This window comes from Sapajus apella, unplaced genomic scaffold (genome assembly GCF_009761245.1).
Source record: "Sapajus apella isolate SASKATOON/1434 unplaced genomic scaffold, GSC_monkey_1.0 scaffold102, whole genome shotgun sequence".
Lineage (NCBI taxonomy): Eukaryota > Metazoa > Chordata > Mammalia > Primates > Cebidae > Sapajus > Sapajus apella.
In genome coordinates, this window is record NW_022437042.1 from 7237887 (window position 1) to 7295032 (window position 57146).

General features: G+C 41.8%; 1 protein-coding gene and 1 pseudogene across 6 annotated transcripts; both read left to right on the plus strand.

The window, feature by feature from the left end:
• The first annotated feature begins 5637 nt into the window (after positions 1-5637).
• Positions 5638-46277, plus strand: XIAP (X-linked inhibitor of apoptosis). 5 transcript variants are annotated; one of them, XM_032258437.1, is made up of 8 exons: positions 5638-5775; positions 6041-6166; positions 21886-22794; positions 26092-26191; positions 28212-28290; positions 29649-29691; positions 36740-36940; positions 42596-43254. In XM_032258437.1, the coding sequence occupies exons 3-8, from the start codon at positions 21918-21920 to the stop codon at positions 42787-42789; spliced, it is 1494 nt and encodes a 497-aa protein (XP_032114328.1). In that variant the 5' UTR covers positions 5638-5775; positions 6041-6166; positions 21886-21917; the 3' UTR covers positions 42790-43254. The 5 variants fall into 5 exon arrangements, with proteins under 5 accessions (XP_032114328.1, XP_032114325.1, XP_032114326.1 ...); XM_032258434.1 differs by having other exon boundaries at positions 5657-5775; positions 5930-6166; XM_032258435.1 differs by lacking the exon at positions 6041-6166 and having other exon boundaries at positions 5659-5775; positions 42596-46277.
• Positions 46278-50912: 4635 nt separating this feature from the next.
• On the plus strand, positions 50913-51404 carry LOC116536647 (annotated as a pseudogene). Its single transcript, XR_004262742.1, has one exon. The product of XR_004262742.1 is annotated as a 40S ribosomal protein S15a pseudogene (transcript).
• Positions 51405-57146: the final 5742 nt, after the last annotated feature.

The window sequence follows — 57146 nt, forward strand, 5'->3', positions numbered from 1 at the left end:
TTTTTTTTTTTGAGACGGAGTTTCACTCATGTTACCCAGGCTGGAGTGCAATGGCGCCATCTCGGCTCACCACAACCTCCGCCTCCTGGATTCAGGCAATTCTCCTGCCTCAGCCTCCTGAGTAGCTGGGATTACAGGCACGCGCCACCATGCCCAGCTAATTTTTTGTATTTTTAGTAGAGACGGGGTTTCACCATGTTGACCAGGATGGTCTGGATCTCTTGACCTCGTGATCCACCGGCCTCGGCCTCCCAAAGTGCTGGGATTACAGGCTTGAGCCACCACGCCCGGCTGAATTTTTGAATTTTTAGTAGAGATGGGTTTCCACCGTGTTGCACAGGCTGGTCTCGAACTCGTGATCTCAGGTGATCTGCCTGTCTTGGCCTCCCAAAGTGCTGGGATTACAGGCGTGAGCCACTGCATCCGGGTTTTTTTTTTTTTTTGAGACAGTTTCGCTTTGTCACCCAGGCTAGAGTGCACTGGCGAAATCTTGACTTACTGCAACTTCTGCCTCCTGGGTTCAAGTGATTCTCCTGCCTCAGCCTCCCTAGTAGCTGAGATTACAGGTGTGAGCCACCATGCCCAGCTAATGTTTTTTTTTTTCTATTTTTCTATATCTATTTTTTAATTTCTATTTTCTTTTTCTTTTTTTTTTTTTTTGAGACGGAGTTTTGCTCTTGTTACCCAGGTTGGAGTGCAATGGCGTGATCTCGGCTCACCGCAACCTCCGCCTCCTGGGTTCAGGCAATTCTCCTGCCTCAGCCTCCTGAGTAGCTGGGATTACAGGCACGCGCCACCATGCCCAGCTAATTTTTTTTTGTATTTTTAGTAGAGACGGGGTTTCACCATGTTGACCAGGATGGTCTTGATCTCTTGACCTCGTGATCCACCCGCCTCGGCCTCCCAAAGTGCTGGGATTACCGGCTTGAGCCACCGCACCCGGCCAATTTCTATTTTCTATTTTTAGATGGGGTTTCCCAATATTGGCCAGGCTGGTCTTGAACTCCTGACCTAAAGTGATCCGCCAGCCTTGGCCTCCCAAAGTGCTGGGAGTACCTGTGTCAGCCGCTGCCCCCAGCCTATAACGGCATTTTGGAAGAATACTAGTGCTAATCTTTTGCTGTTCCCCTCAGCAGATAACTACATACTTTATGTTCCACAGTATCCAGATGCCACTGAGGTGTGGTGACCACCCTCCAAATTCCCTTCTACTTATCCACATCTTGTGTCCTTTAGTCTCTGAGGATGTGTCCTCTTTTTCTAGTTCAAGGACAATGCCTCTGTTCATGCTTGATCCCGTCTCTTTTTCCTTTCCTCTGAGTCTTTATGACATCACTTTTTTTTTTCTTCTATTAGGCGGAACCATATTAAATTGCTGTTTGCAACATCTGGCAATGGTGGAACAGTGGGAACTTCATGCGTGTGGTTCAAGTTAATACAACTTCATTCCTTTTTTTTTTTTAGAGACGGGGTTTCACCATGTTGGCCAGGCTGGTCTCAAACTCCTGACCTCAGGTGATCCATCCTTCTTTGCCACCTACAGTGCTGGGGTTACACGCATGAGCCACTGTGCCCGGCCCCTACATCTTCATTCTTTTCCTCTCTAAATGTTCCTTCTCTTCAACCAAAGCCAATTACAACAAAACATCCTTGTACAGGTAAGAGTAAGCTCTCTATATATTGTGTTTTGAATTTAACACATGTGTCCCTGCATGTAAAACCTAGACACCATACCTCAGGTATACCAACCTTTGCTGTTCATATCTCCCAGCTGACAATTCACCCAGTAAGTATTTACCAAGGATGTGGCATGTTCATGAAACATTTATTCACTCACCTGACAAATATCTTCTGAGCATGTACACTGTGTCAGGTGGTATTCTAAGCACTCAAACATTATCTTGAACAAAGATCCTTTTGCTCTTAAAGTTTATATTCTAGCAGGGGTGGAAAGGAGACAATGTACAATAAAGAAACATAATAATTAAGAATACTGGCCAGGTGCCGTGGCTCACGCCTGTAATCCCAGCACTTTGGGAGGCTGAGGCAAGCAGATCCAAGGTCAGGAGATCAAGACCATCCTGGCTAACATGGTGAAACCCTGACTCGACTAAAAATACAAATTACCCGGGCGTGGTGGCGCGCACCTATAGTCCCAGCTACTCAGGAGGCTGAGGCAGGAGAATTGCTTGAACCCGAAAAAAAAAAAAAAAAAAAAACGAGAAAAGGAAAAAGGAGAAAGTTAAGAAGGGAGATGGGGAGTGCTGGGAGGAGGAACTATAATTTTATTTATTTATTTATTTCAGATGGAGTCTTGCTCTGTCGCCCAGGTTGGAGTGCAGTGGCTTGATCTTGGCTCACCGCAACCTCTGCCTCCTGAGTAGCTGAGATTACAGGTGCGCCCCACCATGACCAGCTAATTTTTGTATTTTTAGTAGACGCGAGGTTTCACCATCTTGGCCAGGCTGGTCTAGAACTCTTGACCTCGTGATCCATCCACCTCAGCCTCCCAAAGTACTGAGATTACAGGCGTGAACCACCTCACGTGGCTGGAACTATAATTTTAAATATGATGGTCACTGTAGGCCTTTTGGAAAAGGTAACAATTAAGCAAAGACTTGAAGGAGAAGAAGGATAAGTTATCTGGGGAAAGTGTTCCAGGCAGAGTAAACAGCAAGTACAAAGAACCTGAGGCAGGAAAACTAAAGAAAGAAGAGAATAGTAGGAAATAAAGACATAAAGGTAACAGAGATCCAGATAGTTTAGGATCTTTCTATTAAGCATCTACTGCTATGTAATAAATTGTCCTAAAATTTGGTTATTGACCACAATACACAGGACTTCAAGAGTGGCTTGGCTTGGGGGTTCTGGCTGTGGGTCCCAAGAGGCTGCAGTTTCTGAAACCTGTGCCTGAAGATTCTTCCAAGGCGGTTCACTCACATGGTTGGCAAATTGGTGCTAGTTGTTGATGGAGGAAGTAGAGATGAGGAGAGGGGAAGGACTTCGATTCTGTTTGTGTGGGTCTATCCACCTGCTGTTTTTTTTTTTTTTTTTTTTAAGGCTAGTGAAGTAAAGGAGTGGGAGTTGAGAAGGAAGAAATTCGTAACTAGTTGTGATCAATTGGTTGTAAACACCACTTCACTCAGACCAGCCTCCACATGCAGTTTGAGTATCCTCCTGATGACAGCTGGCTTACCCTACAGCAACCAATCCAAAAACAGAGCAAGGCAGATACCACGATGCCTTTTATGGCCTGGTCTTGTAAGTCACGTGCTAACGTTTCTACCATATACTACTGATGACACAGTCAGCCCCGGTTCATTATAAAAGAGAACTACTCTGGGGTGTAAATAGCAAGAGGTGAAGGCCATTGGTGGTCATCTTGGTGGCTGGCTATATAACCTTGGTAGGTAATTATAAATCTGTGGCTTTTACTTTGAGGGAAATGGGAAACCAATTAAGGGATCTGAGCAGTGAAATGACAATAATCTGACATATTTCATGAGGATAACTCTGGCTGTTGTGTGAATAGACTGGAGAGGAGCAAGAACGTAAGCGGGAGACCATTGAGAAGGCTATTACAGTCCGAGAGAGATGCACAAGGGTCATAACGGTGGAGTCAAGAATTGGTGATATTCTGGATATATTTTGAAGATAGAGATGACAAGATTTGCGGATGGATTGGATGTGGGATATGAGAGGAAGGAATTAAAGATGACTTCTAAGGGGTTTGGAGGAATGGGAATCACAAAAATGAGTTCAACATCGATCTTGCCATAAAGGAGCTTATAACATAGGTGAGACAAGGTGTGTACACAAGTGGCTATACTACCTGGCAGAAAGCACCGTGCTCCATACTAGAGGCACAAATTTAAGTGCCAAGCATAATGAAAAAGTTCTGGAGATGGTTGCACAACAAAGTGAGTGTACTTATTGCCACTGAAAAATGGTTAAAACGGTAAATTTTATTTATTTATTTATTTTTATTTATTTATTTAGGTGGAATCTCACTCTGTCATCCAGGCTGGAGTACGGTGGCATGATCTCGGCTCACTGCAGCCTCTGCCTCCCCAGTTCCAGCGATTCTTCAGCCTCAGCCTCCCAAGTAGCTGGGATTACAGGCACGTGCCACCACACCCGGCTAATTTTTGTATTTTTAATAGAGACTGGGTTTCACCATGTTGGTCAGGCTGGACTCGAACTTCTGACCTCAGGTTATCCACCAGCCTCCGCCTCCCAAAGTGCTAGGATTACAGGCGTGAGCCACCACGCCCAGTAGAAACAGAAAATTTTAGGTTACGTACGTTTTACCAGAAGAAAAAAACAGTGCTTAAAAAAAGGCAAAAACAAAAATTCGAGAAATGCCACTAGAGTTCAGAGCATTAAGAGATTAACCTCAGCTAAGAAAATCAGAGAAGGCTTTGTATACAGGCAGTCTTTTTCTTTCTTCTTTTCTTTTCTTTTTTTTTGAGACGGAGTCTCGATCTGTCGCTCAGGCTGGAGTGCAGTGGTGCGATCTCGGCTCACTGCAACCTCCGCCTCCAGGGTTCAAGCGATTCTCCTGCCTCTTGAGTAGCTGGGACTACAGGCATGCCCCACCAAGCCAGGCTAATTTTTGTATTTTTAGTAGAGACGGCGGTTTCACCATGTTGGTCAGACTGGTCTCGAACCCCTGCAGGGATTACAGGCGTGAGCCACCACGCCCAGCCACCGACAGTCTTTTCTCGCAGGCAGAGGGAGCAGTTTGAGCAAATTAGCCTAAGGCAGGAAAACTGAGAATGGGCGGGGCACAAGGAGTAGTTCTGATTTGTTAGAAGATAGGGTAGTGTGCCCAAGGGGAGAATAAACAGGAAACTAAGGAGTTTTAAGAAAATTATTTCCTCTCCTCCCTCCAAGTTCCCTAGTTGTGAAGGGAGGATCATAAGTATCTTGCATCACTTGATTTCGTTTGAAATGAAATATTCAGAATCCATCCTCTCACTATATTACCCTTTAAGATTCCATGTTTCTGAAACAAAAATTCCTATGTTGATCTGACAATCTTACAACGCATTTGAAATAAATCCAGGGTAGGACCAGCATTTTATGTTCACAGACTTCCTTTGTTTCCTGTACATCTGCTTTCTTTTTCCTCTATTAATTTTCCATTCACCTCCAAATCTTAACCCCCCGCCATTCTCCCAGGGTCTCCGTTTCTCGTCATCCCTTTCATCTTTCCCTTCTTGGAAACAGATCCGATTCTAATCTCAGTTACTTTGTTTATTAGCCGCCGGATGTTGGGATAGTTATCCCCTCTGGGCCTCAGTTTCTTTTGTAAAATTATACCCCCCAAAACAGTGTTTATTTTACAGGGTTGTCAACATTACAACAAAGAACAGGTTACAGGCCTAACACAGTACCTGATCTATAGTAAGAACTCAACATTTTTGCCCCTTCTCCCACCTCTTTTCCGTCCTTTTACTCTCCTCCCCTATTCCTCAACCCCAGAGCCCAATAGGTAAAAACCGTGGGAAAAAACCGTCCTTGAGGCTAAAAGAAGAAACGCTGGAGCTAGGGGCGGAGACTACGAGGTGCTCACTGCGCATGTGCGCCCGCTAGGTCAGCTTCTGGGTTCCAGCTGGGACGCGGGGGGGGGGAAGGTGGGGGCGCGGGTGGAGGTTACGAGGGCCTCATTTTTCTTTTTCTTACTGCCCCCTTCCGGTTTGGGGAGGTGGCGGGACCTTGGCGGCGCCCGGAGCGAGTGCGGCACTCATCGAGGGACGCGCGGCCCAAAAGGTAAGTTGGAAAATGGCGGAGGGGGGAGGAAGAAGGAGGGGCTTTGCAGGGCAGGAGGCTGACCTCCCGGCCAGGGGTGGGAAGGACACTGCCGCGGCCCAGTGGCGCTGCCCGGGCCGGGAGACTGACGGACCGCACCCGGTATCTTTTTGAGCCCCTGATGTGGACGCACTTAGGGTTTCGCGACTCCGGGTTTCTCCAGGGGATGGGCCAGCCAGTGGAGGCGCGTGAGGGAGACGAAGGGACTTCCGTTTCCTTCACCTAGGCTGGGGCCAGGCCGCAGAGCGGAGTTGGCTTTTCCAGATTGGGGCTTGGGCCGCGCCCCCTCCGGGACCCTCCCCTTGGACCGAGCCGATCGCCGCGGGCAGTTGGGGCCGGCTGTCCTGGCGCGGTGGGTACAGCTGTATAGGCTTTCCCCTCCCCCGCTTTCCCTCCTACCCCTCTCCTTCCCTCCCGTCTCTTTTCCCCTCCACTCTCCTCGGGCCTGCGCTGCTGGGGAGGGCGGGAAGGCCGCGGCTGCCCGGCAGGGGTGGCCCGGCCTGGGCTGCTTGCCCGGGTTCCCCGGACTGTCGACGGAAGGCGTGGGTGGGTGGGTGACCTCAGGCCCGCGGACTGCCTTCCTAAACCCTGTGACATCTAAGGTAAATTGAGGCAGAGAACTTTTTAAATATGATCAAAGGGATTTTCTCCCCATGTGATACCTGTGGCTTGTGTGGAGCAGGGTGGAGTGTGTCTGGAGTGGGCGTAAGAAACCGAAAGAATAAGGGCCAAAGAGCTTCCAGAAGAGGAAATTAGCTAATGATTCTTTCCAATGTGCTTTCCCAGTCACCTTTCCAGCATGTTCTGTAAAACAAAATGTCAGTTTGACTTCGTTTCATCGTTTTAACTCCATAACACTTAAATTGTTTTCTTTTCGGGAAGGGAATTGTTTCTTTTCAAACTAAGTAGTAGCCCTCTCCACCTCCAAAAAATGAAAAAATGTCAATCAAAGCTTTGTTAAAAAAAAAAAAAATTCAGATTTTAATAATCTACTACTTTGCTTTCAAATATAATTATGTCAATAGTTCTGTCACAACTATACTTTGATAGTTTGATGACTCACAGAAATTTACTCTTGGAAGACTGCAGGTTGCAGTAGTGTTTCTTTCTTGTTATCTTTTTTTTTTCCCCATAATGTTTATTACAGCCGGCGCAAGAGAACAATGTTACCGACGGCCATCTTAGAATTAAAACGTTTTAGAGTTGGAAGGGATCTTAGTCAAACCCCTGTCCTTTTACAAAAGCAGAAACAACTGCTTAAGGAAGATTTCATGGCTTGCTTAAAACTATTGAACTAGTTAGATTAGAACCCATGTTATCTGGCTTCTTGCCCACCACCCTTTCTGCGCAATTGCTCCATATCGCCTCCAGGCATGAAAATTAAATGTATTCAATTCAACACTCATTTCTGAAGAGTATAATACTTTGTAACAGTGACTGTGTCACCACTTTTCTGTGTATTTCAATGTATTTAACATGCGTATGGAGTACTTGAGATTTCTCCCACCCCCACATTCAAGAAGTGGCAACTGTCTAGATTTATACACACACCTTCACAGGTACATATGTATACTTGCATTTGCTTGGATAGTTTCTTGAAGGATACATAATAAAAAGGTTAACAGCAGTTATGAAGAAGAGAGGTAGAAGACTTTTTACTTTGCAGTAGTTCACATGACCTAATGTACTGTTTGAGTTTGTTATAAACTAGTATTGATTTTTTTTTTTTTTTTTTTTTTTTTGAGACGGAGTCTCATTCTGTCGCCCAGGCTGGAGTGCAATGGCGTGATCTTGGCTCACTTCAACCTACACCTCCTGGGTTTAAGCAGTTCTCTGCCTCAGCCTCCTGAGTAGTTGGGATTACAGGTGCATGCCACCACACCTGGCTAATTTTTGTATTTTTAGTAGAGATGAGGTTTCACCATTTGTCCAGGCTGGTCTTGAACTCCTGACCTCGTGATCCATCTGCCTTGGCCTCCCAAAGTGCTGGGATTACAGGTGTGAGCCACCGCACTTGGCCTCTAGTATTGTTTTATAATTGAAAAGAAGTTTTAAAGTTCACACCCCCCACACAAATATATATATATCTACATAAGCAAGTATATACCAATGGTATGTGCACATTTATATACATATATGTACTTATACATAGCAGTGGTTTATCCTGTAAAATCCAGTATGATTCCGGCCAACTCAGCTGACAAAGCAGCCCTCATTATTGGATACTTATGTTTGTTTTTCTTGTATTGCTCTCTCCTAATGTAGATGGTAAAAATAATGCTACTGGTTGTATATTTTTAGAAATTGTCCTAAGCTTCATTATCAAATAATGTAGCAAACTTTAACACATTCAGAATATCAAATTTGAGTACTTGCTTCCATAGCACACATACCAAAATTGTAACAATTCAAAGAAGATTAGCATGCTCCCTTTTTTTTTAAATTGAGACCGAATCTCACTCTGTCATCCAGTCTGGAGTGCAGTGGCATGATCTTGGCTCACTGCACCCCCCCCCCTCAGGTTCAAGCGATTCCCCTGCCTCAGCCTCCTGAGTAGCTGGGACTACAGGCGTGGGCCAGCATGCCTGGCTAATTTTTTGTATTTTAGTAGAGACGTATTTGTATTTAGTTTCATCATGTTGGTCAGGATGGTCTCGATTTCCTGACCTTGATCCACTCACCTCAGCCTCCCAAAGTGCTAGGATTATAGGTGTGAGACACCGTGCCCACCTCCGACTTTTATTTATTTATTTATTTATTTATTTATTTATTATTATTTAAAAGATGGGGTTTCACCATGATGGCCAAGGTGGTCATGAACTCCTGACCTCAGTTGATCCGCCCACCTCGGCCTCCCAAAGTGCTAGGATTATAGACGTGAGCTACTGCGCCTGGCCCTTTTTTTTTTTTTTTAAATAGAGTTTTGCTCTTGTTGCCCAGGCTGGAGTACAACGGCACAATCTTGGCTCACTGTGATCTCCGTCTCCTGGGTTCTATCAATTCTCCTGTCTCAACCTCCTGAGTAGTTGGGATTGCAGATGCATGCCACCATGCCTGGCTAATTTTTGTATTTTTTTTAGTAGAGACAGGGTTTCGTCATATTAGTTAGACTGGTCTCGAACTCCTAACTTCAGGTGATCCACACCCCTCAGCCTCCCAAAGTGCTGGGATTACAGGAGTGAGTTACCACATCCGGCCTTTTTTTTTTTCACCGTGATGGCCAGGCTGGTCTTGAACTCCTGATCTCAGGTGATCCACCCACCTCGACCTCCCAAAGTGCTAGTATTATAGGCGTGAGCCACCGCGCCCGGCCCCCACACCCGGCCAATTTTTGCATTTTTAGTAGAGACTGGGTTTCACCATTTTGGCCAAGTTGATCTCGAACTCTGGACCTGAGGTGATCCACCTGCCTCAGCCTCCCAAAGGGCTGGGATTACAGGCGTGAGCCATCTCGCCCATCTGGTCCCCCTTTTATTTTATTGTATTTTCTGAGATGGAGTTTTGCTCCTGTTGCTTAGGCTGGAGTGCAGTGGTTCGATCTGGGCTCACTGTAACCTCCACCTCCTGGGTTCAAGTGATTCTCCTGCCTCAGCCTCCTGAGTAGCTGGGATTACAGGCACCTGCCACCACACCTGACTAATTCAGTCCTCCTTCTCCCCCCCCCCTTTTTTTTTAATAAACAACAATAACTGCACAAATTTGACACTGGCCAGACACAGTGGCTCATGCCTGTAATCCCAGCACTTTGAGAGGCTGAGGTGGGCGGATCACAAGGTCAAGAGATAGAGACCATCCTGGCCAATATGGTGAAACCCCATCTCTACTGAAAATACAAAAATTAGCTGGGCGTGGTGGTAATCCCAACTACTTGGGAGGAGAATCGCTTGAGCCTGGAAGGCCGAAGTTGCAGCGAGCTGAGATTGAGCACTGCACTCCAGCCTGGCCACAGAGCAAGACTCTGTCTCAAAAAATTAAATAATTATTATGTGTAGAAAAAAGGAATCAGAAAAAATAATAAAATAAAAAGACTAAAACAGTTTGCAGTGATTAGGAGTTCAGCTGTCTAGTTTTCATAAATAGACTCAAGAAAAATGAATTGCCCACTGTCATATATCAGATTATTGGCAAAGCCTGGACTAGAGTCTGAGTTCTAGTCTAGTGGCCCTTGTACTATACCTGTAATTTTATTGCTTTCTAGTCCATTTGATGATTCTAACTAGGCTCACAAAGTGATGTTGTCTAAAGGTTAGCCAAGACCATTTCAATAGGTAAGAATTACTATTTTTTTCTTTGGTTTTTATTTTGTCTTGCTTTTTTTTTTTATTTTCAGGAAGTGAGCAGTTTCTCAAAATTATTATAATTAATGGATCAGCTAATTTGTATAGTGCTTAAAATGTTTTAGTAACATAAATTTTACTAAATTCACTAACTTAGTAAATAAATGTTCCCGTTTTATTTCATTGTAAACATTAGTTTATTTAGTAAATCCTCTGTTTATATTGTAAATGCTTAGAGATACCAAATGTAAAATAATGATATTTCACTGTTTTTGTTTGGTCTAATATTTAAGTCTGGCAGGTAGTATTAGCAGAGGGCAAAACCTATAGTTTATGAAATAAACATTCACTGAGCATCTAATATGTTCCAGGCATTGTAGTATGTGGTAGGATTCCAAAGATAAATATGGCAAAACAGATGCCTCTTCTTCTTTTTTTTTTTGCTTTGTTTTTTTGTTGTTATTTTGCTTTTTGTATCTTTTTTGTTTGTTTGTTTTCCTATCGTTCTTTTGAGGCTGGGAGATTATCGTGAGCTGTCAATTCTCAAGCTTTGTGAGTTAATCTGGTAATAGTATTATGAAATGTAACCTGTTAGCACTATTAAAGGTCATTGTGTGAGTAGATATGAGGAGACAGAAACAGTAGTGATCAGATAAAAAATACTTTTGAATTTAACAAATATTATTTCTGTATCTTAGAGGTCACATGGTATGATGTTTGTAAAAAGTCCCGGATTGGGTACCACAGTACCTAGATTATTGACTTTGTTTCCCATTAGCCGAGGGATTGTGCATCTCAGTGCCCATATTTCTTTGCATTTTCACATTTTTGATATGTTATTTGATGTGTTGAATCAAAATATAAAAAGGGTATTTTTTCAGTGCTAAGAATCTTTTTTTTTTTGGAAACAGAGTCTCCCTTTAACCCCCAGGCTGGAGTTCAATGGTGCAATCTTGGCTCACTGTAATCTCTGCTTCCCGGGCTGAAATAATTCTCCAGCCTCAGCCTCTTCTGAGTAGCTGGGATTATAGGCACCTGCCTCCATGCTGGCCTAATTTTTGTATATTTAGTAGAGATGGGGTTTCACCATGTTGGTGAGGCTGGTCTTGAACTCCTAACCTCAGGTGATCTGCCCGCCTTGGTCTCCCAGAGTGCTGGGATTACAGGTGTGAGCCACTGCACCCAGCTGCTTTTTTTTTTTTTTTTAAGACAGTATTTTGATTTGTTGTGCAGGCTGAAGTACAGTGATGCCGTCACAGCTCACTGTAACCTGGAATTCCTTGGCTTCACGCAGTTTGGTCTTGAACTCCTGGGCTCAAGTGATTCTTCCCGTCTTGGCCTCCCAAAGTGTTTGGATTATAGACATGAGCCACCGCATACCTCCTGCTGCTTTTTTTTTCCCAACTACTTTAGTCAAATGGTTCTTTTTTTTTTTTTTCTGCAATAAAGAGACATCCTCAGGAAAAATGCTTCTTCTTAAGACTATTACTAGTCAAAAACAAGATAGATTAAATGGAGGTAGTGATAGGACACTGTCCAGTTTGATGCCATCTGTTACTGGTGAGAAAAGCAAGTATTACATAAGTAGGTTTAGATAGAAGGTCATTCACTCCAACATTGTTCATAATAGTAAAATACTGGTCAAACATAGTGGTTCACGCTTGTAATCACAATATTTTGGGAGGCCAAGTCAGGAGTATCGCTTGAGTCCAGGAATTCCAGACCAACTTGGACAACATAGAGAGACCACATCTCTATGAAAACATTTTTAAATTAGCAAGGCATGGTGGCATGTGGCTATAGTCCCAGCTACTCAGGAGACTGAGGTGGGAGGATTGCTTCAGCCCAGGAGGTCGAGGTTACAGTGAGCTATGATCACACCACTGCACCCCAACTCGGGCAACAGAGCAAGGCCTTGTCTTTAAAAAAATATTTTTTTTTAATTAGAAGGAAAATATTATGGGTGAACTCTATCTGTCAATGGCAAATACCACATATTTCTATCAGTGTTAGGCAGTAGTCCTAGAATAATCCCATTAAAGGAAATTCAAAATCGTTTTATAAAAAAGTACACAGGCTTGTTCCATGTGTAAAAATCTTTTAATCTTGGTACATTTTGTATTGAAAACATTTACACTATTTGAATACATTAAAAGAGTACAAAAACATTCTAGTGTACATGTAGATACACAAAACAAAAGGAATGCTTTCTAGTGAAATTAGGAGTAAATACTAGAATGTTAAAGGAGAGAGTCTAATATTACCAAAATCAGTGACATTGACTTTTTTTTTTTTTTTTTTTTTTAGAGATGGGGTTTCACTGTATTGGCCAGGATGGTCTCTATCTCTTGACCTTGTGATCCGCCCATCTCAGCCTCCCAAAGTGCTGGGATAACAGGCATGAGCCACCGTGCCCGGCCAACTTTTTTTTTTTTTTTGAGACACAGTCTCAATCTGTCACCCGGGCTGGAGTGCAGTGATGTGATCTCAGCTCACTGCAACCCCTGCCTCCCAAGTTCAAGTAATTTTCATGCCTCAGCCTCCCAAGTAGCTGGGATTACAGGCATGCACCACCATGCCTGACTAATTTTTGTATTTTTAGTAGAGATGGTTTTTCGCCATGTTGGCCAGGCTGGTTTCAAACTCCTGATCTCAAGTGATCTGGCTACCTCAGCCTTCCAAAGTGCTGGAATTACAGGCTTGAGCTACCACGCCTGGCCATTAACTGCTTTTCACAACATAAATTATACCTGTTTGAAATAGGGGAGGGAGAGGTTAAGAAAGCAAGAGAAGCCCAGGTGCGGTGGCTTATGTCTGTAATCCCAGCACTTTGGGAGGCCGAGGCGGGCAGATCATGAGGTCAAGAGATCGAGACCCTCCTGGCCAACATGGTGAAACCCTGTCTCTATTAAGAAAAACAAATGAACAACTGTCACAGAATTTTGTAATTCAGGAACATAGCTTCAGGTGCGTCATAACATGGAAAGCAATTCCTAAAAATAGTAATTGGTTTTTAATTTCTTAAAAGTTAGAAAAAGCATTCCAGAAAGTGATTTGTTAACAATTAGCAACAGAACAAGAACATTAGAAATAAAAGAGGCCAGGCGCAGTGGCTTACGCCTTGTAATCCTAGCACTTTGGGAGGCAGGCAAATCATGAGGTCAGGAGTTCAAGACCAGCCTGACCAATATGGTAATACCCTGTCTCTACTAAAAATAAAATTAGCCAGGTGTGGTGGTGCACACCTGTATTCACAGGTACTCAGGAGGCTGAGGCAGGAGAATCGCTTGAACCCAGGAGGCAGAGGTTGCAGTGAGCCAAGATCGCGCCACTACACTCCAGCCTGGGTGACAGAGCAAAACTCTGTCTCAAAAAAAAAGAAATCATAATTATGGAAACATAAGAACTGAGGTCCTCACAGTGCCAAAAGAGATAGAATCAAACTTTTTCTTTTTTTAATATATATTTTATTGCGTTTTAGGTTTGGGGGTACATGTGAAGAACATGCAAGATTGTTGCATAGGTACATACATGACAATGTGGTTTGCTGCCTTCCTACCCATCACCTATATCTGACATTACTCCCCATGTTATCTCTCCCCAACTCCCTACCCCCCGCTGTTCCTCCCCTCGTTCCCCTCCACAGACCCCAGTGTGTGATGCTTCCCTCCCTGTGTCCATGCGTTCTCAGAATCAAACTTTTTCTTAATAGAATGTAAAGAATGTATTTAAAGGAAAGATTCACTGGGCTCTGTGAAACAGGTTAAATATGTAACCACTTCAAACAGAAATGACTTAGGCCTCTTACATAGTTCTGAAAATATACTAACATCCCATTTTCCACATCAAAAACACATAATTTCTTTCTTTTTTTTTTTAAAGATGGGGTTTCACCCTGATGGCCAGGCTGGTCTTGAATTCCTGACCTCAGATGATCCACCCACCTCGGCCTCCCAAAGTGCTAGGATTACAGGCGTGAGCCACGGCGCCCAGCCCTTTTTTGTATTTTGTTTTTTTGTTTTATTAAAGACGGGGTTTCACCATGTTGGTCAGGCTGGTTTTGAACTCCCGACCTTAGGTGATCCACCTGCCTTGGTCTCCAAAGTGCTTGGATTACAGGCGTGAGCCACCACGCTGGGCCCCAAAGTACTATTTTAATAACATTTTGACAGCTTTATTAATATATATCCCATAAGATCCCTATAAAGCTAAACTATATGTTTAGCCGGGCATGGTGGCTCATGCTTATAATCCCAGCACTTTGGGAGGCTGAGAAGGGTGGATCACCTGAGGTCGGGAGTTCAAGACCAGCCTGACCAAAATGGTAAAACGCCGTCTCAAAAAAAATACGTGTGTGTATATATATATATATATATATATATATATATATAGTTTAGTGGCTTTTAGTGTATGCAGAGTTGTGCAACTATCACCACAATCTAATTTTAGAACATTTTCATTACTCCAGAAACAAACCCAGTAACCATTTATAGTCACTTCCTATTTCCCCCTCCCAGCCCTAGGCAACCACTAATCTACTTTCTGTTTCTATTTATTTTAATAACCTTTCAAACTTGTAATATTATTGTTCTCATGCCTATTCTAGGTCATTGGCTCAGAGGTTTAAAAGCTCTTAAAACTACCCAAATTTACAAGTCCTGTGACATCCTCACTCAGAAAACATTCAAATGATGGTTTCATAATGTTATGATTGTTGCATCTTCTAAGAGTTTTTGATCTGGAGCATGTGTTTCAAATTCTATGTTTGCACCACTGCTAAACTCACTTAATTAGAAGTAAAATCATTCTGTCGAGACTCAAAACTGAGTTTGTTCTGTTTGTGTTAACGATTCCAGGCTTTTGATAGTAGGAATGGCTTTAGCGGTCTTCTGTGGTACACCATTATCTTAAATAATAATGTCACCCTCCTCACTGCCTTCATCCTTTGGCTCAAAATTTGGTTCAGTCTGCTGTGGATAGGCAAGAAACCTATTATCATCAGATTGTCTGGAGCTGCCAGAAATCTGACTGTTCCCAGCAACATTATTCTCCTGGTTTGCTGGTCTCACTGTTAGGACGAGATTGCTGTTGCTTGCAATCATCATGTCTGTTTACTTGATTGAGACACTTCCCTGAAACTTACGTACTATCAGCTTCTAAAAACTTCATCATTAACAGTTCATAGTTCTGAGCTGTGAGCCAGGCCTGGAACAAGCCAGGATATAAATGATCCCTGGGATGCTCTCTAAGTCATGGGGGGGGTCTTCCTTTGGCCAAAACTATGCTGGATATAGAGTCCTAGGAGATGCTTAGTTCCTGAGAGAACATCCGCATCTATGATGGAAGACACAGGTCTAAAGTCCTATGGCATAGCAGTGACTGGATATAGTCTTTCTCTGTGGTTGACAAAACACAGTGCATCAGTTAAAACATCTTCTGTATTAGCATGTCTGTACCAAAGGTAATAATGCCTACTCCTTCCTTCCTTTTGTATAAAAATCCTAAGCAGTGGGTTGGCTGTTAAAGTAGCTTTGTGATAACCATCATCGTCATTTATAGGTTGTACATCTCCCCAAACATCTGTGTAGCCTACTAAAATATCAACATTAAGTATCTTATGAATATATTACAGTAATCCATAAAACTTCCTAAAGTTTCCGGGTTTGGCTCTTTCTAATGAAAATCAACTAAATTCAGCACCAAACCTGCTCTTCCCCCGGGATACCCTGCAGCTGTTGCTCACCAATGCCACTGATCACAGCAGCCATGGTTCATGCAGAGCACAGGGCTGCCCCTCAGGAGTGTGCACCAGTAGGCGGGGGTGGGGAGTGGGTTGGCGCATGTGCACTGCGCCCAGGCACCCACAACCTGCGATGTACCTTGTGGACACAGCTTGGGTTTGGGCGTTTTGAGATAGGTGGGAACACTGCTCCCTCCCTGTGAGCCTTGACTGCTGTGCACCTCCTCGTTCTTTACCGCCTACCCTCTACCAGGACCCGGTGCCTGACCCTGGCGAGCAGCACCAACCTGAGAGATTTTTTTTTTTTTTTTTTTTTTTTTTTTGAGACAGGGTCTCCCTCTGTTGCCTAGGCTAGAGTACAGTGGTGCCATCTCAGCTCACTGTAACCTCCACCTCCAGGGCTCAAGCAATTCTCCTGCCTCAGCCTCCCAAGTAGCTGGGACTACAGGTGTGAGCCACCACACCCAACTAATTTTTGTATGTTTTTGTAGAAGTGAGGTTTCGCCATGTTGGCCAGGTTGGTCTCAAACTCCTGAGCTCAGGCTATCCGCCAACCTTGGCCTCCCAAAGTGCTAGAATAACAGGTGTGAGCCACCACGGCTGACCAACTTGAGGGATTTTAAGTGACAATATTATTAAAGACATTCTGGAGAAAAAGATCACTTATAATCCTGTCACCTTAACATTTTTCTGATTAATATTACTTTCTGAGTCTTGTCTGTAAGTATACATTTGCACACAGTGGCAGTCTGGTGTGCATTCTACCTTATATCCTTTTCCCCATTAAAGTAACCTTTAGTCTACATATTTGAAAACCTTAATAATAAACAAAGCGGCTGGGCATGATGGCTTACTCCTGTATTCCCAGCATTTTGGGAGGCCGAGTCAGGCGCATCACCTGAGGTCAGTAGTTCAAGACTAGCCTGGCCAATGTGTTGAAACCCTGTCTCTACTAAAAATATAAAAATTAGCTGGGCGTGGTGGCAGGCGCCTGTAATCTCAGCTACTTGGGAGGCTGAGACAGGAGAATTGCTTGAACCTGGGAGGGCAGAGGTTGCGGTGAGCAGATATCATGCCATTGCACTCCAGCCTGGGTGACCAAAAGTGAAATTTTGTCTCAGAAAAAAAAAAAAAAAAAAAAAAAAGCAGGGAGAAATAGAAACTTTCGTATCATATACAGACACCAGGGTTTTGTGTGTGCCTTTGTCTCTGCATCCCCCAGTCCCGTATTCCCACATTCTCGCTGGGTTAGCAGTCGACCCCCTCTCCTTGGTACCTCTTGGTGGCTCTCTTTATACCGCGGACTGGACTAAATGTGTATATGTACATGTATACTGTAAACTCTCACATATCACCATTGTAGAATCTTCCAAACCCTTCATTTAGACATGTACCATTGCTTACTGGACCTTTTTGTCCCATTTTTGGCTTCCATAGTGCTATTTTCCCAACCACTGTTTCCCTTAAGATTCCTGACTGCCCAGCCCCTTTATGCCAATCGCTTTCTTTGACATTGTTCTCTTTCTGTGCCTTCCTGCACTTACCCAGTACAAAGCCTGAAGATGCTTTCACAGAGAGCCTTAAATTATCCCAGCATTTTTTATCGCACCCACACCTTTTCACATCAAAAGCCTTTTTGTCACCCTTGTCCGATATTCGTACACTATTTTCTTCTATATTCACAATTCCTCTGCTCCATATATACTTGTTTTCTGTGGTGTCATTTTCCCAACCTCCATTTCACTTAGATTCTATATATTTTTTTTACCCTATCTTGCCCTTTTTGTTTGGTGCCATCCTTCAAACCCAAGGTTTCTGTCTTTCATCAGTCATTCTTCCACCTTTCACTCTTTTTTTCTTTTTCTTTTTTTTTTTTTTCTAAAAGACATGGTTTCACTACATTGGCCAGACTGGTCTTGAACTCCTGACCTCAGGTGATCCACCCACCTGGGCCTCCCAAAGTGCTGGGATTATAGGTGTGAACCACCACACCTGGCCCCACCTTTCACTCTTTTTTTTTTTTTTTTTTTTTTTTTTTTTCGAGACGGCGTTTCGCTCTTGTTACCCAGGCTGGAGTGCAATGGCACGATCTCGGCTCACCGCAACCTCCGCCTCCTGGGTTCAGGCAATTCTCCTGCCTCAGCCTCCTGAGGAGCTGGGATTACAGGCACGCGCCACCATGCCCAGCTAATTTTTTGTATTTTTAGTAGAGACGGGGTTTCACCATGTTGACCAGGATGGTCTTGATCTCTTGACCTCGTGATCCACCCGCCTCGGCCTCCCAAAGTGCTGGGATTACAGGCTTGAGCCACCGCGCCCGGCCTTCACTCTTTTTTTAAAATTTATTTTTATTATTTTTTATTTTTAATTTTTTTTCTCCGCCGCCACTGCCTCACTCTTAAACTCTATGGTAATTCTGTTTTTCCACCCTTCTCAAAAAACTCACACTCTGCTAATGTGTATATGTTGTTCACTTGAGTGCTTCTAAATAAATACTTACTTTTCAAAACAGTGAAATCTGAACTATTAGCATGGAAATAACCTCTGGGAAGATAAGATCTCCACTCAAAAGCTTCAAATTAAGATTCTGCTGCTCATGTTGAATGATAGTTTTACCTAATATTTCTGAAATAGGGTAGCTAGTTGAACTACACAAAACATCTACCATTATGAAATGAGAATATATTTGATTTTATACCTTGTTTTTTTTCTTTTTGAGAGTCTTGCTCTGTCGCCAGGTGCCAGGCTGGAGTGCAGTGGTGCGATCTGGGCTCACTGCAACCTCTGCCTCCTGGGTTCAAGCAATTCTCCTGCCTCAGCCTCCCCAGTAGCTGGGACTACAGGTGTGCCACTACGCCCAGCTAATTTTTGTATTTTTAGTAGAGACGGGCTTTCACCATGTTGGCCAGGATGGTCTCGATCTCTTGACCTCATGATCCACCCGCCTCGGCCTCCCAAAGTGTTGGGATACAGGTGTGAGCCACTGTGCCTGGCCTGGCCTATACCTTTTTCTTTCTTTCTTTTTTTTTTTTTTTTTGAGATGAAGAGTCTCATTCTGTCACCCAGGCTGGAGTGCAGTGGCGCGATCTCAGATCATTGCAACCTCCGCTTCCCAGATTCAGGTGATTCCCCTCCCTCAGCCTTCCGAATAGCCTCCTGTGTGCCACCACGTCTGGCTAATTTTTGTATTTTTTGGTAGAAATGGGGTTTCATCATGTTGGCCAGGCTGGTCTTGAACTCCTTACTCCAAGTGATCCGGCCACCTCAGACTCCCAAAGTTTTGGGATTACAGATGTGAGCCACTTTGCCTGGCCACTTATATCTATTTTGATTGACTTGAAATAAAATTTAACACCTCAGAGAAGATAATTCTCATGTGTTTTGTATTATATTGAACATTAATGCTTCAGGATAATTACAGACTTGGAAATGTTTAATCCAGTCTCCTAGTCCATGCTGAACTCATAATTTACAAGGCAACCCAATTCATTTTGTGCTACTATCAATTGTTATAAATCTGATCTTTGGGTTAAAATCTACTGTTTATAATTGTATTTATTGATCTTAATTCTGCCCTCAAGCTATACAAAATTTGAATCTCTTTTCTACGTGGTAACCTTTTAGATATCTTAAGGTAGTAATTCTGTCCTCTCTACCCTTCCCCTCACAATTTTTACAACCTTTGGGATAAATATCCTTTGCCATTCCAACTATTTCTCGTATGATAACATTTTCATCATCCTGATAGCTCCCTAAGGACATTAAACTTTGTTAATATCCCTTCCAAAATGTATTTGGAACTGGAAATAGTATCCCTTGGTAGCTGAATTGGATCTGGATGTTGTACATCTGGACACTAATGCAGCTTGAAGTTGCTGTTTTTTAGTAGACTTGTAGTGTTGGCTCATGTTGAATTTATAATTAATTAAAATCCCAAGGTTTTAATCTGGAGGATTGCCTTTATGTGACTTCTTTTTAAACCAAGTCTCCATCTTCTTTTAGTTATGTAACAGATTTTTTTTTTTTTTTTTTTTTGAGATGGAGTTTCGCTCTTGTTGCCCAGGCTGGAGTGTAATGGTGTGATCTCTGCCCACTGCAACCTCCGTGTCCCGTGTCCAAGCGATTCTCCTGCCTCAGCCTCCTGAGTAGCTGGGATTACAGGCATGCACCACCAGGCCCCGTCAAATTTTTTTTTTTTTTCCATTTTTGAGATGCTTGCTCTGTCACCCAGGCTGGGGTGCAGTGGCACGATCTTGGCTCACTGCCACCTCCACCTCCTGGGTTCAAGTGATTTTACTGACTCACAGCCCGGCCAACATGATGAAACCCTGTGTCTACTAAAAATACAAACAATTAGCCAGGTGTGGTGGCGGTTATCTGTGATCCCAGCTACTCGGGAGACTGAGGCAGGAGAATCGCTTGAACCTGGGAGGCGGAGGTTGCAGTAAGCCAAGATCTCACCACTGTACTCCAGCCTGGGCAACAAAGCGAGACCCTGTCTCAAAAAGAAAAAAAAAAAAAAAAAAAGAAAGTCATGGAGACCATATTCCAAAAGTTGTGTGCAGATATAACTCAGCTCTTGAGGTATATGAGTTAATACCATGATAAATTCACATGGCCAGGAAAGACTGATGTCCACTGCCAGCTTGCTTTGTGTTGAACATTACTCCAAGAGAGATTAAATTCTAAGACATATTGTGTCAACATAAAGGCAAAAGAGCTGGCTAATTCTTCTCAACAAATCAATTAATGCACATACAATATAGAGATAGAGTCATTGTGTCCATTCTGTCATTTTGCGTTTGACAAGTTTATATTGACCATGTTATCAGGCAATTCGGGAGATTCTGGAGAACCAGGTTTGCCTCATAGCTAGGGTTGCCATATCCTCTAGTTTGCCTGGGGCAACCCTGATTTATGCCTGTTGTCCCAGTGTGATTATTACTAGTATAATTTTTCGCTTTGAGAAGTGTCCAGGTTTGGAACATAAATTATCTTGCCACCCTTCGCATAACCTAATGGGTTTCCTTTAGTATTTTATCTGGGTTAAACATTACACAGCTGTAAATTGGCAGCTCTAATAAGACTGCAACAATACTTATCTTCCATTTGAACAGATTGTTCCTTGACCAAGGGAAGTTAATAGTAAAAGTAACCGCAGGGCACATGTTCCCAGGACCTCCCGAGGGCTGTGTCATGGGCAAAAAAAAAAAAAAAAAAAAAAAAAAAAAAAAGATAATAGCAATTAAGGTTTCCAAGTACTTAGAATTTTTCCTGAGCCACCCTGTAGAGGGCAATATTATATATATATCTGGAATTATCCAGTTCTAACAAAAAATGAGCTCTTGTTCATGCATGAAAATCAGAAATATTTGATACTCTTAAAGAATACATTGGAACCAATATTATGATTAAAACATATTTTGCTTCAATTCCATCTTCTCTAATCAGAAGAGACCCTCACCATGGATACTTGCATGAGTCATCCAGGAAGTTTACTCAGTTTCTACAATGAGGATCTTAATAAATAAAAAAGTAAATAAATAAATAAATAAAAACATATTTTGCTAAGCAAAGAAATATTAAAAATTAATTCATTAACATTCTGAACATTTTTTAATTTGTAAAAACCGAATTTTGATGCTTTGAATATACAATGATTCATTATAACAATTATGCATAGACTTTGATAATCTGCATATTTTATGCTTCTTTATGTTTTTCCTAATTAATGATTTGACATGGTTAATAATTATAATATATTCTGCATCACAGTTCCATATTTATGTAAAGTAAGCATTTAAAGATTATTAGTTTTATTCTACCTGCTTAAATTTTACTTTCCTCAAAAAGAGAAAACAAAAATGCTAGATTTTACTTTATGACTTGAATTATGTGGTAATGTTGAACTCTAGTATTTAAAATTAGAATGTTTCTTAGAGGTCGTGTCATTATTTTTATGTCCTAAGTGGATAATTTGTTAGCTCCTAGTAACAAAAGTCTATTGCTTATGTTTCACATTGTGGATTTCCTAATATAATGTTCTCTTTTTAGAAAAGGTGGACAAGTCCTATTTTCAAGAGAAGATGACTTTTAACAGTTTTGAAGGATCTAAAACTTGTGTACCTGCAGACATCAATAAGGATGAAGAATTTGTAGAAGAGTTTAATAGATTAAAAACTTTTGCTAATTTTCCAAGTAGTAGTCCTGTTTCAGCATCAACACTGGCAAGAGCAGGGTTTCTTTATACTGGTGAAGGAGATACCGTGCGGTGCTTTAGTTGTCATGCAGCTGTAGATAGATGGCAATATGGAGACTCAGCAATTGGAAGACACAGGAAAGTATCCCCAAATTGCAGATTTATCAACGGCTTTTATTTTGAAAATAGTGCCACGCAACCTACAAATTCTGGTATCCAGAATGGTCAGTACAAAGTTGAAAACTATCTGGGAAGCAGAAATCATTTTGCTTTAGACAGGCCATCTGAGACACATGCAGACTATCTTTTGAGAACTGGGCAGGTTGTAGATATATCAGACACCATATACCCGAGGAACCCTGCCATGTATAGGGAAGAAGCTAGATTGAAGTCCTTTCAGAACTGGCCAGACTATGCCCACCTAACCCCAAGAGAGTTAGCGAGTGCTGGACTCTACTACACAGGTGTTGATGACCAAGTGCAGTGCTTTTGTTGTGGTGGAAAACTGAAAAATTGGGAACCTTGTGATCGTGCCTGGTCAGAACACAAGCGACATTTTCCTAATTGCTTCTTTGTTTTGGGCCGCAATCTTAATATCCGAAGTGAATCTGATCCTGTGAGTTCTGATAGGAATTACCCAAATTCAACAAATCTTCCAAGAAATCCATCCATGGCAGATTATGAAGCACGGATCATTACTTTTGGGACGTGGATATACTCAGTTAACAAGGAGCAGCTTGCAAGAGCTGGATTTTATGCTTTAGGTAAACTTTATTATAAAACCAATAAATAACTTTCCAACTATGCCAGGGCTCCTAAAAAGTAAACAGATGCCTTTAGCCCCCCGAACTGGTAAATATTTAGGTATAATTTGGCACGATTATACCTATATTCATCTTATTCTGTGAACTCTTATGTTGAACCTGTAATGTAACTACTGAATTTATGTGAAAAAGACTACCATATTATGAGTCATGTTTCTTTTCATGTAATTGTTTTTAGGAAGTAATAACATGCAAAAGATGGTAGACATCCCCAATAACAAAATGGGTCTAATAAAATACTTTGATTTATTGAGCACCTATTATATGTGCACAGTATGTATACTTCATGCATTTTCTCTAAGCTTCACAATAACTTTATTTTTTTCTTTCTTCTTTCTTTTTCTTTCTCTCCTTTCCTTTCTTTCCTTTTCCCTCCCTCCCTTCCTTCCTTTCTTTCCTCCCCTCCTCTCCCCTCCTCTCCCTTCCTCTTCCTCTCCCCTCCCCCCTCCTCCCCTCCCTTCTCTTCTTCGGGGTTTCACCATGACCAGGATGGTCTCAATCTCCTGACTTCATTATCTACCCATCACAGCCTTCCAAGGTGCTGGGATTACAGGCATGAGCTACCACACCCAGCCCACAATAACTTTAATAACTTTTTTTTATTTTTTTGAGACAGAGTTTCGCTCTCGTTGCCCAGGCTGGACCACCTGGCCCACAATAACTTTAATAACTTTTTTTTTTTTGAGATGAAGTTTCACTCTTGTTGCCCAGACTAGAATGCAATAGCACAGTTTCAGCTTACCGCAACCTCTGCCTCCCAGGTTCAAGCAATCCTCCTGCCTCAGCCTCTCGAGTAGCTGGGATTACAGGCTTGCGCCAACACGCCTGGCTAATTTTGTATTTTTAGTAGAGACGGGGTTTCTCCTTGTTGGTCAGGCTGGTCTCAAACTCCCTACCTCAGGTGATACACCGGCCTCAGCCTCCCAAAATGCTGGGATTACAGGCGTGAGCCCCTGCACCTGGCACTTTTTTTTTTTTTTTTTTTTGAGACAGAGTCTCACTCCATTACCTAAACTGGAGTGCAGTGGCCTGATCTTGGCTCACTGCAACCTCTGCCTCCTGGGTTCAAGCTATTATTGTGCCTCAGCCTCCTGAGTAGCTAGAATTACAGGCACGTACCTGTACCAATACCACGCATGGATAATTTTTGTGTTTTTTAATAGGGACAGTGTTTTGCCATGTTGGCCAGGCTGGTCTCAAACTCCCGACTTCAAGTGATCTGCCCACCTCAGCCTCCCAAAGTGTTGGAATTTCAGGTGTGAGCTACCATGCTTATCTTCACAATAACTTTATTTATTTATTTATTTTTTTGAGATGGAGTCTCACTCTGTCACCAGGCTGGAGTACAGTGGCGCAATCTCGGCTCACTGCCACCTCCCCCTCCTGGGTTCAAGCAATTCTCCTGCCTCAGTCTCCCAAGTAACTGGAACTACGGGTGCGCGCCACCACGCCCAGCTGTTTTGTATTTTTAGTAGAGACAGGGTTTCACCATGTTGGCCAGGATGGTCTTGATCTCTTGACTTTGTGATCTGCCCACCTTGGCCTCCCAAAGTGCTGGGATTACAGGTGTGAGCCACCGTGCCTGGCCCACAGTAACTTTATTAAAAGAGCTAACATTAGAGAGTTTAGTTTCACTCATGCTGTATTAAAAGTGACGCCTGCCTTTAGTACACAATGCAAGCTGCCTTGTATTATGCTTCGTGCTTCCAATGAGTGCTTTTCAGATGGACTGTAGTAGACATGCCTGGAAGGGCCATTGGTGTGATTGCTTCTAAAGATATTTTTAAAAATTGTACCATTATATATTTGACCCATTTATTTTAAGATTGAATAATGCCTATAAAATATTGGTTATTTCAAAAGATTTTATTTATGTACCATTATATAGTAATCTTGAAGGTTTGTTTAGTGTCACGTAGCTATAAACTTAGAGAAACTTATCTCATAATTCCATTATGTAGAACTTTAATGTTACTAAATACTTGGAAAATAACTTGTTTTAAAGTTTCACAGTTTGAAACAGTAAGTAAAATATTGGTGGCCCAAATAACATACTAAAAAGTATGCTGGGTGCGGTGGCTCACTCCTGTAATCCCAGCGCTTTGAGAGGCCAAGGTAGGCAGATTATTTGAGGTCAGGAATTCGAGATCAGACTGGCCAGCATGGTAAAACCCCGTTTCTACCAAAAATATAAAAAATCGGCCGGGCACGGTGGCTCAAGCCTGTAATCCCAGCACTGTGGGAGGCCGAGGCGGGTGGATCACGAGGTCAAGAGATCGAGACCATCCTGGTCAACATGGTGAAACCCAGTCTCTACTAAAAATACAAAACATTAACTGGGCATGGTGGTGTGTGCCTGTAATCCCAGCGACTCAGGAGGCTGGGGCAGGAGAATTGCCTGAACCTGGGAGGCGGAGGTTGCGGTGAGCTGAGATCGCGCCATTGCACTCCAGCCTGACAGCCTAGGTAACAAGAGCGAAACTCCGTCTCAAAAAAAAATAAATAAATAAAAATCAGCCAGGTGTGGTTGTGCATGCTTAAATCCCAGCTACTTGGGAGGCTGAGGTAGGAGAATCACTTGAACTCAGGAGTTGGAGGTTGTAGTGAGCCGAGACTGTGCCATTATACTCCAGTCTGGGCAGCAGAGCAAGACTCAGTCTCAAAAAAAAAAAAAAAAAAAGTAACAATCTTTTTTTTTTTTTTTTTTTTTTTAAAGACGGGGTTTCACCATGTTGGTCAGGCTGGTCTTGAACTCCCGACCTCAGGTGATCCACCCGCCTTGGCCTCCAAAATGCTTGGATTAAAGACGTGAGCCACCACAACCAGTCGCAATCTTAATTTTTAACGTAAAACTTGGGTAGTTTTATTTTTGTTCTGTAAAAATACCTCAGATTGAATCAGTGGATTTAGTATTTCTTCCTCAAATGATAAAGATCATATGTGTTACTTAGATGTGAATTTGAGTGTCTTGTTTTAAGCTGTGAGATTTTCATGTTTTTTAGATGTGCTTAATTTATTTATTTTTTTCTTTTTTCAAAGATGGGGTTTCTCCATGATGGCCAGGCTGGTCTTGAATTCCTGACCTCAGGTGATCCACCCACCTCGGCCTCCCAAAGTGCTAGGATTACAGGCGTGAGCCACCGCGCCCGGCGATGTGCTTAATTTTTAGGTGTTAACTGAATATTTTTGTGTAAGCTTCTAATTGCACAAATACATAATTCTTGTGTGTTTTCTTAGGTGACGGTGATAAAGTAAAGTGCTTTCACTGTGGAGGAGGGCTAACTGATTGGAAGCCCAGTGAAGACCCTTGGGAACAACATGCTAAATGGTATCCAGGGTAAGATACTCAGTTATTCATTCATTCACAGGCAAGTTGGATAGCATGCAGTGGGAGACTTGAATTACTTTTTACCTCAACGATTTCTACCTTCACTATGGCTTGAAATTCATGCCAGATTTATAAAAATGGGGAGAAAACCCACCTAAGCCTTCTCTGATGCCAAAACATCCACTGCTTATGTATCATATCTATGACATTCAAATTATCCCATTTATTTTTTATTTTATTTATTTTTTGAGACAGTCTCACTCTGTTGCCCAGGCTGGAGTGCAGCAGCACAGTCTAGGTTCACTGCAACTTCTGCTTGCCGGGTTTAAGCAATTCTCTTGCCTCAGCCTCCCAAGTAGCTGGGATTACAGGCACCCACCACCACACCCGGCTAATTTTTGTATTTTTAGTAGAGACAGGGTTTCACCATGTTGGCCAGGCTGGTCTCGAGCTCCTGACCTCAGGTAATTGGCCCGCCTCAGCCTCACAAAGTGCTGGGATTACAGGTGTTAGCCACTGCACCTGGCCAGATTATCCCATTTCTTTTTTTAGTTTTTATCTTTGAGACGAAGTTTTACTCGTCGCCCAGGCTGGAGTGCAGTGGCACGATCTTGGTTCACTGCAACCTCTGCCCCTTGTGCCTCAGCCTCCCTAGTAGCTGGGATTACAGGTACCTGCCACCATGCCCAGCTAATTTTTGTATTTTTAGTGGAGACAGGGTTTCACCATGTTGGTCAGACTGGTCTTGAACTCCTTACCTCAGGTGATCCTCCTGCCCTAGCCTCCCAAAGTGCTGGGATTACAGGCATGAGCCACCACACTTGGCCTCTAGGTTATTCCATTTCTAAATACAAATTAGGCAATGTGCACTCTTTTGTTGTTGGAAGTAGGCTCTTTTATGATTGGCATGAGAGCCCATGTTGCCAAGGAGATTCCTTAAGAAGCCATCATACCCCTAGGAAATATAAATGTATCTCATTATCTCTATGACACACAACCGTTCACATTTTAAAATCTCTGGGTAGGGTGTGGTGACTCACTCCTGTAATCCCAGCACTTTGGGAGGCTGAGGTGGGTGGATTGCTGGAGCTCAAGAGTTCGAGATTAACCTGGGCAACATAGTGAGACCCTGTCTCTACAAGAAATACAAAAAAATGTAGCCAGGCATGGTGGCATACACCTTTAGCCCCAGTTACTTGTGAAGCTGAGGTGAGAGGATTGCTTGAGCTGGAGGCAGAGGTTGCTTGAGCTGGGATGACGCCACTGCGCTCAGTGCCACTGCACTCCAGCCTGGGCAAGAAAGTGAGACCCCATCTCAAAAAAAAAAAAAAACAAAAAAGCAATATTTCGGAACAATCATTTGAAAAGAAATCTTAGCCTTAAATAGCCTAAAGAATTCCTTTTTAATAGGCAATTGATTAATTCTCTAACTAAAACCTGTTAAGAAGATTGTCTGGGTGCAGTGGCTCATGCCTATAATCCTAGCACTTTGGGAGGCTGAGGTGGGCAGATCACTTGAGGCGAGGAGTTCGAGACCAGCCTGACCAACATGGTAAAATTCTGTCTCTAAAAATACAAAATACTAAAAATACAAAAATTAGCCAGGCATGGTGGTGCATGCCTATAATCTCAGCTACTGGGGAGGCTGAGGCAGGAAAATCGCTTGAACCCAGGTGGTGGAAGTTGCAGTGAGTCAAGATCGCGCCATTGCACTCCAGCCTGGGTGACAGACCGAGACTCTGTCTCAAAAAAAAAGCCAAGGTGCTAATTTAATAAGTTGTTCTAGAAAGACCACAAGTTGATATTTTTTCCTCTACTAACATTAGCAGAGGTAACATAACAAAGGGAATTTGTTTAACCTTAAAATGACAGTCAGATAGGGAACTGGGTAACATTTTACTTTGTGGCTCCTTAGAAGCATTGAAAAACAAGTTAATGGCATTAATAGAATTAATATGATGGCGATTATATCTTTTCTTATACTTCACTAATTTATCAGCTACTAAAGTTTATCCTTTTAATTGTTTAGGTGTAAATATCTGTTGGAACAAAAGGGACAAGAATATGTAAACAATATTCATTTAACCCATTCATTTGAGGAGTGTCTGGTAAGTCTCATTATATAATTTATATTTTCAAATATTATATCATTTGTTTTATAGTTATTTCTTCATGTAAAATTCACAATATAGTATAAATCAATTTATGTGTACATTACATGAAAACAAAAATTTTAATTTAAAAACAAAATAATAATAAATGTATGATGGGCTTTAAAGGTGAGAGCTAGCCAGGCACAGTGTTTCACGCCTGTAATTACAACATTTTGAGAGGCCAAGGAGAGAGGATCACTTGAGCCCAGGAGTTTGAGATCAGCCTAGGCAACATAGTGAGACACTGTCTCTACAAAAAATTTAAAAAACCAATTAGCCAGACATGCGGTACATGCCTGTATGTAGTCCAGCTACTTGGGAGGCTGAGGCGGGAGGATTGCTTGACCCCAGAAGGTCAGAGGATGCAGTGAGCCATGTTCACTCCACTGCACTCCAGCCTGAGTGAGACAGCGAGACCTATCTCTTAAAAAAGAGAGAGAGAGAGAGAGAGAGGCTAAAAAGTGTTTTCTTATTCTTTACCTGAAGTAAATTTGTGAAAAGGGAATCAGGATAAACTGATTTACGTATTAATGTAGGCAAAAATGGGCTTGAACTAGAATACTAAAAGTCCCTTCGCCTTCTGAAATTAGGTATTTGTATAATATGCTTTGTACTCGTAAGTAGTTTTAAACTTTTTGCAGACAATATTTAAAATCTCAAAAATGTATCTGAATTGATAGGATGGGCTGAGCGTGGTAGTTCATACCTGTAATCCCTGCACTTTGGGAGACCAAGGCAGATGGATCACCTGAGGTCAGGAGTTCGAGATGAGCCTGGCCATTGTGATGAAACCCAGTCTCTACTAAAAATACAAAAAATTAGCCAGGTGTGGTGGTGGGCACCTGTAATCTCAGCTATTTGGCAGGCTGAGGCAGGAGAATCACTTGAACCCAGGAGGTGGAGGTTGCAGTGAGCCAAGATCGTGCCACTGCACTCCAGCCTGGGCAACAAGAATGAAACTCTGTCTCAAAAATTAAAAAAATAAAAAAATTGATATCATAAACTGGGGTGGCCAAGACACTAGTAATAGGTAGAAAGAACGCTAGACTAAAATGGGAGAATAGAGTTGCCCGAATGGCTCTACCTTAAAGTCATTCATTTTCCCTGGGCCTCAGCTTCTTGTTTGTAAAATGAAGGATTGGATTAGATAATCTTATAACTTCAGCTCCATCAGGCTATGTCTCTTGTGAATATTCATATATTGAATTGAAATAAAGCCAATTTATTTTAAATTTATGATTAACTTTTCAAATTGAAATGATTGCCTCTACCAAAAATAATTCTAACTTTTACAATTCATATTTCTGTTATAGGTAAGAACTACTGAGAAAACACCATCACTAACTAGAAGAATTGGTAAATATGCTTGTTAAATTAAATATCCCTTTAATTTAACTTCCAATTTATTATAGTTATTATTTATGGGGTGGAAAGATAGGCATGTTCTTTCAAGGTCATCATAATATATTTATTTGAGATGAGATTACTATAATTTAAAAATTTAGATGGTGGACAGTGGGTCATGCCTGTAATCCCAGCACTTTGGGAGGCCAAGGCAGGCAGATCACTTGAGCTCAGGAGTTTGAGACCAGACTGGGCAACATGGCAAAACCCCGTCCCTAAAAAAAAAATATGTATACACACACACACACACACACACACACACACCATATATATATATAAAACAAAAATTTTATTAAAAAGAATTTAATGAAGTACTTTTAAATTTCAGTCATAGGCCGGGCACGCTGGCTCACGCCTGTAATCCCAACACTTTGGGAAGCGGAGGCGGGCAGATCACCTGAGGTCAGGAGTTCAAGATCAGCCTGGCCAACGTGGTGAAACCCCGTCTCTACTAAAAATACAAAAATTAGCTGGGCATGATGGTGTGCACCTGTAATCCCAGCTACTTGGGAGACTGAGGCAGGATAATCTCTTGAACCTGGGCAGCGGAGGTTGCAGTGAGCCGAGATCATGCCAGTGCACTCCAGCCTGGCAACAGAGTGAGACTCCATCTCAAAAAAAAAAAAAGAAAAAAAATTTCAGTCAGACGTGTCTGTATTAAGAATGTTAGTAGGCCATCAGATACTTTTTCCAAGTTCAGGAGGAACACTCATAGGCTGTCTCATTACCATTTCTGCTAAAATCACGAGAAAGGGTGAAGTGTATTTTTGTCCCTGGGGTTCCTTAAGTAAGCCAGAATTATGAATTCAATGTTATACTAGTGTGCCATTACCATGATAAGCCCTAATCCACCTTCTTCTTTACCCCATACTCTCATTGTACCTTCCCCAGCTTCTTCCCAGACGTGTAAGGTTTGGTTGGTTTACCTCCTGTTACCTCATGGAGAAGTAAAGCTTTTAAAATTCAGAAAGTGGGCAGAGAAAGATAATAATTGAGCAAGGAAGACCGTTGTTATCTCCACTTTTCTATTTTCTTTCTTTTTTTTTTTTTTTTTCGAGTCAGCATTTCACTCTGTCACCCTGACTGGAGTGCAGTGGTGCGGTCTTAGCTCACTGGAAACTCCACCTCCTAGGTTCAAGCGATTCTCCTGCCTCAGCCTCCTGAGTAGCTGGGATTACAGGTACCCGTCACCATGCCCAGCTAATTTTTGTATTTTTTAGTAGAGACAGGGTTTCACCATCTTGGCCAGGCTGGTCTTGAACTCCTGACCTCATGATCCACCCGCCTCAGCCTCCCAAACTGATGGGATTACAGGAGTTAGCTACCGCGCCTGGTGTTATCCCCACTTTTCAGATGAAGAAACAGTCATAGAGGTTTAAATGACTTGCCCACAGTCACATTACAAATCATTAGTGGAACTAGGACTACAAGCAAGGTCTTCTGAATCCTACATCACACTGCAGATCTCATTTTCAACTTAGGCATCATATTTCAAAAGTAGTAGAAAGTTTAATTTTGAATGTATTTAGTGATTCCCCATTCCTATACTGGTAGCATCATCTATTTAGTCTCTTAAGAATTACAAGGGGCTGGGTGTGATGGCTTACACCTGTAATCCCAGCACTTTGGGAGGCTGAGGCCGGTGGATCACCGGAGGGCAGGAGTTCGAGACCAGCCTGATCAACATGGTGAAACTGGGCCTCTACTAAAAATACAAAATTAGCCAGGCGTGGTGGCTCATGACTGTAATCCCAGCTACTTGGGAGGCTGAGGCAGGAGAATTGCTTGAATCCAGGAGGTGGAGGTTGCAGTGAGCCAAGATTGCACCATTGCACTCCAGCCTGGGCAACAAGAGCAAAAACTCCATCTCAAAAGAGAGAAGAATTACAAGGCATGACAGTACTGTATAGGTATTCATAAATATGCTTGAGAAGGAGAGCTACTTTAATATTAGTTGATATGGGTTTTATAATGGGCATAAACAATACAACCTAAGAAATCATTTAGTTTAGCCTATATTGTTAAAGTTTCTTTTTTTTTTTTTTTTTTTTTTGGGACGGAGTTTCGCTCTTGTTACCCAGGCTGGAGTGCAATGGCGCGATCTCGGCTCACCGCGACCGCCGCCTCCTGGGTTCAGGCAATTCTCCTGCCTCAGCCTCCTGAGTAGCTGGGATTACAGACACGCACCACCATGCCCAGCTAATTTTTTTGTATTTTTAGTAGAGACTGGGTTTCACCATGTTGACCAGGATGGTCTCGATCTCTTGACCTCGTGATCCACCCGCCTCGGCCTCCCAAAGTGCTGGGATTACAGGCTTGAGCCACCGCGCCCGGCCAAAAGCCCATTTCTACTAAAAATACAAAAATTGCTGGGCGCAGTGGTTCATGCCTGTAATCCCAGCACTTTCGGAGGTCGAGGTGCGCAGATCACCTCAGGTCAGGAGTTCAAGACCAGCCTAGCTAACATGGTAAAACCCCGTCTCTACTAAAAATACAAAACTAGCTGAGTGTGGTGGCATGCCCCTGTAATCCCAGCTACTCGGGAGTCTGAGGCAGGAGAATTGCTTGAACCCTGGAGGCAGAGGTTGCAGTGAGCTGAGATTGCGCCATTGCACTTCAGCCGGGACAATAAGGAGCAAAACACCTCAAAAAGAAAAATTACTTGGGCATGGTGGTGCACACCTATAGTCCCAGCTACTCAGGAGGCATAAAAATTCCTTGAACCTGGGAGGCAGAGGTTTCAGTGAGCCAAGATTGTGCCACTGCACTCCAGCCTGGGTGATGGACTGAGATTCTGTCTCAAAAAAGAAAAACCACATAAATTCTGCTCCATGACTGCTTCTGCAGAGCAGGGCTACCCTCTATGCAACGAGTGGCATTGCTACTCTTTAATTGCAGAACACTGTCATTACCCCAACAAGAAACTCCATACTCACCCATCAACAGTCATTCCCCATTGCCCACCCTGCCCCTAGGCCAAGGCAACCAGTAATCTACTTTCTGTCTCTATAGGTTTGCCTAGTCAGGACGTTTAATATAAATGGAATCATGTGATATGTATCTTCAAGGTGCATCTATGTTGTAGTATATATGAGTATTTAGTTCTTTTTTATGGTAGAAAGAGTCCATTGTATAAATAATGTGACATTTTGTTTATCCATTTGTCAGTTGACATTTGTCAGTTGACATTTGTCAATTGACATAGCTAGGCTGGTCTTGAACTCCTCACCACAGGTGATCTGCGTGCCTTGGCCTCCCAAAGTGCTGGGATTACAGGCGTGAGCCACTGTACCCGGCCCATTTTTTAATTTAATTTACTTAATTTATTTTTTGAGACAAGGTCTTGCTCAGTCACCTGGGCTGAAGTGCAGTAGCGCAGTCATACTCACTGTGGCCTCAACCTCCCTGGCTCAAGCGATTCTCCTGCCTCAGCCTTCTGGGTGGCTGGGACTCCAGGTGTGCACCACCACCTGGGATTACAGGCACGCACCACCATGCCCAGCTACTTTTTGGATTTTAGTGGAGACAAGGTTTCACCATGTTGGCCAGGATGATCTCGATCTCCTGACCTCATGATCCGCCCACCTCGGCCTCCTAAAGTGCTGGGATTACAGGTGTGAGCCACGGCACCCAGCCAGAATTTTTGTATTTTTTAAGGAGACAAGGTTTCACCATTTTTGCCCTGCCTGGTCTCGAACTCTTGGGCTCAAACAGTCTGCCTGCCTCAGCCTCTTAAAGTGCTGAGATTACAGGCATGAGTCACTGCACCCGGCCACCTTTTTCACTTTCTTGTTGGTGTTCTTTGAAGCATAAATGTCTTTAATTTTGATGAAATTCAGTTTATCTGTTTTTTGGGGTTTTGCCCATGCTTTTTATGTCACATTTAAGAAACCATTGCGAGGCCGGGCGCGGTGGCTCAAGCCTGTAATCCCAGCACTTTGGGAGGCCGAGGCGGGTGGATCACGAGGTCAAGAGATCAAGACCATCCTGGTCAACATGGTGAAACCCCATCTCTACTAAAAATACAAAAAATTAGCTGGGCATGGTGGTGCGTGCCTGTAATCCCAGCTACTCAGGAGGCTGAGGCAGGAGAATTGCCTGAACCCAGGAGGCGGAGGTTGCGGTGAGCCAAGATCACGCCATTGCACTCCAGCCTGGGTAACATGAGTGAAACTCCGTCTCAAAAAAAAAAAAAAAAAAAAAAACCATTGCGGCCAGGCGCTGTGTCTCACGCCTGTAATCCCAGCACTTTGGGAGGCCGAGGCAGGCAGATCACGAGGTCTAATCGAGACCATCCTGGCCAACACGGTGAAACCTTGTCTCTACTTAAAAAAAAAAAAAAAAAAAATTAGCCAAGCGTGGTGACGTGTGCCTGTAGTCCCAGCTACTTGGGAGGCTGAGGCAGGGGGAATTGCTTGAACCCAGGCGGCAGAGGTTGCAGTGAGCCAGGATCTCACCACTACACCCCAGCTGGGCGACAGAGCAAGACTTTGTCTGAAAAAAAAAAAAAAACCATTGCCTGATTCAGGGTCACCAAGGTTTATACCTATGTTTTGTTTTTGTTTTTGTTTTTTAAGATTTTTATGGTATTAGCTCTTACATTCTGGTCTTTGATCCATTTTGAGTTAATTTTTGTATACGGTATCAGGTAGGGGTCCATGTTCTTCCTTTTTGTTTTTAGCAAGTTGAGTTTGAGATACCTGTAGGACATTGAAGAAGGGGCATAATAAAACCTGTATAAATGAGCGTAAGATGGTACTGGTAGGGGAAGCATCTGGAAAGACCATTTTTAAGAAGGGTCCATGAGGGAATGAAAGGGAGCCACCAACATCTAATTAAGTGGGCAGAAGTAAAGGAGCAACAAAACAAACTGGAAAAAAAAAGAAAGAAAACAAGTCAAAGATAAGAGAAGCAGGAAGGAGCAATGTCTAGTAGTTGCCCTCTGGACATTTCCACATAGAATGCATCTCTAAAAACCACTTAGACTGAATCCAGTCCTGCACTTTTTTCTCCTATATTGGTTAATAGTACTACAGTTCACAAGGTTGCCCAGTAATTTATGTTGTTCCTAAGCTCTTTGCTCTCTGTCCTTTTACATTTAATTAATCATCAGATTTGATGGATTCCACCTTTTTAATGTTGCTTCAGACTTTCCCACTGATTCTGCTCTAGTTCAGGCCCTTATTTTTCATCTGGACAATTGTAGTAGTCTCCTAATTGGTCTTTTGTCTGCATTATAACCTCCCAACAGAGTTTTTCTTTATCAAAACACAAATCTTAAGTTACTTTCCTACCATAAAAATGCCTTTTGTTATTTACTGTACATGTTCTTTATAATCACATCTCTACATCTCTTCCAGCCTCCTCTATTTATTTACTTATTTATTTAGATAGCATCCCACTTAGTTGCCAAGGCTGGTGCAGTCTCAGCTCACTGCAGCCTTCACCTCCCAGGCTCACAGGATCCTCCAACCTTAGCCTTCCCAGTAGCTGGGACCACAGGCGTGTGCTGCCACACCCAGCTGATTTTTGTATTTTTTGCCGAGACGGGGTTTTCCAGGCTGATCTCGAACTCCTAGGCTCAAGCGATCTGCCTGGCTTAGCCTCCCAAAGTGCTGGGACTACAGACCTGAGCCACCATGCCCAGCCTTACTTTTTATATATATATTTTTTTAATAGAAACAGGGTCATGCTTTGTTGACCAGGGTGGTTTCAAACTCCTGGCCTGAAGGAATCTCCCTGTCTTGGCCTCCCAAAGTGCTGGGATTACAGGTGTGAGCCACTGAACCTGGCCTCCTCTCTTTCGAAAAGCATCTATTGAGCTATAATGTACATACTGTAAAGTGCTTAAAGCACCCTAATCATAAGTTTTCTACTTGATGAATTTTAACATATATATGTTAAAATATATATTAAGTAAAATATATATGTTAAATACATATTAAAACATATATGTTAAATATATATATATATATTTATCTGTGTAACTATCCCCCAGATCAAGATATAGAACATTTCCATAACCCAAAAAAGCTCTTTCATGCTCCTTCCCTATCAGTACTCACCCCCAAGTTATATTCTGGCTTTTATTACTATAGATTAATTTTGTTTATTACCATAGATTAGTTTTGAAGTACTTATAAATGGACACATGCAGTAGGTACTCTTTCGTGGCATAATGATGAATTATGATTAAGTTTTACTCATTATACCTATGAGATTCATCCATATTGTCTGTGGCAATAGTTTTTTTTTTTTTTCTTGCTGTGTAGTGTCTGAATATACCACAATTTATTTATCTGTTCACCTGATGATGGACATTTGAGTTGTTTCCAGTTTGGGGCTATTATAAATAACACTACTATGAATATTCTTCTGCATATCTTTGGCAGAGATACACACTCATTTTTAATACCCAAGAGTGTAATTGATGAGTCAGAGGGTATAAGTGTCCTCTCTTAGCACTTCCCTACACATGCTGTGTTTCTACTTTGAGTATCATAAAAACAAGTTTCCATTGACTTTCTTGCCTTATCTAGTCCTACCCCCTCTGCTACAGAAATGAAGTTTGAGAGGTAGGAAACTGATCCATTCAAGGTCATAAACTAGGACTTCCCTGATTTCATACCATTTTTCCTAAATAATTGCTAGTGACTCAGTAATAACATCCACTCTTTAAGTACTTTGGGTTAATTGTTAACGAGTACAGCTAGATTCAAAAAAGTTCAGATTTTTAAAGCCCCTAATCTTGAATAATCCAAAACACTACAAAATACTTACTCATTGCATTTACAATTAATTGTAAGATTCCGAAAGTGATTCTTCAGTGCCTGAATATTTCAAAAAATCCTCCAAAGCAGCTTTGCTTTGCTAGTTTGTTTTTGTTCTTTTGTTTGCTGCTTAATTTTTTCCTTTTAACTATATTTGCTATTGAGTTGTGATAATGAAAATAATTGTTTAAATTCTATGTTTTTTTTTTCCTCACCAATTTTTATTTCAGATGATACCATCTTCCAAAATCCTATGGTACAAGAAGCTATACGAATGGGGTTCAGTTTCAAGGAAATTAAGAAAACAATGGAGGAAAAAATTCAGATATCTGGGAGCAACTATAAATCACTTGAGGTTCTGGTTGCAGATCTAGTGAATGCTCAGAAAGGCAGTACACAAGATGAATCAAGTCAGACTTCATTACAGAATGGTATGCATTGCTGTTTTAAAGAGCAAGAAAGGGCCTGGCGTGGTGGCTCACGCCTGTAATCCCAACACTTTGGGAGGCTGGGGCAGGCAGATAAGGACATTTTTAAAAATTAACCTTAATGCTTAATGCTGTGTGTTAGTCTGCTTAAACTGCCATAGCAAAATTCCACAGACTAGGTGTGTTAAACAACAGACTTATTTCTGACAGTTTTGGAGGCTCCAAAATCAAGGTGCTGGCTGATTTGGTTATTGGTGAGGGCCTTCTTCATGCCTTGCAGATGGCTGCCTTCTCATTGTGTCCTTACATGGCATGGATTGGGGGTACGTGGGACAAGATGGAGCAAGTACTCCGGTCTCTTTTCCTCTACTTTTAGGGACACAATCCCATCATGGGGGTCTCATCTTCATGACCTCATCTAAACCTAATTACTTCCCAAATAGCATTTTGAAATACCATTACATTAATCATGGAAAAAAGATTAAAAATATGTTGCCTGGCCGGGCGCGGTGGCTCAAGCCTGTAATCCCAGCACTTTGGGAGGCCGAGGCGGGCGGATCACGAGGTCAAGAGATCGAGACCATCCTGGTCAACATGGTGAAACCCCGTCTCTACTAAAAATACAAAACATTAACTGGGCATGGTGGCGCGTGCCTATAATCCCAGCTACTCAGGAGGTTGAGGCAGGAGAATTGCCTGAACCCAGTAGGCGGAGGTTGCAGTGAGCCAAGATCATGCCATTGCACTCCAGCCTGGGTAACAAGAGTGAAACTCCATCTCAAAAAAAAAAAAAGAAAAGGCCTTTTTGGGAAGTAGAAGGGGAAAGATGCTGTAGGGAAGTATGTAGAATCCAGTAGTTACCTTTAAGCCAAGAGGGAAGTAATTGCCAATGGTAAACTACTAGTCTGAAGGGAAAAGATCTATGCCCAGAATATCACCATCTCAAGTTAGTGACTTTATACAAGGATGAAATAAAATTTAAAGAGATGGTATGGTACCACAAACAATCAGAACCAAAGGAGCCTTAAAGATCATTTTCTAACTTTATGACCTCAGTGAGGAACCTGAAGTACAAATGGGCTGTTGCCTAGGATCACTGAGATAGTTGGAAATAGAATTCAGATTTCTTGACTTCTGGTCCAGTGTTTTGGGGTTTGTTTCAGGTTTTGTTTTTTTTTTTTTTTTTTTTTTTTTTTTAGATTTTAAAAAATTGTGATAAAGTATGCATACAATTTACCATATTAACCATTTTTAGTGTATGGTTCAGTAGTGTTAAGTACATTTACATTGTTGCACTCTCAACCTCTAGAATTCTTCATCTTGCAAAACCAAAACTCTACATTCATTAAACAGCCAGGCGTGGTGGTATACACCCATAGTTCCAGCTACTCGGGTGGCTGAGGCAGGAGGGTTGCTTAAGACCAGGAGTTCAAGGCTGCAGTGAGCTATGATTGCATCACTGCTCTCCAGCCTGGGACACAGAGCAAGACCCCATCTTTAAAAAATAATAATAATAGGCTGGGTGCGGTGGCTCATTATAGAATCCCAGCACTTTGGGAGGTCAAGGCGGGCGGATTACGAGGTCAGATCAACTAACTGGCTAATAGGATGAAACCCCATCTCTACTAACAATACAAAACATTAGCCAGGAGTGGTGGTGGGCACCTGTAGTCCCAGGTACTTGGGAGGCAGAGGCAGGAAAATCACTTGAACCCGGGAGGCGAAGATTGCAGTGAGCCGAGATCGCACCACTGCACTCCAGCCTGGGTGACAGAGTGAGACTCCTTCTCAAAAATAAATAAATAAATGAAAATAAAAATAAAATAATAACAAAAACATGTTCATTAAACAGCTCTCCATTTCCTCTCTTCCCAACCCCTGGCAACTACCATTCTACTTTTTGTCTCTAAATTTGACTACTCTAGGTCTGGTCCAGTGTTGTTTTTTAACTCATTGCAGCATTGCATCTAAAAGTAATGTGGAAATTACTTGTTCTCCTTTTGATTTTTTTTAGCATGAAATACACGCTTCATTCTTTTTTTGGTGTTGATGTTTTCTTATAAATCAGCATATAGTACCATTTCTTTTTTTTCCTTTTTGAGTCAGAGTCTCTCCCTGTTGCCTAGGCTGGAGTACAATGGCACAATCTCGGCTCACTGCAACCTCTGCCTCCTGGGTTCAACGGATTTTCCTGCCTCAGCTTCCCAAGTAGCTGGGATTACAGGCGTCCACCACCACACCTGGCTAATTCTGTATATTTTTACTAGAGACCGGTTTTCACCATGTTGGTCAGGCTGGTCTTGAACTCCTGACCTCATGATCCGCCCGCCTCGGCCTCCCAAAGTGCTGGATTACAGGTGTGAACCATTGCACCTGGCTATTTCTTATATTTTTTCCTCTGCCCTGAGTACCTTTTCTCTATCTGTATATCTATTTTTTATTTTATTTTATTTATTTATTTTTTTAAATTTCTGTATCTGTATATCTAGTCCCATTCCCCACTCTACCCCCAACTCCTTGAATCTACTTTGTGAACTTATCTTTCAAGGCTCAGCTTAGAAGTCACTTCTCTCAAGTTTTCTCCTGCACCCACAGCAGAATTAGGAGCTCCTTCTTACCTACTCCTGGTGCTGGTAGAGATATTTTTTTTTTCCTTGAGACAGAGTCTTGCTCTGTCACCCAGGCTAGAGTGCAGTGACAGGACCTCAGCTCACTGCAACCTCCGCCTGAGTTCTAGTGATTCTCCTGCCTCAGCCTCCTGAATAGCTGGGGTTACAGGCATGTGCCACCACACCCTGCTAAATTTTTTTGTATTTTTAGTAAAGACCAGGTTTCACCACGCTGGCCAGGCTGGTCTCAAACTCTTGACCTCAAATGAGCCACCTGCCTCAGCCTCCCAAAGGGCTTGGATTACAGGCTTGAGCCACCACGCCCGGTTGAGCTTTGTTTTTTACACTATTTTGGAACTGGTTTCTGCTCTGCCCATTAGAACAACCTTCTTGAGGGTAAGTGCTTTATCTTCTTATCTCTAACACATTCCATGTTTGGGCCTATAGTTGTTTTGTTTTTGTTTCTTTGTTTTTTGAGACAGAGTTTTGCTCTTACTGCCCAAGTTGGAGTGCAGTGGCACAATCTTGGCTCACTGCAACCTCCACCTCCCAGGTTCAAGCGATTCTCCTGCCTCAGCCTCCTGAGTAGCTGGGATTACACTTGCCACCATGCCCAGCTAATTTTTTGTATTTTTAGTAGAAACGGGGTTTCATCATGTTAGCCAGGCTGGTCTCGAACTCCTGACCTCAGGTGACCCACCTGCCTCTGCCTCCCAAAGTGCTGGGATTATAGGCATGAGTCACCACACCCGGCCAAGCTTATAGTTTTTATTATGCCCAAGAGGGTGCTTTTTAAGAAGAAAGAGATTAAATAATCCTTTCCTCTACGCTCTAGCCAGAAACCTTTCTGAAACATAGATGTGATCATATCTGTCTCTAGTTTAAAACCCTTCACTGGCTCCCAGAGCCCTCGGGATCAAGTCCAAACTCCTTTACATGGCTTGCCTAGTGTTTCATGATCAGGCGTGCTTTTGTAGCCTCATCTCATGCTATTTTCTGAAATTCTGTGCCCAAGCTTTGCCTGTGCACTTGCAGGCCACATTCTGTCTCTCTCCTTGGAGCTTGCTTATGCCATTCCCTTTGCCTAAAACACTCTTCTCCCACTTCCCTTATACCCTACAGCCTCCCTCTCCTAGTAAACTCCTAATTCATTCTTATGGACCTAGTTTTAGATGTAATTTCCTCCAGGAGGCCTTCATTTATGCATGCATGCACACACACATACACACACCCTCCCTGTGCTTTTCATAACACATTGTAATTATCTTTGTCATCATACCATTTATAATTTCCTGTTTGCCTGTGTTCTTTTCTTGTCTATGAACAACTGGGGGCCTGAGGTTTATGTATTTGTTACTTGTATCCCTAGTGCCTAGAACCTAGTTAAGCGTATAGTAAATATTTGTTGAATAAACCATTGTTTCCCCAAACCTGTTTTCAGAATAGTGTTCAACAGGATGTTAAAAGGATGCCATGAAAAAGGAACCCCATAGTTAAAAAGGGAAATGCATTGTACAGTTCCAAGTGGGAACATAGACTATACTGTCCTATATTGTACTGTACTGCCCTGTCCTGGATGACAGTGGTTCTCAAATGCCAGTGTGCCCAACCCCAGAAATTTTACAGTTTTTGTTTTTTTTTTTAATATATATATATATATATATATTTTTTTTTTTTTTTTTTTTTTTGTTGAGACGGAGTTTCGCTCTTGTTACCCAGGCTGGAGTGCAATGGCGCGATCTCAGCTCATCGCAACCTCCGCCTCCTGGGTTCATGCAATTCTCCCACCTCAGCCTCCTGCGTAGCTGGGACTACAGGCGTGCACCACCATGCCCAGCTAATTTTTGTATTTTTAGTAGAGAGGGGGTTTCACCTTGTTGACCAGGATGGTCTCGATCTATTGACCTCATGATCCGCCCGCCTCGGCCTCCCAAAGTGCTGGGATTATAGGTGTGAGCCACCGTGCCCTGCCAATTTTACAGTCTTTGAATGGAGCCCAGAAATCTGTTGTTTAAAAATGCACCAGGTTATTCTCATGGGAGGCCATATTTGCGAACCACTGGTACATAATGATTATAAAGATGTTAAATAAATTGTTGTGATTATAAAGATATGGTTAAAATACGTAATGCATCTGGAATAGTGCCTAGCACATACTGTTTATGCTATATTCCTGTTAACTGCTGCTGCTGTTGTCATTATTGTTATATGTGACCATGAAACACATTTTTGTGGCATATTAACATTTCACAAAACCTATTTTGGGAAAGGCTGAATTAAGCAAGTACTTCATTGCCACCTATATGCTGATGACATCCAGGTCTCTCTCTCTAGCCCTGACTTCTCCTGACCTCAAGATTTAACTCTTCAATTGGCTACTGGATATTTTTATATGGGTATCCGGAAAACAACTCAAAAATATCTGAAGATCCCAAACTTCTACCTCCATTTATATTTCCTAGTGGCATCACCATATCCTTGTCAGCCAAGCCGACAGTCTTGAAATCAACTTTAGTTTGTCTTTCTTCTTCAGCCTTCATATCCAATCAGTCACCAAATCCTACTTGTCTCACTTCAGAGGTGTCCTTCAAATCCATCCCTCTATTTCTGGAATTAGTTGTGACCTTTCCATATGCTGCTCCTTTTACCTAACCCTTGCTTTTCTGCCTGGCAAATTACTGTACACACTTAAACGTCACACCTCCACTTCCCTCCTCCCCTGACCCAGCCACTGCCATCCCGTAAAACCTTCTCCAACTGGCCTGAGCAGAAGAACTTGTTCTCTCATCTTGTCCCAGTGCACTTTGTACATAACTTTATTATAGCACTTATCACTTTGTACTTTGTGCTTAACCTCCGAAGCCTCATTTTACATCCTCTCCCACTAGCATGTGAGCTATTAAAGAGCAGATGCCATTTGTGAGTCAGCCTCATATCTCCCGGCACTTGTTGGGTGCTTGGCACGTAGTAGAGGTTCGATAAATGTTTTCAATGAATTTAAACAACTAAAAAGGTCTAAAACTGGCATAATTCTTTTCTCTTTGTGCAGAGATTAGTACTGAAGAGCAGCTAAGGCGCCTGCAAGAGGAGAAGCTTTGCAAAATCTGTATGGATAGAAATATTGCTATCGTTTTTGTTCCTTGTGGACATCTAGTCACTTGTAAACAATGTGCTGAAGCAGTTGACAAATGTCCCATGTGCTACACAGTCATTACTTTCAAGCAAAAAATTTTTATGTCTTAATCTAATTCTATGGTAGGTGTGTTATGTTCTTGTTATTGCCCTGATTGAATGTGTGATTTGAACTGACTTTAAGTAATCAGGATTGAATTCCATTAGCATTTGCTACCAAGTAGGAAAAAAAATGTACGTGGCAGTATTTTAGTTGGCAATATCTTTGAATTTCTGGATTTTTTAGGTTATTAGCTGTATTATTTATCCAATTTTTTTACTGTTATTTAATTTAAACCCTAGACTAAGAAGCATCATATTATAACTGATCACAATGGGTATTCATAGTATACTGACTTAATTTCTAAGTGTAAGTGAATTAATCACCTGGATTTTTTATTCTTTTCAGATAGGCTTAACAAATAGAGCATTCTGTATATAAATGTGGAGATTACAGTTAATCTCCCCAATCACATAATTTGTTTTATGTGAAAAAGGAATAAATTGTTCCACAGTGGTGGAAAGATAGAGATTATTTTTAGAGGTTTGTTGTTGTGTTTTAGGATTCTGTCCACTTTATTTTAACATTATAAGCATGTACTTATGCAAATGATTTTTTTAAAGTGATTTGCCATTTTTGAAAGGGTATTTAATGATAGAATACTATCAAGCCAACATGTACTGACATGAAAAGATGTCAAAGATATATTAAGTGTAAAATGCAAGTGGCAAAACACTATGTATAGTCTGAGCCAAATCAAAGTATGTATGTTTTTTACATGTATAGAACAAAAGATTTGGAAAGATATACACCAGACTGTTAAATGTGGTTTCTCTTCAGGGGGGTGGGGAAGGGACCCCAGAGGGGTTTTATAGGGGCCTTTCTTTTTTTTTTTTTCCATTTTGTTCTGTTTGAATTTTTTGTAAGTATGTATTACTTTTGTAATCAGAATTTTTAGAAAGTATTTTACTGATTTAAAGGCTTAGGCATGTTCAGACGCCTGCAAAACTACTTATCACTCAGCTTTAGTTTTTCTAATCCAAGAAGGCAGGGCAGTTAACCTTTTTGGTGCCAATGTGAAATGTAAATGGTTTTGTTTTTCCTGCTTTGTGGATGACAACTATTTCTGAGTGGTAGTTTTTTGACAGGTAGACCATGTCTTCTTATCTTGTTTCAAAATAAATATTTCTGATTTTGTAAAATGAAATATAAAATATGTCTCAGATCTTCCAATTAATTAGTAAGGATTCATCCTTAATCCTTGCTAGTTTAAGCCTGCCTAAGTCACTTTACTAAAAGATCTTTGTTAACCCAGTATCTTAAACATCTGTCAGCTTACGTAGGTAAAAGTAGAAGCATGTTTGTACACTGCTTGTAGTTATAGTGACAGCTTTCTATGTTGAGATTCTCATATCATCTTGTATCTTAAAGTTTCATGTGAGTTTCTACCGTTAGGATGATTAAGATGTATATAGGACAAAATGTTAAGTCTTTCCTCTACCTACATTTGTTTTCCTGACTAGTAATTGTAGTAGATACTTCTGAAATAAATGTTCTCTCAAGATCCTTAAAATCTCTTGGAAATTATAAAAATATTGGCAAGAAAAGAAGAATAGTTGTTTAAATGTTTTTTAAAAACACTTGAATAAGAGTCAGTAGGGTATAAATTAGAAGTTTAAAAATGCTTCATAGAACATCCAGGGTTTATATTACAAGATTCTCGCAACAAAACTATTGTAGAGGTGAGTAAGGCATGTTAGTACAGAAAAAAGTTTGAGAGTAAAACTGTAAAAAATTATATTTTTGTTGTACTTTCTAAGAGAAAGAGTATTATTATGTTCTCCTAACTTCTGTTGATTACTACTTTAAGTGATATTCATTTAAAACATAGCAAATTTATTTTATTTATTTTTCTTTTTGAGGTTGGGTTTTGCTCTATTGCCCAGGCTGGAGTGCAGTGGCGTGATCTTGGCTCATTGCACCCTTCACCTCCCGGGTTCAAGGGATTCTCCTGCCTCAGTTTCCTGAGTAGCTGGGATTACAAGTGAGCGCCACCATGCCTGACTAATTTTTGTATTTTTAGTAGAGACAGGGTTTCACCAGGCTGGTCTCAAACTCCTGACCTCAGGAGATCCGTATGCCTTGACCTCCCAAAGTGCTGGGATTATAGGCTTGAGCCACCATGCCTGGCCAAAACGTTGCAAATTTAAATGAGAGTTTTAAAAATTAAATAATGATGACCCTGTTTCTGTTTTAGTATATAAATCCTCAGTTCTTCACCTTTGCACTGTCTGCCACCTAGTTTGGTTATATAGTCATTAACTTGAATTTGATCTGTATAGTCTAGACTTTAAGTTTACATTTAAAGTGTTCTACAAGGGGAGAAAAGTGTTAAAAATTTTTAAATATGTTTTCCAGGACACTTCAGCTCCAAGTCAGTTAGGTAGTTCAATCCAGTTGTTAGCCAAGGACTCGAGGACTAAATTGTTTTAACATAAGGCTTTTCCTGTTCTGGGAGCCACACTTCATTAAAATTCTTCTTCTAAAACTTGTGTGTTTAGAGTTAAGCAAGGCTTTTTTTTCCCCTCTCCATGAGTTGTGAAATTTAATGCACAACGCTGATGTGGCTAACAAGTTTATTTTAAGAATTGTTTAGAAATGCTGTTGCTTCAGGTTCTTAAAATCACTCAGCACTCCAACTTCTAATCAAATTTTTGGAGACTTACCAGCATTTGTCTGTGTTTGAACTATAAAAAGCACTGGATCTTTTCCATCTAATTCTGCAAAAATTGATCATTTGCAAAGTCAAAACTATAACCATATCCAAATCTTTTCCCCCTCCCAAGAGTTCTCAGTGTCTACATGTAGACGTTCCTTTTCTGTATAAAGTTCACTCTAGAATTTCAAGTCACCACTTAATTTTACATTTGAGGCATGCAAAGATTCCAGTTGTTTTGTAGTAAGTACTTATCTTTATTTGTAATAATTTAGTCTGCTGATCAAAAGCATTGTCTTTTTTTTTCTTTTTTTAAAAACATTTATTTACAGGATAAGCTGTCTCATTTAAGCATTGTCTTAATTCTTGAGAAATGGTTTTAGAATTTACAAACTAAATGCCAGTTTATTAATTAATGACTTTATATTGCCTTTCCTGCTATATTTGTTTTTTCCCGTTTCTTTGATTATGGGCTAAGGCAGGGTAGAGTGGGTGTAGTGAGTGTATCTAATGTGATTTGGCCCTGTGTCTTATGATAGTTTGTTATTTTTGTTGTTATATTATTTACATTTCAGTACTTGTTTTTCCTGTTTTCATTGTAGTGGATGAAATTTGTACTTTGAACTATGAATGGAGACTACCACCCCAGCATTAGTTTCATATATACACCCTTTAAACCCGAATTACTGTTTTAATTCCTGATTACGTAGGTGTTGAATGGGGAAAGGGGCTAAGGAGGTGGGAGAAGTGGGATAGGTTATATATCATTGCCATTAGAGAAATAAGAAAATGGAAAGGAATATTCGACATAGTTCTTTTTAGCCAAATCTACTTGTTAAAAAAGGGGTAGCAATTTCTTCATCTGTGAAAGGAGAATAATACCTATCTTACAAGGTTGCGAGAGCTCAAGGAGACCATGTCTGTAAAGTTCCTGCTGTAAATATGAACTCCCATCCTAACATCCTTTTCCCTCTCTGTGGCTTTGTCTTGACCTGGAAATTGGGGCTAAAACTTAGAAAAACTTCTTACATGATAACTCTTTTCACTGATGCTTACTCATATTTTTTGGTGTTTCTCATAGTTAAGATATAAATCACAATAAATAAATAGGTCAATACAAATGTTAGCCAGGCATGGTGGCACATGCCTGTGGTCTCAGCTACTCTGGAGGCTGAGGCAGGAGGATCACTTGAGCCCATGAGTTTGAGGCAGCAGTGAGCTATGTTTGTGCCACTGTACTCCAGTCTGGGTGACAGGGTGAGACCCTATCTCTAAATAAATAGGTCAAAACCCTAAAAATATTTAAATTCTTTTTTAAAACTTGAAAAAAGTTACTCTCAAATTTAGTTGAGCTTTCCTAAGAGAAACAATTGGCTTTTTCCCACTTTAATAATCATTTTCAGCTTGACTCACACAGTTAACACAATGTGAATTTAATTTCTTCCTCAGCATAACAGAATTATAGAATAGAATGACAGCTGGAAGTGATCTTAGAGAGAGTATCCAATTCCTCTCTCTCATTTTACAGGTGAGGCAACTGAGGCTTAAAGCTGATGTAATTTGTGCAAAGGTTATAGCTAATTAGTGGCAGAGCCCTGACTGGGACATAGTTTGAAGGTGAAAAACTTCACCAGGCTACCTTTCTTGAAATAACTCAAATGTTTATTGTTTTCAACTATTCTTTTATTCTTTCCACTAAAGCATAACTTTTTTTTTTTTTTTTTGAGACAGAGTCTCACTCTGTCACCAGGCTGAGAGTGCAGTGGCGTGATCTCGGCTCACTGCAGCCTCTACCTCCCGGGTTCAAGTGATTCTCCTGCCTCAACCTCCCGAGTAGCTGGGACTACAGGCAAGTGCCACCATGCCCAGCTAATTTTTGTATTTTTTAGTAGAGACGGGGTTTCACCATGTTGGCCAGGATGTTCTCGATCTCTTGACCTCGTGATCCCCCCACCTTGGCCTCCCAAAGTGCTGGGATTACAGGAATGAGCCACTGTGCCCAGCCCCCCCCTCCTTTTTTTTTCTTAGATGGAGTCTTGCTGTGTCTCCAGGCTGGAGTGCAGTGGCGTGATCTCGACTCACTGCAACCTCTGCCTCCCGGGTTCAAGCGATTCTCCTGCCTCAGCCTCTCGAGTAGCTGGGACTACAGGTGTGCGCCACCACACCTAGCTAATTTTTGTATTTTTAGTAGAGACGGGGTTTCACCATGTTGGCCAGGATGGTCTCAATCTCTTGACCTTGTGATCCACCCGCCTCAGCCTCCCAAAGTGCTGGGATTACACAGGTGTGAGCCACCGCGCCCAGCCTCTACCATAACTTTCACTACATATTAAATGACACTTTATAACTAATATAATAGGACAATCATAAATACACATACAGCCTGCCCTTCATATCTGCAGGCTTTGAATCCATGGATTCGACCAAGGAGGAATTGAAAATACTGAGGAAAAAACAATTTTAAAAAATTCAAAATAATACAAGGAAAAAGCCAAAATTGTTATGCTGTTGTTAAACAACAGTATAACAACTATTTACATAGCATTAAGGTTGGTGAAAAAGTGCTATTATTTTTTAATCAACCTAGTACATTGTATTAGGTATTAAAGTAATCTAGTCATGATTTAAAGTATATGATGCCAGCCTGGACAAATGGCAAAACCCTGTCTCTACAAAAAATACAAAAATTAGCTGGGCATGGTGGTGTGTGCCTATAGTCCCAGCTACTCTGGAGGCTGAGGTGGGAGGATCACTTGAGTCTGGGAGGCAGAGGCTACAGTGAACTATGATCATGGCACTGCACTCCATCCTGGGTGACAGTGCGAGACCTCTCAAAATAAATAATGTGATGAAGATGTGCATACGTTATATGCAAATACTAATACTTTTTTTTTTTTTTTTTTTTTTTGAGACGGAGGCTCCCTCCATCGCCAGGGTGGAGTGCAGTGGTGCCATCTCATCTCACTGCAACCTCCCCCTCTTGAGTTCAAGCAATTCTCTTTCCTCTGTCTCCCAAGCAGCTGGAACTACAGGCATGCTCCACAATGCCCCACTAATTTTTTTTTTTATTTTTAGTAGAGCTGGGGTTTCACCATGTTGGCCAGGCTAGTCTCCAACTCCTGACCGCAAGTGATCCACCTCCCAAAGTGCTGGGATTATAGGCATGAGCAACCATGCCCGGCCTCAGCAACCATGCCCGGCCTCTTTTTTTTTTTTTTCTTTTTTTTTTTGAGGCAGAGTCTCCATCTCTCACCCAGGCTGGAGTGCAGTGGCACCACCTTAGCTCACTGTAGCCTCCTCCACCTGAGTTCAAGGGATTCTCAGGTCTAGCCACCCAAATAGCTGGAATTATAAGCAGCGCCCGCCACCACACGTGGCTAATTTTTATATTTTTTAGTAACGAGTTTTGCTGTGTTGGCCAGGCTGGTCACAAACTCCTGATCTCAGTTGATCTGCCTGCCGCAGCCTCACAAAGTGCTGGGATTACAGGCGTGAACCACTACCACCCAGCCTTATGTCATTTTATCTAAGGGACTTAAGCATCCTCAGGTCCTAGGGGGTCATGGAACCAACACTCCATGGATAGCAAGAGACAATTGTTAACTTCAAGTTAGACAAATGGTGTTGGGCGTGGTGGCTCGTGCCTGTAATCCTGACACTTTGGGAGGCTGAAGCAGGTGGATCACCTGAAGTCAGGAGCTTGAGACCAGCCTGGCCAACATGGTGAAACCCTGTCTCTACAAAAATACAAAAATAGCTGGGTATGGTGGCACATGCCTGTAGTCCCAGCTACTCAAGCGACTGAGGCAGAAGAATCACTTAACCTGGGAGGCAGAGGTTGCAGTGAGCCAAGTTGGCACCACCACACCAGCCTGGGTGATAGTGAGGCTCCGTCTCAAAAACAAAACAAAATTAGACAAATGCTACATTAATGTTTGAGTGGTAAGATTCTAGTTTGAAGTCTGAAATTTGCAGATACACCTATAGATTTCTGGAGTTTATCACTTATTCTGTATCAGTGTAATATTTTTAATTACTATATATTTTACCATTTTTTCTGTAGTTGGTAAGACATTTGCATTTTTGATTTGACGTAACAAAGGTTTTAATGTAATTTATGTTAGATTTTGCATTTTTTTCATTGCTGTTATACTTTAAACCTGACTGAATGACTGATCTCATTGTATTAGCATTGTGAATAATCGTGAAATGTTTTGAGACAGAGTACTATATTTGTGAATATAACTATGGCTTTTTTCACTTAGTAAGAACCTTTCTATCAGTGTGGAAAACTAAGAAAATTGCTTTCTGCTGTATAATATGATACTCATTGTAGATTAAAGCTTATTTTTCTGTGAATAAAACTTATTCAATAAAATACTATTCTTTAAAATTATATCTTACTACTTTGTATTTGTTTCACTTTCTTAGAAAAAATAAAATCATCCTCTCAAAAATACTGCAATGTAACCTCCTAAATATATCTTATGCCATTGTACATAGGCATAAGGTACACATTAGGTCATGCCATGTTTTTAAAGAAAAGACATCAGTTTTAACATTAGTTAATGGAACTCTGTAAGTGCATGAAAGGTCAGTTTTTAAAATGTATAATATATGAGCAATAGTATAACACCCCCTCCCCCAAAAATTATGCTTGGTTGTTTCAGGAGATAGCATAGCCACTGTAACAAAACTTGAACAGTCAAGTAGCAATGAACGTAAAAAACCACTGCCCCTTTGAGGCAGGCAGCAAGGAAGGATGTTTGTGAGTTTGTAGAAGCAACTGCCAGTTTTAGAAGCTGCAAGCAATCTGGTGGGATAAAGAATGAGGGAATAAAGAATCTTTTGGCAGAAAGATTTTTTTTTTTAGATGGAGTCTCACTCTGTCTTGCAGGCTGGAGGGCAGTGGCGCTATCTCTACTCACTGCAACCTCCACCTCCAGGCTCAAGTGATTTTCCTGCCTCAGCCTCCCAAGTAGCCGGGATTACAGGCATCCACGGCCACACTTGCTATTTTCTTTTTTTTTTTTTCTGATACGGATTCTTGGCTCTGTTGCTCAGGCTGGAGTGCAGTGGCGTGATCTCAGCTCATTGCAACCTCTTCCTCCCAGGTTCAAGCCATTCTTCTGTCTCACCCTCCCGAGTAGCTGGGATTACAGGCACACACAACCATGCGCAGCTATTTTTGTATTTTTAGTAGAGACAGGGTATCACCATGTTGACGAGGCTGGTCTTGAACTCCCGACCTCAGGTGGTCCACCTGCCTCAGCCTCCGAAAGTGCTGGGATTACAGGCGTGAGCCACTGCACCTAGCCTAATTTTTGTATTTTTAGTAGAGACGGGGTTTCACCATGTTGACCAGGCTGGTTTCGAACTCCTAACCTCAAATGATCCGCCCATCTTGGCCTCCCAAAGTTCTGGGATTACAGGCATGAGCCACTGTGTCTGGCCTGAAAGAAATTTAGAAGTGGTCCTCTTTCCGCCATCTTTCCGTGCCGCCACAATGGTGCGCATGAATGTCCTGGCTGATGCTCTCAAGAGTACCAACAATGCCGAAAAGAGAGGCAAACGCCAGGTGCTTATTAGGCCGTGCTCCAAAGTCATCGTCTGGTTTCTCACTGTGATGATGAAGCATGGTTACATTGGCGAATTTGAAATCATTGATGATCACAGAGCTGGGAAAATTGTTGTGAACCTCACAGGCAGGCTAAACAAGTGTGGTGTGATCAGCCCCAGATTTGATGTGCAACTCAAAGATCTAGAAAAATGGCAGAATAATCTGCTTCCGTCCCGCCAGTTTGGTTTCATTGTATTGACAACCTCAGCTGGCATCATGGACCATGAAGAAGCAAGACGAAAACACACAGGAGGGAAAATCCTGGGATTCTTTTTCTAGGGATGTAATACATATATTTACAAATCAAATGCCTCATGGACTCTGGTGCTTCTAAAAAAAAAAAAAAAAAATTTAGAAGTATTTCAAGTGGTTATTCCCTTGCCCCTTCCTGCTCACAGTGGAGATTCCTGAATCAAGAGTTGTATTTCTGCTAGGCGCGGTGGCTCACACCTCCAATCCCAGCACTTTGGGAGGCCAAGGCAGGCAGATTACCTGAGGTTGGGAGTTTGAGACCAGCCTGACCAGAATGGAGAAACACTGTCTCTACTAAAAATACAAAATTAGCCAGGCATGGTGGCACATGCCTGTAATCTCAGCTACTCAGGAGGCTGAGGCAAAAGAATCACTTGAACCCGGGAGGCAGAGTGGTGAGGCGAGATCATGCCGTTGCACTCCAGCCTGGGCAACAAGAGTGAAATTCTGTCACAAAAAATAAATAACATAAATTTGCAAGACCCCGTCTCCCTCAGCCCAGACCAATCCCTTAAAAAAAAAAAGTTATATTTCAGGCTCAGTCTATGTAGGGACTGGTTATCTTTTTTGTTGTTGGTGTTATTTTTGTCGGTGTTATCCCTGTCATCTGAGATAAACCCTAATAACCACGTCTTTTCATTTTTTTTTTTTTTTTCGAGACGGAGTCTTACTCTGTTGCCCAGGCTGGAGTGCAGTGGCGCAATCTTGGCTCACTGCCCAGCCTCCATGCCCAGCTAATTAATAACCATGTCTTAAACACAGTCCATATTTTTTCTTACGTATCAACTAAACTTAATATTGAAGATGTGAGTTTTCAAAGCTTTCTATTACAGAAAATTTTTAACTTACACAAAAGTAGAAAGCATAGTAACTCCATGATATTCATCTCAACAATTTAACATTTTGTCAGTCTTGTTTCATCTAGCAGTCCTTCCACTTACTCACCCAATACTCCAAAGTAAATTCTAGACATAATGTCATTTCTCCTGTAATTACCTCGTTATGTATATATGTATTTATTTATTTAGAGATGGAGTTTCGCTCTTGTTGCCCAGGCTTGAGTGCAATGGCGAGATTTCGGCTCACTACAACCTCCGCCTCCCGGGTTCCAGCGATTCTCCTTCCTCAGCCTCCCAAGTAGCTGGGATTACCGGCATGTGCCACCACACCTGGCTAACTTTGTGTTTTTAGTAGAGACGGGGTTTCACCAAGTTGGCCAGGCTGGTCTCGAACTCCTAACCTCAGGTGATCCACCCACCTCAGCCTCCTAAAGTTCTGGGATTAGAGGTGTAAGCCACTGTGCCCAGCCTTTTTAATGTTTTATAGAGATGGGGTTTCACCATGTTGCCCAGTCTGGTCTTGAACTCCTGGGCTCAAGCGATCTGCCCGTCTCAGCCTCCCAAAGTGCTGGGATTACAGACGTGAGGCACTGCCTTTAGCCTTGTTATGTATTTCTAATGGATAAAAAGAAATTTGCATAAATGCGTGAATTTTTAAGTCACCACTATTATTGCTGAATTTTAGTATACATTTAAACAACAATTAAAATCAACTTTATGTCCCCATTTTTCCTTATTTGAAAATTAAGGGAAATAAAACCCCTCATAACAAATACTATTATTTCAGGGGCCGGGCGCGGTGGCTCACGCCTGTAATCCCAGCACTTTGGGAGGCCGAGGTGGGTGGATCACGAGGTCAAGAGATCGAGACCATCCTGGTCAACATGGTGAAACCCCGTCTCTACTAAAACTACAAAAAATCAGCTGGGCATGGTGGCGCGTGCCCGTAATCCCAGCTACTCAGGAGACTGAGGCAGGAGAATTGCCTGAACCCAGGAGGCGGAGGTTGTGGTGAGCCGAGATCGCGCCATTGCACTCCAGCCTGGGTAACAAGAGCTAAACTCTGTCTCAAAAAAAAAAAAAAAAAAAAAAACTATTATTTCAAAAATGCTTTAAACCAAGTTTTCACTATTTCATGTGGTAACTTGCTTATAAATTGTAGAATAAATATGGTATTTATTAAAATTAGTAGACTAACTGCATGGTATATGGACATCTAGTGGTTTTCAAACTAAATTTGTTAGAAATTCAGATTCTTGGGCTCCACCTCAAACCTAGAATCAGAAACTAAGGGTGCAACCCAGCAACCTTTTAATAAGCCCTCTAGGTGGTATAGATGCCAGCTAAAGTTTGAAAAACACTGGAATATCATATGGGGTCTGACCTATAAATCAAATTGATGTAGATCTCTGCAAATGAATATCATCCCCACCTTTCTTTTCTCTATAACTAACTCATTGCTGGCCCAGCGTTGTATTTTCTCATATTACGAAATATAGAGGCATAAAATACAACATCTTATGAGTCTTTTCTGATTCTACTTTTCCAAAGAAAAAAATCTCTTGCATACACTTTGAACTTTGTAATGGGAATTTTTCTGCAACCCTTTCGCTGCTGAGTTCAACATAGCCCCACATCGCTCATTGCCATTACACTATCCTCCAGTTAAGCAATGAAAGAGTTAAGTATTTAAAGGCTCACTCGTTAGTGCTAGTGCAACAGCAACCAGTTGAGATGGTACGGAACAGACTTGCATTTCTAAAGAGAGCCAAAACTTCAGTGCAACGTGAGCCTTGAATTTGGAATGCTAGAATTTCAGAGTTGGAAGGAGTCAGCCTTCTAATTCATAATAATTAGCAGTTCTGAATTCTTTTTTCATTCTGAAATTTTAAAAGTAATTGTGCCACAAAGGAACCAAAGAAAACTTGCTGGACTCGGGTGGCTCATGCCTGTGATCCCAGCACTTTGGGGGCCAAGGTGGGAGGATCACTTGAGGTCAGGAGTTCCAGACCAGCCTGGCCAACAAGGTGAAACCCTGTCTGTACAAAAAAAAAAAATACAAAAATGAGCCCGCTGTGGTGGCAGACGCCTGTAGTCCCAGCTACTCCAGAGGCTGAGGCACAAGAATAGCTTGAACCCAGGAGGCGGAGGTTGCAGTGAGCCAAGATCGCGCCACTGCACTCCAGCCCAGGCAACAGAGTCAGACTGTTCCGTCTCAAAGAAACAAACAAAACAAAAGAAAACAACAGCAACAACAACAAAGCATTAGGCCACTAAAAATCTTCAGAGTTGTATAAATCCACATTCAGGCCAGGCGTGGTGGCTCATACCTGTAATCCCAGCACTTTGGGAGGCCAAAGGGGGTGAATCACCAGAGCCCTCAGGAGTTTGAGACTAGCCTGGGCAACATGACCAAACGCCATCTCTACCAAAAATACAAAAAATTAGCTGGGTGTTGTGACACATCCTTGTAGTCCCAGTTACTTGGGAGGCTCAGGTGGGAGGAAGGCTTGAGCCTGGGGAGGCGGAGGTTGCAGTGAGCTGAGATCCCACCACTGCACTCCAGCCTGGGTGACAGAGGGAGACCCTGTCTCAAAAACCAACAAAAAACGGCCAGGCGAGATGGCTCATGCCTGTAATCCCAACACTTTGGGAGGTTGAGGCGGGTGGATCACCTGAAGTCAAGAGTTCGAGACCAGCCTGATCAACATGGAGAAACCCTGTCTACTAAAAATAGAAAATTAGCCAGGCGTGATGGTGCATGCCTGTAATCCCAGCTACTCGGGAGGCTGAGGCAGGAGAATCACTTGAACCTGGGAGGCAGAGGTTGCCGTGAGCTGAGATTGTGCCATTGAACTCCGGCCTGGGCAACAAGAGCAAAACTCCGTCTCAAAACAAAACAAAACCGAACCAAAAAAATATTTAAAAATCCATGTTAATAGGTCTATGTTGGCCTCTATTGTGATCAAAATAAATTGTTTTAATTTTTCCATTTTTTTTCTTGTATGTATCTAGTACACAGACAAACGAAAAATCTTGAGATAGGTGAAGTTAGATGATAATAGTGGACTTAGTTTTCTTTCCTTTTTCCCCAAACCACTGATTTGCTTATATCAAGCACTTGCACAGTCTAGCCATTTTGCTTTGTATAAATTTGGTCTGTTTAGAGTTTTGTTGTGTTTTCGTGGTTTTTTTTTTTTTTTTTGTCTTATTCTGTTAAATTTGAGATTTCCAAGACTACATACACCATAATTAATGATGATCGCATAATAAATCTTTTGCATGGGCCTATACTTGTTAATTGTAGGCTTACGACTAAATATTGGAAGAATACTGGGTAAAAGTAAATACGGGCCCCTGGAGTGCTGGTACACCTTTAGTCTCAGCTACTTGGAAAGCTGAGTCAGGAAGATTGCTTGAGGCTGGGAGTTCAAGGCTATAGTATACTATTATTGCCCCTATGAATAGTCAGCGTACTCCAGCCTGGGCAACACAGTAAGACTCCATCTCCAAGAAAGAAAACAAAAACAAAGAATAAGAACCCAAGAGAAATCAAAACTGTTATTTTCTCCTTGTAATTTCCCAGAATTTAAATTTGCCAAGAAAGACTAGAATATACACTGTGCACGGTGGCTCATGCCTGTAATCTCAGCACTTTGGGAGGCTGAGGCAGGTGGATCACGAGGTCAGGAGTTCAAGACCAGCCTGGCCAATATGGTGAAACCCTGTCTCTACTAAAAATACAAAAAATTAGCTGGGCGTGGTGGCGGGCGCCTGTAGTCCCAGCTACTCAGGAAGCTGAGGCAGAGAATTGCTGGAACCTGGGAGGCAGAGGTTGCAGTGAGCCAAGTTCGTGCCACTGCACTCCAGCCTAGACAACAGAGCAAGACTCTGTCTCAAAAAAAAAATAACAAAAAAAAGACTAGTATATAATAAATTAAGATATGTATTTAAACAGTGATCTTGCTTCAAAATTTAATTTTTCTTACAATAGATCTTACTGTTCCAAAAATGTATTTTACATACAAAATTATTAATGTCTATTTGTTATGTGAACTTTTATTTCAAGAGTCAGTTTTGTGTGTGTGTTCTTTGATTTTTATGTTTTCAGTTTTTGTAAGTGATTTGGAAATGTTTCTTTAGCTTTTCCCCATTACTAGGTACTGAGGATTTCTTTTTTAATTCCACTAGCTTATATAAAGGGCTTTGCATTTTTGGCTAAGGCATAAAAAATGTATTTTCTCGTTAAATACTGGAATTTTGTTTGGCAGAGATTAGGCTCTGCTTCTGCCAGATTCCTGACAATTATATTGAGGAAGAAAGGCGAACACATGAGTATGTTCATGAACACCTAACTGGTGTTTCAGGGAAACTAGGATTAAAAACAAAAGATTCCAAATCTCCTCCCATAAAATTAATCTTCTGAAGTTGAGAAAAACTTAGTAAAAATTTTTTTTCATTAAACAAACATTATACATGAATTTCTCAGCAGAAATTTAAGAAAGGTCTGTGTTAATTATTAAGTAAAGAGAATGATCTAACGAATCTGGAAAAACCTGTTTTTCTTTCAACTAGTTTTTTTTGTTGTTATTTGATTACTAAAAAGAATGTACTCTGTGCTGTACCATTCTTGGTTTTCTGTTATAAATTTCGTATACCTTATATTTTTATGTGATCCATGATAAGGAAGTGAAAAAGTCCGGGCGGGTGGCTCATGCCTGTTATTCCAGCACTTTGGGAGGCTGAAGTGGGTGGATCCGTTGAGTCCAGGAGTTGAAGACCAGCCTGGGCAACATGGCGAAACCCCGTCTCTACAAAAAATAGAAAAGTTAGCCAGGCATGGTGGTATCAGCCTGTGGTCCCAGCTACTCAGGAGGCTGAGCTGGGAGGATCACTTGAACCCGGGAGGTCAAGGCTGCAGTGAGCCATGATTGTGCCACTGCACTCCAGCTTGAGTAACAGAGCAAGAGCCTGTCTCAAAAAAAAAAAAGAAAAAAGAAT

Excerpts from the sequence above, each read along its gene's own strand:
- XIAP (XM_032258437.1), top strand. The coding sequence starts at position 21,918 with ATGACTTTTAACAGTTTTGAAGGATCTAAAACTTGTGTACCTGCAGAC. Across the intron at positions 29,692-36,739 it reads ATCACTAACTAGAAGAATTG|ATGATACCATCTTCCAAAAT; the intron begins GTAAATATGCTT and ends TTTTTATTTCAG. Across the intron at positions 36,941-42,595 it reads TCAGACTTCATTACAGAATG|AGATTAGTACTGAAGAGCAG; the intron begins GTATGCATTGCT and ends CTCTTTGTGCAG.